Source organism: Peromyscus maniculatus, chromosome 17, assembly GCF_049852395.1.
Source record: "Peromyscus maniculatus bairdii isolate BWxNUB_F1_BW_parent chromosome 17, HU_Pman_BW_mat_3.1, whole genome shotgun sequence".
NCBI classification, from domain to species: domain Eukaryota; kingdom Metazoa; phylum Chordata; class Mammalia; order Rodentia; family Cricetidae; genus Peromyscus; species Peromyscus maniculatus.
The window spans coordinates 2,327,082-2,388,029 of NC_134868.1; the positions used below are offsets into that span (position 1 = coordinate 2,327,082).

The 60,948-nt window shown below is 59.8% G+C and overlaps 5 protein-coding genes across 14 annotated transcripts in view; 4 read left to right on the forward strand and 1 right to left on the reverse strand.

Moving 5' to 3' along the window:
- The window catches only part of LOC143269136 (uncharacterized), a 6,367-nt gene extending 1,654 nt beyond the window's left edge, over positions 1 to 4,713 (reverse strand). The window contains exon 1 of the mRNA XM_076553822.1: positions 3,976 to 4,713. Coding sequence (XP_076409937.1) covers positions 3,976 to 4,713 — 738 coding nt within the window. The remainder of the gene's footprint in view (positions 1 to 3,975) is intronic.
- Positions 4,714 to 5,003: 290 nt separating this feature from the next.
- Lsm4 (LSM4 homolog, U6 small nuclear RNA and mRNA degradation associated) lies at positions 5,004 to 10,117 on the forward strand. Of its 6 annotated transcripts, none has more exons than XM_006989150.4 (5): positions 5,004 to 5,153; positions 8,045 to 8,086; positions 9,171 to 9,269; positions 9,337 to 9,517; positions 9,653 to 10,117. In XM_006989150.4, the coding sequence occupies exons 1-5, from the start codon at positions 5,151 to 5,153 to the stop codon at positions 9,742 to 9,744; spliced, it is 417 nt and encodes a 138-aa protein (XP_006989212.1). In that variant the 5' UTR covers positions 5,004 to 5,150; the 3' UTR covers positions 9,745 to 10,117. The 6 variants fall into 6 exon arrangements, with proteins under 6 accessions (XP_006989212.1, XP_076409215.1, XP_076409214.1 ...); XM_076553100.1 differs by lacking the exon at positions 5,004 to 5,153 and adding an exon at positions 5,170 to 6,233; XM_076553099.1 differs by lacking the exon at positions 5,004 to 5,153 and adding an exon at positions 5,239 to 5,329.
- An 18,530-nt stretch (positions 10,118 to 28,647) lies between these two features.
- Jund (JunD proto-oncogene, AP-1 transcription factor subunit) lies at positions 28,648 to 29,939 on the forward strand. Its single transcript, XM_006989149.4, has one exon. It carries the CDS (start codon positions 28,777 to 28,779, stop codon positions 29,800 to 29,802), a length of 1,026 nt encoding a protein of 341 aa, XP_006989211.1. The 5' UTR covers positions 28,648 to 28,776; the 3' UTR covers positions 29,803 to 29,939.
- A 3,313-nt stretch (positions 29,940 to 33,252) lies between these two features.
- Iqcn (IQ motif containing N) lies at positions 33,253 to 48,346 on the forward strand. 5 transcript variants are annotated; one of them, XM_076553104.1, is made up of 5 exons: positions 33,358 to 33,522; positions 34,303 to 34,381; positions 37,531 to 37,654; positions 38,257 to 41,715; positions 47,302 to 48,346. In XM_076553104.1, exons 4-5 carry the CDS (start codon positions 38,278 to 38,280, stop codon positions 48,268 to 48,270), a joined length of 4,407 nt encoding a protein of 1,468 aa, XP_076409219.1. In that variant the 5' UTR covers positions 33,358 to 33,522; positions 34,303 to 34,381; positions 37,531 to 37,654; positions 38,257 to 38,277; the 3' UTR covers positions 48,271 to 48,346. The 5 variants fall into 5 exon arrangements, with proteins under 5 accessions (XP_006989254.2, XP_076409218.1, XP_076409219.1 ...); XM_006989192.3 differs by lacking the exon at positions 34,303 to 34,381 and having other exon boundaries at positions 33,253 to 33,365; XM_076553103.1 differs by lacking the exon at positions 34,303 to 34,381 and having other exon boundaries at positions 33,334 to 33,522.
- Positions 48,347 to 50,115: 1,769 nt separating this feature from the next.
- Cist1 (colon, intestine and stomach enriched 1) lies at positions 50,116 to 53,736 on the forward strand. The gene is made up of 4 exons (XM_076553106.1): positions 50,116 to 50,182; positions 51,597 to 52,043; positions 52,857 to 53,011; positions 53,122 to 53,736. The coding sequence occupies exons 1-4, from the start codon at positions 50,125 to 50,127 to the stop codon at positions 53,167 to 53,169; spliced, it is 708 nt and encodes a 235-aa protein (XP_076409221.1). The 5' UTR covers positions 50,116 to 50,124; the 3' UTR covers positions 53,170 to 53,736.
- The last annotated feature ends 7,212 nt before the right edge of the window (positions 53,737 to 60,948 follow it).

The following is a 60,948-nucleotide window of genomic DNA, read 5'->3' on the forward strand; positions in this document are numbered from 1 at the left end:
AAACTGCAGCATTCTAAGACTGAAATGGCGCTGTGGCTGCTGGCTCTGCCCACTTCAGCTTCCCAACATGGCGGTGGTATGTTTTCCACCAGCTCTGGGAGCCATCAACTCTCAGAAATAGTGGTTCTGTGCTTCTATCAAAGCAGTGTGTAGCCCAGAAACCTCTTTTTTGTTTTGTACTAGCAAAGGCTAAATCCGTGGAGGCCTCATTCCCGCCATACTGCAGGTCGAGCGCACACGCCAGGAATCCGCCATAGTAGATAGTAGCTGAAACATGCAGGCTGCCATTAACTTAAAATAGACAACTAAGAACTGTTTTTAGCTCTGTTTTAGAATCTTTTTACTCAGGTTTTAGGTGGAAACTCTTTGCCAACACGTTGGGCGCCATTTGTAGATGTAACCAACCGTCTTATTAAATAAGAAACACAGAATCAATGTAAAAGAGAAAGCCAAGAGGTCAGAGCTCAGAGCTAAAACCTTACCCTTCCTCCTGCGGTGGTCCTACCTCTCCGAAAGAGACCTACTTCCTGTGTCTGTCTTTAAATAGTCTTTCTGTTCTGCCTTCTCACTGGTTGTAAACCCAAACACATGACTGCCTTGTCACTGCCTGTAAGTACAGCCCTCCAGGTCTTAAAGGCGTATGTCTCCAATGCTGTCTGTATTCCTGAACACACAGAGACTTATCTAGCTCTGGCTACCAAGTGCTGGGATTATATGCATACGCCACTACCGCCCTGCTTTCCTATGGTTTGCTAATAGCTCTGACCCCTGGGTAACTTTATTTATTAACATACCATTAAAATCACATTTCAGTACAAATAAAATACCAGCATTAGCCCCCAACTAGCCTTGGCTAATTAGAAGTTACTAGCATGATTGCCACTCTCATAAGCCAATCATATCTAAGATGAGCTAACTTCCTTGGACACTCCCCTTCAGGGGGTCTTCACCATCTTGCCTTTGTATGGTTGGCTGGCCCCAGCATGCTGGAAGCTTTCTAGAGACATGAATGATGGTCTTTTGTGGGACTTCTCTGGGACCCTAACACAATCTACTTCAGAGATGATGGGCATCGAAGAAACTCCATATGGAGTTTACTTTGTTTGTGGCAAAAGTTAGCCACTGGACAAGAAACAGCCCTTGCCCCGACTGCTGACAGTATGCTGTCCAAACTGGACAAGCAGGACTACCAAACCTTGCCAAGACAAAGTAGGAAGGTCCTTTAGAAAATCCCGCTTCTCAGAAGTCTGTCAGATATGTTAGACCTGTGGGCTGAAGATGGATGCTCCAACATTGCAGAGGAACCCTGGGTGACTGTCCAGGCAGCCAGCTGTCTCTGTCATTTCTCACAGTTTTTTGGAAATCACCTGCTTGTACTTCCTGCTTACTCGGGTAATATTATTTCCTTCTCAGTTCTCTGACGGAGTTGAAGACTTGAAGTTATAGTTTTCCTTGTGACCAGATTCAGAAAAGAAATTCACTAACGAGGTGTAAGGTGTATGGGGTTGAGAGACACGAAAAGACAGTTTTTGCAATGCAAGTTAGACTAGAAAGTGAATTAGGTACACCACTCTGGACTCCCCGAGACAGGACAGATAACGGAGCATTTTCTCTGAATGTGTCAATTGTTAATGGAATAGACATTGTTGATGTAATTACTGCCTGTATATATTATATATACTTACTGTATATAGTTTTTCTTATTAGTTATAACCTTTTTTTATTTTACACAAAAAAGGGGCAATGTGGTGATATTTTGTTTGTGATCTTACAAGTAAAGCCTGCCTGGAGATCAGAGTGTGGAGCTGACTCTAGTTAACCATATTGGCCAGGCCGTGGGGGCTCAAGCCTTCCATCCCAGCACTAGGGAGGAGGAATCAGGGTGTGGTATGGCTGGGGGAGAGAGGAACATAATGCCAGCTGGCGGAGACAGGAGCTCGACCCCTTTTTCAGGCCGAGAGGAGTTCCCAGGGTGAGAGGTGGCTGTGACTTGCTCCTTTGTCTCTCTGATCTTTCAGCATTTACCCCGATACCTGGCTCCGGGTTTTTATTATTAGACCAGTTAGGATTTGTGCCACATCTTGGAAGAAGCGGCACTCACGTGCTCCAAACCGGTCCAGCCACAGCAGGCCGCACTTCAAAGCTCTCTGCACCGCCAGCTGTGGTAACTCTTGCCTGCATCTCGCCTTGTGAGCTGAGCGCAGAAGAGTGAGTGAGGAGCGTTAATTGAGGCTGTTGTTAGGTGTCTCCCTGGTCACCACGCAACCAGGCCAGGTCTGGCCAGTCAGAGGACTCCCTATGACGACTCTAAAAGCAAACTTGTGAAAAGCTTGTGTCAGGACAGGGTCTTAGAATCCCCAGTGAGGGGCTGGGGGCGTGGCTCAGGTGGAGCGACAGCTTAGATTCCCATGGTGAGGGGCTGGGGGCGTGGTCAGGGGTGGAGTGACAGCTTAGAATCCCCAGTGAGGGCTGGGGGCGTGGTCAGGGGTGGAGTGACAGCTTAGAATCCCCGTGGTGAGGGGCTGGGGGCGTGGCTCGGAGGTGGAGTGACAGCTTAGAACCCCGTGGTGAGGGGCTGGGGGCGTGGTCAGGGGTGGAGTGACAGCTTAGATTCCCGGGGTGAGGGGCTGGGGGCGTGGCTCGGAGGTGGAGTGACAGCTTAGAACCCCGTGGTGAGGGGCTGGGGCGTGGCTTATGTGTGCGGCCTCGCTTTCATCCCAGTTGTCCAGGTAAAAACAACAGGAAAGGGTTATCTAACAAAACTGAGGTGACGCAACTGCACCACATGGGGCGCCCAAGCAGAGCTTTCATGCTTGAGAGGGAGTTTTGGAAACCTGCAAAGACTGTTCAGAGAACCGTCTAGAAAGGCTGAGAGGGGCGGCCAGCCTGCGATTTCTTCCTCGCTCCCCAGTGCTCAGACTCTGTTCTTTGCGGCCACCAGGCAGCTCTGCCCAGGTCGCTCCACCTACGTGACCAAGTGAGATTCCCAGCAGCACCTCAAGGACCCTGCCCACCAGGAGGAGCGTGAGCTAGCCCAGGCCCCCATCACGGGGTACGTTTTCCCCGGGTGTCCCAGATCCTCATCCCCACAGGAGACATCACGAATCATTTGGTTCCCACCGCACAAGATTCTGGGCTGCTAGGGAATCGCTAACCTAAGAGAGGAGTCAGTGGGTCCCCTGCCACATTTCTCTTTTGCTTTTTGGAGACAGAGTCATGGAGACCAGGCTGTTCTTGAACTGCACGTGTAGCCGAGGATAGCCCGAGGATAGCCTGATCCTCCTGCCTCCTGCTGAGATGACAGTCGTGTACCACTGTGCTCAACTTTCCCAGTATTTACTGATTTGTATTTTAATTTTTGGTGGTGTGGGGCAGCTCAGGGCCTCCGCCCTTCCTTCTGAAACACAGTGCAGACTCCCAGCGTTCACAGGGCCCTGGGTAGTGGCGCCAAGGGAGTCTCCCGGGTCAGAGTTGGGGCACAGGGGAATGTCACCATCGACATGCGCCAGAGCTTTCTGGCCCTGGGACAGCTCAGGGTTGAGCTCCGATTCCATCCCCAGCAGCCGAAGAAAATAAAAATAAAGAACAGAAAGCCCGGGGAGATGGCTCGGTGGATAAAATGCTTCCCGGGCACGGGAACCTGAGTTCTCAGGAAGACACAGTGGTGGGCAGTGGTGACACACTGTTTCAATCCCAGCACTCAGAGGCAGAGGCAGGAGGATCTCTGTGAGTTCGAGGCCAGCCTGGTCTACAGAGTGAGTTCCAGGACAGCCAGGTCCACACAGAGAAACCATGTCTCGGAAAACAAAAAGAAAAAGAAAAAGCAGGGGCTGCTGTGGCCCACAGCGGTGTCCTGAGCGAGGGGGGAGACAGAACAGTTAGCAGAAAGCTGTCGTAGTCATTACGCCGATGGTCACCGCACAGGTCCACACTCTCAGTCCTAAGATGCTAACCCGGTCCCCCGAGGCTGCTCACCTGTGCGATGTGCTGAAGGCCAGGTCCAGGCTCTAACGGGTCGGGGGGAGATGCCCTAGCGGCTGTGCGGACCACGGCGGCATCTCCCGGGGTGCAGAGAGAGCACCGCGCGCCGCCTCTGCTAGGGCCGTGCGTGGGCATCGTGGGTGCGGACGGCGTCCTGAGGGCTGTGGCGGGGCTCCTGACGGGGCTGTCTACGTGTCCGAAAGGCACCGTCCACTGTGCTCGTTCCAGGCGGGCCCGCCAGCACTCAGAAGCGGAGGGCGCGCCGGGCTGCACGACCACCCCGGGGCCGCGCCGGGCTGCACGACCACCCCGGGCCGCACGACCACCCCGGGCCGCACGACCACCCCGGGGCCGCGCCGGGCTGCACGACCACCCCGGGGCCGCGCCGGGCTGCACGACCACCCCGGGGCCGAGTCCGGGCTGCACGACCACCCCGGGCCGCGCCGGGCTGCACGACCACCCCGGGGCCGAGTCCGGGCCGCACGACCACCCCGGGGCCGCGCCGGGCTGCACGACCACCCCGGGGCCGCGCCGGGCTGCACGACCACCCCGGGGCCGCGCCGGGCTGCACGACCACCCCGGGGCCGCGCCGGGCTGCACGACCACCCCGGGCTGCACGACCACCCCGGGCCGCGCCGGGCTGCACGACCACCCGGGGCCGCACGACCACCCGGGGCCGAGTCCGGCCGGGGCCGCCTGGGGCACAGCACGGCCCCGCCGCTTGCTTCCCATTCCTGCGGCTGTCAGCGTCCCGGGCTCGGCTCAGAGGCGAGGCAGAGCGCGAAGGCGGCCGCCGGGCGGGTTCCCAGCCCCGCGCGCGTCGCCCGCTTCGTCCACGGTGTGGCGCCGCACCCGACCCAGGAGCCCGCGTCTGCGCAGGCGCGATCTCCCAGCATGCACCTGAAGCGGGCGCGAGGCGCGCCGCGGCCTTTTGCGCCTCCCCGTCGACGCACTTTACGGCCGCCCCCTGAATCCCACGGTGGGAATACGGCGCGCTCGGCCGGCGCGCTCCGCAGGCACCGCCCTACTCCGCGCCGATTGGGTGGGCGCCCCTTGGGCTCCGCTCTGATTGGCCGGGCTCTCTGTCAGTCCCCTCCGAGCTAGTGGCGCGCGGCGGGCCGCCGACGGAGCGCGAGCGGCTGTGCGGCGGCGGAAGTCTCCGCGGGAAGATGGTGAGGGCCGCGGGGCGGGCGGCGCGTGCTCAGGGGCCCCGGGCTGCTGCGAGGTGGCGGGGACTGAGGCCGGGGGCCACCGGCGCCTCTCCAGGGTCCCAGCCGCCGCTCTCGCGGATCGGTCTCTGGGCGGACACGTTTTTGCGGCCGGAAGGGGGACGGTGACCGCTTCCGGGGTTTGCCTCCGTCATGGATGGGGACGCTGTGCTTCCGGGAAGTGGGCGGGGCCGGGCCTCCCGGGGCTCCCCGGGCCGAGTTTGTCTGTGATCGCGTCGGCCGAGGCCGCCCCGTCTCTGCTCGGCCCGGAGTGCTGCTGCCTCTCGGGACACAGCCTGCCCCGCTCCCCCGGCCCGGGCCTCCGCGGCCCCGGGGCAGCACGGTGCGAAGAGGCCGGGTCTCGCCGTTGTCCGCTCACGGCGTTGTCCCGGGTTGGCCGAGCCCGACGTAATCCGCCTCCGCAGTTCCCGGTGGCGGGGTGGGCGGCTGTGTTTGTTGGCTCTGTTTTCCAAAACTGGACATCGTGTAGCCCAGGCTAGCCTCACACTCGTAGCCCTCCATCCTCTGTGTCTGGCGTGTGGAGAGGACACGTGTCCACCTCCACACCCTCGTGTCCACCTCCACACCCGTCTCGGGGTGGGAGGCAGGGTCCGCCATAGCCCAGGCTGGCCCTGAACTACTGATGCTGCCTTCACTCCAGAGCGCTGGGCTGACAGGTGCAGCACCGTGCCCGGTTCATGGGGTGTAGGGTCCCCGGGGCCTCCGCACTGCTGGCATCCTGACCCCCAGGACTCGGTCTGTTCCTCCCACACGGCACCCGCCCAGCCCCTGAGCCCTGGCCTTGCCCAGGGCGTCCATCCAGAGCAGGACACCCCCCCCCCCTGCAATCACAGACACTCCCAGATCTCTGCGGTCAGTCTGGGACAGCAGTGCCCCAGCTGAGCGTTCCTGAACTCAGAGCCCTCGGCCTCGGGCCTCCACCCATCTCATCTACACGCCGAGTCTGGAGGATGGCCAAGGAGGAATTGCCTTTCCTGAAACAGACCTCTTCGGTGGGAGGTGCTGGGACTGTGACGCCCGCAGGTGCTCTGTGTGGAGGGAGCTACGTCACACCCCTCCCAAAGCCAGTGGCTCTCCCAGGCACCTCGTCCACCCTGGCCCACCTCGCTGGTGCCCATCCTGTAGCCCAGGCCTTCCCATCCATAGCGCTAACTCACCTCTTCTCCACAACCCCACTTCGTCCTTTCCTGTCTCGCCATGGGTTTGGCCCGACCCCCGACATGGTCACCGAGGGCCACCACAGCCTTAGCGCACTTTCCTTACCTGTGGGGTAGACAGGATGCACCTGTGCGGGGTGCCCCCTGGCAGTGTCCCCACCCCGGTGTGTTCAAGTGTTTCCTGCCCTCTCTGCCACAGCAGAGCCCACGCCCACACTGATCTCCTGTCTAGCCGGGGAGACTGGTGCTAATTACCCTGTAATTACAGAGCGGCCTCTGCTGTGGTGGGTGGAAACAGGGTGGCCATTAGGGTCTGGCCAGAGAGGGCCATGCTCAGCACACCGGGCAAGGAAAGTGAGGAAGGGCACCCTGGGCGGGGGCTGGGCCCTGGCGGGAGGGACAGAAGTTCAATAGGATGGGCTGGCAGCCAGCTCCCTGCCTGGGCTGGGCCCCAGCAGCTCCAGAAGGGCTGTGCATGGGTGTCTGTTGCTGTTTCGCCGTTGGCCCCTGAGCCCTGCCGCCCCTTGGATTCGGGGGGTTTGACTGTGGTGTCTGTTCCTTTATTGAGATGGGGTCTCATATATCCCGGGCTGGCTTCACACTGTCGCCAAGAATGACAGTGCCTCCACTTATCCTAGGCTGCCATGCTGCGGCTCTTATTTATTTATTTGAGGATCAGCCTGGACACCCTTGTCACTGACCACCAAGGCCATCTGCCCAGCACCCACTGGCACAGGCTCATCCTCCACCTCCTGTCCTTCCAGGAAGTCTCTGCAGGACGTGTGCTCTCGCTCACGTCTGACACAGGCCTCCCCAGTCTTCTGAGGAAGGGCCATGGGCTGCAGGGTCCCCAGTCCTCTCATGACCCGGAGTCACCACACTGGACCTGGTGGCTTCTGAGGAGTCTGGGTCCCTTGTTTTGTTTTGTGTTGTTTTGATGAGGCCTCACTATATAACGCTGGCTGGCCCGGAACCCGCAGAGAGCCACCTGCCTCTGCATGCTGTGATTCAACATGTGCGCCCCGCACCCAGCTGTGTTTTGGTTTTGTTGTAGTTTTGGAGGCAGGTCTCATGTAGCTCAGGCTGACCTCAAGCTGTAGGTGAAGACCCCAGCCTCAGCCACCTTGGTGCGGGGTGAGAAGTGTGCAGCATCACACCCGGTCTGTGTTGGTGTTTGTGGGTCTGTCACCATGTCCTGGACCAGCCCTCGGCCCTTCCGCCTGCGCCCTAGGCGGTGCCCCAAGCCACCCCGTCTAGAGGCACAGTAACTGGACGTGCTTTGTGTTTCCGGGGATCCTTCCCCACTGGATTTGGAGCCTTTGGCCTCATCCCCAAAACTGTGGAACCAGAAATCCCAGGCACTGTGTAGCCTTGGGGTTCAGAGGGCTGTGGCCCGCCTAGGCTGTATAACAAGACGCCACCTCAGGAGAGCAAGCAGATAAATAGCCTACAAGGTTGCTACCTCTAGACATGGAGGGCCACGCCCCAGCCTGTGCCTGTGGTTCTGGGTGGCAGGAGTTATGGAGGAAGGGCCAGAATGGTCCAGGCAAGTGTGGGTGGCTGTCACCTGCAGGAGGGGACAGTGTGAGGTCGCCCGTGCCTAGGTCACGTGTGCAGCGGGTACCTCGCCTGCCGTCACACCTACGTCGGGGACTCACGGTGACGTTTGCCTTCCAGCTCCCCTTGTCACTGCTGAAGACGGCGCAGAATCACCCCATGGTAAGGACGGCCGCTCCGGGCCACCTCTCCTCACGTGTCCACACCCCAGGCCTTTGCAGTTCAAGCTGAACGGGCTAGAGAGATGGCGCGGGTAAAGGTGCTTGCTGCCGAGTGTGAGGACCTGAGTTCCATCCTCAGGACCCACATGATGCTGGCAGGAGAGAGCTGACGCCCCTGAAGCTGTCCTCTGCCCTCCACACTCACCCCTCCCTGAACACCGACAAAACGGCAGATACAACAATCAGAGTGAAAGGTCCAAAATCTTTTTAATAAAATAGCTTCAGGCAGAAGCTGGGACTGAGCGCCAGACGTAACTCTGGTCCCATCCCCAGCGTCACCACACGGACTAGCAGAGTGACTCCCTTGTCCTCCCAGCTGCCTGGGAGGCTGCAGCAGGAGGATTGCTATGAGTTGAAGGCCAGCATGGGCAACTTGTAAGACTCAGTTTTTTGAAAAGGGGCAGGAGTGTGACTGAGTGGGCAAGAGGTGGCCCAGCATGCTCCAGGCCTGGGTTCCGTGCCCAGTACCACAGGGGGGTGCTGCCTCTGATGAGTTTCTGGACTTACACAGCCAGACCTCAACCTCTGTCTCATTCCAGAACATTCTTAGCACCTCAGAAGTAAACTTCATTTCCCTCAGCACTCGCCCCCAGCTCTTCCCCCAGCCTCTGTCCATCTGTCCACAGTGTCTGCCTTTCCATCTTGAGGGCATTTCTGAGTGAGGAACATGTGGTCTGTGTGTCTCACTCAGCAGTTTTGAGGTTCGTCCACTTTTCTTGGCTGTGTGATATTCCTCGTGTAGATGACCAGGCTGGGCTTGCCCATTGTCTCCTCACTATCCTCCTGCCTCAGCCTCCAGAGTCCTGGGATGACAGGTGTGTGCCACCACGCCCAGCCAGTGTGGAGTTCTGATTTGTCTGTTCGTGCGCTGTGTAGGGAACCCGGGGCTCTGCCTGCCCCTCGCAGCTCTTCCCGATGAGTGGCACCCCAGCCCCTAACGCTTCTGTTTAGTTGCCTGGAAGGTGAGAAGCCAGGTGTGTGGGCATGTGGGGCGGGGCCTGACTGCACAGCTGGGTCTCCTGCAGCTGGTGGAGCTGAAGAACGGCGAGACCTACAATGGGCACCTGGTGAGCTGCGACAACTGGATGAACATCAACCTCCGAGAGGTGATCTGCACGTCCAGGGTGAGTGGTCACCGGGGGGCGCCGCCGGACGGAGGGCTGTGCCCGTTGTGACACCTCCTCTCCACAGGACGGCGACAAGTTCTGGCGGATGCCCGAGTGCTACATCCGTGGCAGCACCATCAAGTACCTGCGTATCCCTGATGAGATCATCGACATGGTGCGGGAGGAGGCCGCCAAGGGGCGAGGGCGCGGGGGACCACAGCAGCAGAAGCAGCAGAAAGGCCGAGGCATGGGCGGTGCTGGCCGAGGTAGGGTCCCGATGGGGTCAGGAGGGACACCCGGGAACCCCCTCTGTCCCGTGTGCAGACTCCATGACGGTGTGGGCCCCTGTGGGCAGACGGGGGAAGCTGGTGTCTCAGCCACAACCTCTTCTCTCCCTGCAGGTGTGTTTGGTGGCCGCGGCCGGGGTGGCATCCCGGGTGCGGGCCGTGGTCAGCCCGAGAAGAAACCAGGACGGCAAGCGGGCAAACAGTGAATGGGCACAGCTCAAGCAGAGCCCAGGACGGTGGGCTAGCCTCTGGGCGCCTTTGTGTGAAGCCCCTGGCTCCCACTGGCTCAGCGTCTGGAAGGTTCCACGTCAGAGGCACCTCTGAAGCCCTGGATGTGCTTTGAAGGGCCGGCTTTTTCCAGGCTTGTTTTGAGTTTCGTGTTGGAGCCGCAGGCTCAGCACGTGAGGGGCTGGCCTGCCCCTGCCCAGTGGACCCCTGCCCCTCCCCAGTGGACCCCTGCCCCTCCCCAGGGGGCCCCTGCCCCTCCCCAGTGGACCCCTTATCTTGTTATGAAAATAAAGGCGAGCATCACAGAGCCAGCCTGGCCAGCTGGTCCCCAGATGCAGCAGTTCCACGGTGTCTCTGTCTCCTGGTCCCTGGCAGAGGTCAGAGTCAAGTGGACCCCGTACTGAGAGGGCAGTAGCAGGAACGGGAGTTCCGGGCCAGCCTGGGCTACATGACACTGGAAAAAGCCAGGTCTGTGATGCAGCGCTGTGGAGGTGGAGGCAGGGCCATGGGGGGTCAGGGAAGGTTGTTTCCCTGGGCAGGCGGCCAGGACACAGTGTGGGCTGAACTTTTCTCCTTGCACTTATTTTCCTGTGTGTGGCTGTTTGTGTGTATGTACCACATGATGGCTGGTGCCCACAAAGACCAGATGGTATTAGACCCCCAGGAAATGGAGTTACAGCCAGGAGGTGCCAGGGCTGGAACCCAGGGCTTCAAGAATACTTGGCGAGACAGCACTCAGAAGGCAGAGGCAGGTGGATCTGAGTTCGAGGCCAGCCTGGCCTACAGAGTGAGTTCCAGGACAGCCAGGGCTACACAGAAAAGCCCTGTCTCAAAAAGAGTTCAAGCCAGCTGGCTGAGAAGGTCTGTGTCCCCTCCCAGCTAGAACCTAGTGCCAGGCTGCAGGGTGGCCCTGGCATGGTGGTCTGGTCTTGATGCAGTCTACCACAGCCCCCCCCCCCCAGCTGGGTCCCATGTGACACCCTGCCTGGACAGCACTTGGAGGGGGCACATTGTGGCAGGCAGGTCACCATGTTGAGACCTGCCCCGGGGTAAGGGCTGTGGCTCGTATAGCCAATCTACCCTTTCTTCATGATGCCCACATTTCAGATCTATGAGCCTGGCCTGGTATGGCGGGGGCAGGAGGATTGCCGTGAGTTCTAACCATCCTTAGCTGCAGAGTAAGGCCATGCCTCAGACACTATAGATGAAGAAAATCTAGTGTTGGGGTTGTTTTGAGACAGGGTCTCACTGTGTAGACCAGGCTGGCCTAGAGCTCACTCAGAGATGCTCATGCCTCCTGAGTGCAGGAATTAAAGGTGTTCGCCACTCTGCAGGGCTAGATCTGTACCCTGGCCCTCTCCTCAAGGCCCCTCCAGGTCCCCTGTCTCAGTTTACTGCCCCTGAGGGTCAGGACATGCCACAGCCCTCCCTGTCCTTCCGTTTCCTGCCTCCTGGGCCCCTGTGTCCCTCCCCATTCCTGTCCCACAGGACACAAGACAGTCCCCTCAGCTGCCTTTGCATCCTGGATCATGCACCCTGGCTTGGGTGCATTGGCTTTGAGAAGCCTCTGGGCCGAGTGGGGTTTTCGCGTTCTTCCCAGTTAGTTCCAGGAACCCGGCCTCAGCCCCTCTGCAGAAAAAAGGAAACCAGAAGCCAGGCCCAGTTCCTGAAGTCTGGTTTCCAGATCTTTCTGTCTAAACCAGGCCTGCTGGGCTGGCGTCCACACCCATCACCTGACCTCCACTGCTCTCCTGTGGGCGGTCCCTCCCACAGGACTCTCCTGTGGGCAGGAGAGGGGCCAGCTTCATGTAGTGCCTGCCACCATGTTCATGTTCCCTTCGCCCCTCCTGACCCCTTGCAGGCAGACCTCAGGAACTACAGTTTGAGGGGCGCTGGGGTGCCTGGCCACGCACCTTGTGGACCCAAGGACATCCCACGGTGGCCCCAAGGCTAGCCGAGTGTGCGGGCCTGGCACCAGGCAACATGGTGGGGCCCTTGCCCTTCAACCCTGTCCTTCCCCAGGGGAAGCAGGGACGAGAGGCCAGCCAGTTGAGGCCACCAGGGAAGAGGTCAGGTGGCATTCAAGACTGGGAAATGGGGGCCAGTGAGATGGCTCAGCGGGTGGAGGTGCCTCCTGCCGGCCTGACTGCCTGAGTTTGATCCCCAGGACCTGCATGGTGGAAGAGAGAACTCTGACCCCCAGGTGCCATGCAGAGTCCTAGCACACTTAGGGTGCACAAAGCCCCGGGTTTGATCCTGAGCATTAGAAGTTGGGGGTGTATGAGACAAGACTGCAGGCCACCTGGAGAGTTAGTGTTCCAGACGGACGCAAAGGCCCTGTGGCCGGCAGACTTGAGCTGGGACGAGGGGGAGGAAGAGCAAGGGCGGCCTCCCTGGGGCCTGTTGGCATGTCTGAGGATGGGAGCCACAGAGAAGCGGGCAGCTCAAGCCTGCTGCTGGGGGACCAAGGGCTCCTCCTTGGCCACCCTTCCCCATCTGTTGTGGGGACCCAGGCTGGGGTCCCTCCTACCTGTGCTCCAGGCCTGCTCAGCGCTAGCTAATCCCACCTCCCCTCCTGGGTGACGGGTGACGGCATGTGTCCCCAGCGCATTGCCAAGGCTCCTGAGACCACCCCCAGGAGGGTGCCTGTGTTTACTGCCCAGCAATAGACAGCCGTCAGGCACATGCTTTTAATTCCAGCACCAGAGGCCGGTGGATTTCTGTGAGTGCCAGCCTAGCCTGGGCTACACAGGGAGACCCTGTCTCCAGAAAAACAACAGAACACAACAATAACGAACCCCAGAGTGGGTGGTGACCCAGCTTTCCTCTCCCCTCCCAGAACTTGACGTTGTGTGGCCCATGACCTCTGGGCTCAGCTTCAAGGGCCAAACAAGGAGCCGAGAGCTGGTGAGGCCCCGGGCGGTGAGGACCCCGGCGGTGAGGACCCGGGCGGTGAGGCACCGCCCCGGGCCGTGAGGCCCTGCTCTGCCAAAGCTTCCAATCCTCTGGGCTCCGCCTTGCGGGGGCTGCTGGGCTTCTCAGTGATACACTTGCAAAAAATAAAAAATCCTCCCCTGGGAAGGGGTGCGGCTCCCTCAGCCTGTGGGGAGGCCTGGGGTTCCCTCCCCAGCACGACAACAAAACAAGGCCCTTGGACTGGCAACCGTAGCCACAGAGGTGCAGGGTGAGGTGCCGGGACCACCTCAACCCACCTGTGCCTCAGTTTCCCTGCTGTGTAAGCACTGCACCTCCACTGCAGTAAGTGTTCAGTAAACATACACATGGCGTTCCCATCGCCCTAGGGCCAGCCTGGTATGCAGCAGGCGATCAATAAATGTGTGGTGCAGCTGAGCCATTAGCCTTGTAGACAGGAAGAGCACAGTAAATACGTGGCATGGCAGTCGTCCCTGTGGCCAGTTTGGTATACAGCAGGTAAATGTAGAGCGTGGCAGTCTCCCTAAGGCTAGCCTGGTATACAGCAAGTGCTCAGTAAATGCACAGCATGGTGATCACCCTAGGTCCAGCCTGGTATAACGCAAACACTAAGTAGTCAATAAATGTATGGAGTGGCATCTTTGGGAACACTCATGCTGTCCAGACCTTACTTTTTTTTTAAGCCCTGGCTGTCCTGGATCTCGCTCTGTAGACCAGGCTGGCCTCGAACTCACGGAGATCCGCCTGCCTCTGCCTCCCGAGTGTTAGGATTGAAGGTGTGCACCACCACACCATCCAGCCTATACCTTACTTTTTTCAAGCCCTGGAGTTGGTGAAGACCGACTTGTGTCCCGCTGGGGACCCAGGCAATTTTTCCATTGGGCTCACCTCACTGGGGGCAGCACCAAGGCCACCGCACCCACGTGGGATCCCACCCAGCACGCTCCCTCCCTTGGCCCGGCCTCCTCCTGGAAGCCTCCAGGCAGTGACTCATGCCCTCCCATCCCATCCCGCCTCTGCTGGAACCAGGCTCCAAAACAGTCACCCAGCCTGCTCTCGGGAGGGGCCATGGACATACTTCAGGGCTTCGTTCAGTGCCTAAAAATACCAGCGCCCTGCAGCCTCTCCATCACACTGCCCTCCCTGCTGCAGGGCCCTGTCACCCCTGGAGCAGCCCCCTGTGAGGGGGTCCTTTTCCGAAGCCTGTGACCTTGTTCATGGAGACCTCTCGGAGCCAGCTGAGGCAGGAGGCTCCGGAGTGAGTTCTCAGCCTCCTGGGGTCACTCTGCAGCCCCAAGTTCCCCCCACATGGGCCTGTCTGTCCTCATTAGCTAAGCCCTGGATCGTTCTGGAGGCCTAAGAAAGGTGCACAAGGTGGGGGGAGGGATGGGAAAACGCCCTCTGCTCCATGGTGGGATTCTGGCAGGCACAGACCCAGGCTCCCCTGGCAGCCACAGCAGCACGTGCAAAGGCCCGGGGCCAGCACACGCCAGCTGGGTGCTGGCCTCAGCCGTCACTCAGCAGGTGCCCCATGGGTCAAGGCAGAACTCTGCCCCACCTGCTTCTCCCTGAGGGAGGGTGAGTCACCCCAGACAGTCTAGTTCAGGGAGCCGGCCTCCCTGACCCCAGCTTCTCAGCAAGTGCAGGGTTTGCCTTGTCCTGCTGTGTTTACTGAGTGGATTGTATTCTTTGATATGCCTTATTTCTGTGTGCGCATGCGCATGTGGAAGTCACCGGGCAGGGTCTGGCTCATTCCTCAGGAGGCATCCGCTTTGGTTTTTCAAACGTTTATTTTTCTATCCTTTTATTTATTTATGGGGTTTGTGTGTGCAAGTGTGGCGTGTGTGTGTGGAGGTCAGAGGGCAGCTTGCGGGAGCCTGGTCTCTCCCTCTACCATGTGGGTGCCAGGGGACTGAACCCGGTTGTCTGGCTTCATGGCAATTTAACTGAGCCATCCCCACACACACCAGCTTGTTTTTCTTTTATGTAAGGTCTCCCCTAGCTCTACAGTTTGCCAAGTAGCCTGGCTGAAGTCCTGGGGTCTCCTCCTCCCAGTGCTGGGGTGACCCAGTGTGTTAGGGATCAAATCCAGGACCTCATGCATGCAGGTTAAGACAGGGTCTTTATGTAGCCCTGGCTGGCCTTAAACTCGCAGATTCACCCTGCCTCCACCTCCTGAGAGCTGGGATCGATGGGCGTCCACCGCCATGCCTTGCTCACCGGAGCTGGGATCGATCACCGTGCACCGCCATGCCCTGCTCCCTGGGATCGATCACCGTGCACCGCCATGCCCTGCTCACCTGAGCTGAGATCGATCACCGTGCACCGCCATGCCCTGCTCACCTGAGCTGGGATCGATCACCGGGCACCGCCATGCCCTGCTCACCTGAGATCGATCACCGTGCACCGCCATGCCCTGCTCACTGGGATCGATCACCAGGCACCGCCATGCCCTGCTCACTGGGATCGATCACCGTGCACCGCCATGCCCTGCTCACCTGAGCTGAGATCGATCACCGGGCACCGCCATGCCCTGCTCCCTGGGATCGATCACCGTGCACCGCCATGCCCTGCTCCCTGAGATCGATCACCGTGCACCGCCATGCCCTGCTCACTGGGATCGATGGGCGTCCACCACCATGCCCTGCTCACCGGAGCTGGGATCGATCACCGTGCACCGCCATGCCCTGCTCACCTCATGCACAGTCTCTTTTGGTTTGCTCTGTTGTTTGGAGACCGTGTAGCGCAGGGTGCTTGGCCTCAGCCTGCCAGATGCCAGCTCCTAGGACTTTTCGCTCTGAAGTTGGGAGAAGGTGAACAAAGAGGCCAGAATGGCACCCAAAGGCCAGCTGAAGAAGAAAGGTCCTTGGAGCAGCTGGAGAAGCAAAGGCCCTGGGGCAGGGACCAGTGACGTGGCTGAGAGTGGGTGGGTGCTGGAGAAGGGTGTGAGCCGTGGCCGCTGTGGCCGCCGTGGCCGCCGTGGCCGCCGTGGCTGCCGTGGCTGTGGGAACGGGGCGGGGGGCGGGGGCAGACAGGAACACGAGGAACGGGTGGTGTCTCAGCCAGCTCCAGGTATGGGTTGGAGTGACCATGAGCTCACCCAGCCCAGACCCTCGTCCTCACAGTGACTGCCTTGTGCCCAGACATTAGTGCCCAGGACATGCTCTGCAAATGTGGGATGAAGGGATGGACAGACAGAAGGACAGACGGGAGCATGGTGGGTGGTGGGTTGGTGGAAGGTCTTGTGGATGGTTGTATGTGTGTACACCCCGTGGGCCCTCGGTCAAGGGCATTAAAAACCACACACACGTCATCCTCCTGCGGTGACTGTGGTGTCTGTCTCCTGTCTCCCCACCCCCACAGCCACCAGCGACCCTGGTCCCCAGCAGAGGCTGCAGGGTGGGTGCTGGGCAGGATGCTCAGTGCCGGCCAGGCAGAGGCGGGCAGCCGGGTACCAGATGCTGCTACCTGCCTCTGCCTCTGAGTCATCATCACCATGGCAACCAGCTCTGCCGGATGCTCCTTGGGCTCAACATCGTCACTGCAGCCCGGCCAGCGTCATAGCTGCCTCCCTGGCAGGGGGCACGGATATTTTTAGCAGATTTCGGGCATCACTGGAGACAGGAAGTCTAACTTCTGAACTGCGTCCAGCTGAAGGCCCTCAGTCTCCTGGAGCAGGTGGCTTGTTTCAAGGGCTGGGTGACCATAGATCACAGGACAGCACAGGGGCATTGGTGGGGTTATGGCCAGAGTTGAGCCCAGGCCTTTCCTGGGGGACGCACACTCGTGGGGAAACTGAGGGAGGAAGAGAAGTTATGGAGTGGTAATGAATCAACCTCACACCCTGGCCGATGACATTCTGGGGACCCCCAAGGGTCACGCCTCCCTTCATTCCTCACATTCTGACCCCAGGACCTTTCCCTGAGCCTTCTGGAACCATCGATCCACCGATGAATGCTATGAACCGGAAGTTCCGTCCCTGCTGTGATTGGTGTCTCCAGCCAACTCTGTGGCTCTTGTTTGCTTATTTGTTAACTATTTCTACTCCCAGGATGTGAAGCCCCTGGCTGAGCCCCAGCCTGGCCAGCATCGTGCTGCCCTTGCTCCCTGGGAGCTTCGACCACTCAGCCAGGCCTGCCAAGGCCGGGAGAGGAGGCAGGTGTGGTGATATATTGTGTACCCCAATGAAGCTTGCCTGGGGATCAGAGGACAGATCACTATATTAGACACAGAGGTCAGGCAGTGGTGGCACACCCTTTAATCCTAGCATTCAGGAGGCAGAGATCCATCCGGACCGCTGTGAGTTCAGGACCACACTGGGAACAGAGCCAGGTGTGGTGGCACATGCCTTTAATCCCAGCACTAGGAAGGAAGGAAGACGGCAGGGCCCAGAAAGGTACATTAGTCATGAGTAAACAGGAAGTCTCTCTCGAGGCTGAGGATTTCATAGAGGTAAGAATGTGGCGGGCTTTTGTTGCTCTGGTTTTTCAGCTTTCACCCCAATATCTGGCTCTGGGTTTTTTATTAACACAACCACTTAGCAATTCATGTTCCAGCTCGGAGTGCCGGAGGTCCCTGGGCTCAGCCAGCGCGACAGGGACAGGACGAGCACATGGGTGAGAAGTAACTCCCTGGGCAGAGCTTTGCCGTGGCCTCCTCCAGGGTGTGACCAGCTCTGGAGATGACCTAGAAGAACGGAAGGCCACAACACGCCAAGCCTCTCAGGCAAGCGGGGTCCCCGCCCACCCTCACACACCCATACATGTCCATCTGTCTGTCTTTTAGAGACAGCATGGAGGAGGCAAGAGACAGCTTGGCAGCTAAGAGAACCAGCTGCTCTCTCAGGAACCCGGGGTTGATTCCCAGCACCCACATGGCTGTTCACAACCACCTGTAACTCCAGTTCCAGGGGATCCAGCGTCCTCTTCTGGCCTCCAAGGACACCAGGCACACAAGGTACACTGGCATGCATGCAGGCAAATCACTCATATGTATACATATATATATGTATATATGTATATATATATGTGTGTATATATATAAAATTTATTATATACACATTTATATATATGCATTTTATATATATATATATAAATTTTTAAAAGATCAGGGTCACAAATCACCAGACCGATGGTTTCAGGTTTTGAGCAAGGTAGACTTCACCTCTGCACACAAATGTTCAGTGTCCCGGAGCTAGTGAGCCGGCCCAGGCCATGGCTGCTGCCTTCCACCTCAGCCTTCTCACTGGCTGACAGTGGGCACAGAAGGACAAGGGTCCAGGAGATGGCGGCCACCGACAGCCAGGATTCCAGAGGAGCTTCCGACAGGCACACGCACGCCGCACCTGACGGAGACTGGAGTCCTCACACACCCGGTTTTATTCACATTCTTTGCTTGGCAGTTGCTGGAAGGCTCTGGACTGGGCCTCTAATGGAGAAACCGAGTCAGGGCTTCGGCTGTGACTAAGTGTGAGGGGGGGCTCCTCCTTGCCGTGTGGACCATTCTTCCATTGACCGAGGGCCGGCCGTTCACCTCTGAGCTTCTTCCTAAGTGAGGGCACTGAGATCCTGGGGCCCTGGAAACGGCGGTGTCCCTCCAGCATGACATGGGATCCACTGTTCCCAGCTAAAATCATGTAATGCCGATCTTCCGTCCGAGCTGTCTTCCTGGTGGCCATGACTGTCTCCACACCCCAGACTGCCTCTGGCTGTAAGAAATGCAGTAGTTCCTGTCTACAGTAGTGCTGATGTCACACTCAGCCTGGCCCCGACAGGGCCATGCTTAGGCTTCGAGCTGTGGTGTGTCTGGGGCTCCCCAAGATGCTCCTATAGCACCTACCTAAATGTGGGGGTCAGATGAGCCCCCTGCAGTAATGGCTCCTTCTTTCTGTGGGAGGGGCCTTGAGGCATGAAGGGGTGTCCGAATGCCACAGTGGAAGGGACACGAAGTGGACTAATGTCCGAGTGTCCTCCGGTCTACCAGCAGGGGCCTCCGGGTCCTGCCAGAAAGCTGCTCACGTGACCACCGGGTTAATGCGTGGCCAATTCCTTGCAGGATTTTTGGGGCGTACAGAAAAATAGGGGACACTAAAGTTGTCTGCCAGGAAACCCCATTTATTCCTGTCAGGTCAGGACTCACACCCAAAGGCCCCAAGTTCTGAGGTTCATTTTAGTGGTGTTGGAATTTAGGGCCACCCTGCAAGGTGTCCTGCTCTTTAGTGAAATTGCCAGTGTGGGTAAAACGCTCCATGTCCTGGCCTCAAGAGGTGGGTCTGTTACGTTTGACCATCCATGAGTTTGATTTTCTCAAGACAGGGTTTCTCCATGTAGACCAGGCTGGCCTTGAACTCATAGATATCCACCTGCCTCTGTGCCTGCCACCCCCCCACCCCCCCAGTGCTGGGATTAAAGGTGTGCGCCACTACTGCCCAGTTTATTGTGTCTTGCTAATCTGTGTCCCGTAGTCAGTTTGTCAGCCTGTGACACTGAGAGGACCAGGGCCGCGAATGCCCACAGGTGGGGTGGCCAGCCTTGGGTGACAAACCCAAATGACAAGCCTTGGCATGTATAGATAGACCCATAACCCCAACGTTTGGGTCAGGACCCCCACCGTGATGATGGCACCACACTCACGTATGTATGGGAAGCAGGGCTTGGGTGTGTGCCAGGCTGGGCGTGAACGACCTGCATTGGGCTGCAGGAACCGGTTTCTGACCAACCACCTGCTTTCCCTCCAAGCCAAGTTGGCAGTGTCCTTGGGGTGGTGGGGACAAAGGAACTGACGCTTTCTGGACAGATCTGGCTCCTTTTTCTTGATACCCCAGCTTTGGAATTCCTACGGTTGGCTGCAGCTCAGGGCAGCCTGAGGGGCTCTGCCTTCAGCTCACATCTCAGGGAAGTTCAGATCTCCACAGTGGCCGCTCCCTGAAGTTCTAGAAACATCATTCTTCTTGGAGGACGGTGAGGGTTGGGATTCCTGCTTCTGGCTTCCTTGGGTCAGGGTAGCTTGTTCGTAGGGGTCAAAAGTTGCCTGGTCATCCAGTGCTCCCATGGTCCTGACCCACGAGAGCCACAGTCGTCAGGGTCACAGGTATTTGGGAAGGGCTTCCTGGCCACCTAATGTGCATTGTGGACACAGTAAGAAAGGGACACAAGCCTAGTTACCCATGACTTGTCTCTGTAAAAGGAGACCCATGGGTCACATTACCACAGCATATTCTGCCCTGGCATAGGCCATGATGTCAACAAGCTGGTCCCCAACAGTCTGCCTGGTTGTGGGCTCCAGTGTTAGGCTGCTGTGGTCTGCTACCGTCTCCCACAGTGGCCAAACCAACTTCATATTCAGGAGCCTTGGAGCATCCTGAACCACCTCGCCTCTCTCCTGCTGTCCCAGGTCTGGTAATTCTCTGACCATCGGGGACCTCACGCATGCGGTGGCTTCCGTGGCAACGATCCCTGGGTCATGGTAATCTCGCCTCTGAACAAGGCAGTCAGTCCTCTGGTCAGGTCCTGGTCTGCCCAGCCCCGGCCACGGGAACCTCCCTGGGTGTGTCTTCTGTGTTGGACCTCCTGGGTTTGGTTAGCGTAGCATCAATGTAGCAGTCTCTTCTAGTTGCTGGTGCTGACTCCAGAGAAGTCTTTGGACTTGCAGATGTCTCCCTGGGCCTGGTTGACAAAGGCTGATTCCAAGTCACTTCTAAGCCGAAGGGGGTGTTAAAGTCGGGGTTCCCCACAGCTTCTCAGAAACCACTTGGGCCCTGATCCCTAGAGCACCTGAGGCCTTCCTCAAGTTCAAGGCCTCTCGTCAACCTTCCTCTTGGGGGCCAGGCATGGTGGTGCACTCAGGAGGCAGAGGCAGGCAGAGTCCAAGGCCAGCCTGGTCTACAGAGCGAGTTTGAGGACAGTCAGGGCTACACAGAGAAAATGCTGTCTTGAAAAACCAAAACCAAAGCCAGCCACCATTATAGGGTTCTGGCGAGGGTCCTCAGGGGAACTAGCTCTGGGTGTAAGCCTGGATATCCACTGTCCCTGCCTGGTAGTGCTCCAGCCATTTCAAAGCAGCCTGAGTAGTTCCTTCAGTGCCCGACTTTCAGGAGAGGCTACCGGCAGCCATCCACGGAGGCTAGTGGTCCGGGAGGGTGGGCTGCATCGTATCAGTCAGAGCCCAAGGTTCTGGGTGGATAAGGGTCTCATTTCCAGCTCAGGAGCTCTGAGTTGGTGGGCGACTGGTACATGAAGGTGCGTTGGGCCCCCGCACCTGGCTGTCATGATGTAGTACAGGGTGAGCTTCCCCAAGTGGCGTTTGCAAGGCACCTTGGCATGTATAGAGAGTTAGGACAGGCAGCTCAGGCCTCTGTCAGGGTCCAGGGCTCTCAGAGGCTCCATGAGGGGTGTGGTGGCCTCTGGCATGGCTCCAGCTGCAACAGGTGCAGAGGACGCAGTGGGCCATCTCCCGTTCCCCAGACAGCGGAGCCTGCTGGGTCTGCCTTTTGATGAGGGCGTCTCGGGGTCACCATGAATCTACAGTTCTCCTGCAGACAGGTCTGCCGCGATGGCCAACCTCAGATCCGTCAGAGCATCCTGGGTCCCCAGGACTCTAAAAACTCTAAACTAGCTCTTTATCTAGAGGCTCCTTGGGGGCCACCCCGCCCTGATGGAGTCAACAACATAGGTCCCTGAACACAGCTGTATGAAACTTGGCATTTTAAAATTTTATTTTATGGGTTTTACTTCTATACAGGTCTGTGTGCCTTGTGTGTGCAGTGCCTGCTGAGGCCAGAAGAGGGCGTTGGATCGCCTGGAACTGGAGTCACAGATGGTGTGAGCAGCCATGTGGGTGCTGGGCACCGAATCCACCTCCTCTGGAAGGGCAAGTGCCCTTTAACCGCGGAGATCTCTCCAGCTGTGTCTCCATGGTGCTGCTAACACTCCGTGGAGTGGGTTACATTGCTGGTCACACGTGGGGAGGGACAGGGAAGGAACCAGCCTGCACTTGCTCTCCAGCCACACTTCTGGTCCTGGTCATAGCATCTGCTGGGACCCCAATGTCAGACCTGCTCCCAAGAGGCCCCTCTAAGCTGTATGAGCCTCAGCACCCATCCTTGGTCAAGCTAGGGCCAACCCACCTTTTACTACATACACAGCACACACACACACACACACACACACACACACACACACACACACACACCGCCATGGATGCACAGCCTCTCAGGGGCAGGCTTACCAGTGCCCACCCGGCTCTCACCAGTCGCTCTTGCCTGGTTCCTGGGCCTCCCTGGGATCCCTGTCCCGCTCACCAGGAGAGGTTACCTCTCCCGACTTCCCCAGTGAGTGTGGAGGTGAGCTCACAGTCTGTTTCCCAGAGGTGAGCAGCCAGGAAACGCTGCAGGACAGAGACCAGAGAGGCCGGGAGGCAGCGTTTTTTCACACCCCAAAGCCAAGCCGGGGCGCCAAGGGATGCAGAGCTGTACCTGTCCTCCTTAGTTCCCCTTACATGACAGCCCCATTGCCTCCCCCGCATGGACGCACGGTGCTCTGTGCCCAGGGCGGTGACACTCACGCAGGACACTCGGATGCTGACGAGGCCACGCCACTTTCCCTCTGTCCCGGGGCTGTCACAGGGCACCCTTCGGTGCCGAGGGATGAGTGCTGCTGCTCTCTCTCCACCTGAGGACGGGCTCACCCTGTCCTGGACGAGACCCTCCTCCTCCACGCTCCTGCCCAGATCTCACCAAAGGCACTTTTGAAAACAGACCCAGACCCGTCTTGGTCTTTCTGGTACCTAGAAGCCTTCAGTCCTAAAGGGCATCTCTACAGAGCCCAAGCCCAGTTCTCAGGGGGATTTCTCTCTGGTTCCATGAGATCTTTGTTTAATATTCTACGAAGTCCAAACACAGAGTTCAATTTTATTTAAAGTCTTTTTTTTTTTTTTTTTTTTTTTTTTCTCGAGACAGGGTTTCTCTGTGTAGCCCTGGCTTTCCTGGAACTCACTCTGTAGACCAGGCTGGCCTCGAACTCAGAGATCCACCTGCCTCTGCCTCCCAGTGCTGGGATTAAAGGCGTGCGCCACCATCACTACCCGGCTAAGATTTTTATTACTTTAAATTATGTGCACGTGCACATGTGTACGTGTGTGTTTGTGTGTGTACATGTGTGTGTGTGTGTGCACATGTGTGTGTGTGTGCACATGTGTGTGCTGGGAACTGAACCCGGGTCCTCTCCAAGAGCAGCCTGTGCTTTTACAGTCGGAGGCGGCTATACGGCCGGCGTGTTTGGTATTTTCCAGCAATAGGAAGGACGGAAGGAAGGAAGGGCGCACATCGCCATGCTGGGATACAGGGATAGTACGGTGACGGCAGAAGGTGCCCGTGGCCCCCCGGTCCTCTCCAGCACCCCAGGCTCAGAGCAGCCCGGCCTCGCTTGCCCGGGGTGCACTGGGGCCCCCCTCGCTGTTGGCGTCTTTGGCGGGCGAGACAGACAGCGCTGCCTCGAGGGGCCTTGGGCGGCTTGTGGCAGGCGTGGACCGGGGAGCTGGACCCTAACACGGCTCAAGCTACTCAAGGTCCCCGATGCGGCCGCAAGATCTACACGGGATTGGCTGCCTTGGGGAAAGGCGGGAAAGGAGGACAAAGGACGGTGCGGGAGGAGGGAGGAGGGAGGAGGGGGGAGGGCGGAGGGAGGAGGGCCGAGGGCGGAGGGAGGAGGAGGGAGGAGGGCGGAGGGAGGAGGAGGGAGGAGGGAGGAGGGGCTGGGGGCCGGGGCAGGAGTTCGGGCGCGCGACCCTGGGGATCCGGGTCACGTCCCGGCTCACGTGGGTCGTGCTGACGGGCGGACCGGGGCCTCGCCCCCCCCACGCGTGTTTCCGCACAGCTCTCCCGCCGCCCTCCCCGTTTCTCCGCAGCGCCCCTCCCCCAGCGCTGGGTTTGATTAGCAGCGGGCTGGGGCGGAGGGGGACGGGAGGAGGCGCAGCGGAGGCAGGGGGCTGTCGCCTACTGTAGGCTCGTTCTCTTCCCCCTTTCCAGGCTGCACGGCGCACCCGTGCCAGTGCGCAGCAAGGGAAACTGAGGCACAGGCTACACGAGAGTTGCGTTCTGAACACACACCAAAAAAACCCCAAGCAAACCCTAAATCATTTCGTCCCCGCCGGGGACCCGGGACTGGGAGCAGGGGGAGGGGGCAGAATGGGGCCTGTGCCTCGGTTTCCCCAGGGCGCGGGGGCCGAGCCCCCTGCCGCTGCCACCCTCTGAAGTTACCCAGGCCAGGCCCGGCTCCCGGCGCGCGGCTGGCGCATTGGTCCCCCGGTTCCTGGGGTCCCCAGTCTGTGCGCATCCTCGGGGCTCCCGGGAAGGCAGTCGGAGGGACCCCGGTTCTCCTCTCCGGCCCGGCGGCTCGTGCGGCTGTTGTCCCCTCCCCGCCCTCCCCAGCCTGCGCCACTCACACCCCCGGAAGCCGGGCACCGGCCTGCAGCCCCGTGGGTGGGGACGGGCCCAGGGCCTCCCGGGGGAGGAACTTCTCTCCAGTGGGGGCCTCGGCCCCGACCTTGTACCCCGGAGGTGGGCTGGGGTCAGATGGAGGCAAACGCATCCTCAGACGGTCCGACCTCACCCGAGGCTGCAGCAACCGAGTGCCCTGCTGTGCGCTGGCCCCATGCACCTAGCGATGTGTGCGGCTTGGGGTCCCCCTGTCCGGACACCGCTCTCTGTGAGGTCACCCTGGCCCTGGTCCCCAGCTCCGGTGTCTGTCTCTAGGCCTTGCATCCCTCTGATCCAAAGGGTACTTGGAAGCAAACTCAGAAGAGATGGGGCTTAATGAGCGCCGGGCGGTGGCGGCGCACGCCTTTACTCCCAGATCTCTCTGAGTTCGAGGCCAGCCTGGTCTATAGAATGAGATCCAGGGCTACGCAGAGAAACCCTGTCTCAAAGAAAAAAAAACAAAACAAAACCAAAACCAAAAACTTGTCTTCTGTGAAAGAGCCTAGAGGGCTTAAGGCCCTGGGCCCACTCACCCCCTCCGACAGGCCTTGTGGGAGGTAGGATGGCCAAGAAACAAAAAAGACTCCTGGACAGGGGCAGCTCCCGGGCCAGGGAGGCGGCAGGTGCGTCTCAGTGCTGCGCGCGCGGGTGGCGGCGGGGAGGGCTAGCCCCGGCGTCGGCAAAGGGCTAGCCCCGGCGTCGGCAAAGGGCTAGCCCCGGCGTCGGCAAAGGGCTAGCCCCGGCGTCGGCACACATGCAGACCTGGGCCGGTGGGGAAGCCGAGGGCGCGCTGCGTTTCCTCTTTTTAAAGGGTTTACGCGGCTGGACGGAGCTGGCGGCGACCCAGAAACAGGACGTGGGTCCCGGCTGCGCAAACACCTGCGGTCGCAGTCCCCGGCGCCGGCGGAAGCAGCGGGAGGGGCCGGGAGGCCGCGGCCTTCCCCGTAACCCGACCCTCAGGAATGCGGCCGCCCCACGGGCCCAGCCACCTGGGGACCGTGCCCACAGTCTGCCCCCACCCGCCGGGGCAGTCCCCTGCCTCAGCCCCTCCCAGGGGCCGCCTTTGGGTCTTCCCGTTTCATGAAGCTGATGATCTTCACACTGAGCACAGGGACTGAGAGCCTGGGGATTCGAACCCAGGCTCCCGAGACGTCAGGCTCCGTGTGGGGGCCGCACGTCTGCAGCCGGGGCTGTGGCACCCTGGGCAGGTCATTTCCTTCCCCAGACACCGCCCAGGGAAGACAGAAAGCAAACAGCCCTGAGTGGGCACTGCCCCTGCGCAGCCCTTCCAGGGCAGGCACCAGGCGCCGGGCTCCGGTCCAACCCGCACCCCGACTTTCTGAGGCTTTGAAGGTTGAGTGGGAATATTTTAGGGAGCCTAAGCGCACCCAAGACTCGCCGTTTACATCTCTCCAAACAGCAAAATTAAACAGTGACTGATGGGGTGGCGAGGCGGCCCTGCCGGGAAAGGGGTTTTGCTGCCGAGCGGGGGCCTGAGACCCGCACACGGCAGAGAGCAGACCCTCAAGCTGTGGTCCTTCACCGGCCTCCGCATGCTCTCCCCACAGACACGCAATCCACGACACCGGGCAGTGGTGACGCACGTCTTTAATCCCAGCCTGCAGGAGCCAGGCGGGTCTGTGAGTTCGAGGCCAGCCTGGTCTACAGAGCGAGATCCAGGGCAGCCAGGGCGACACAGGGAAACCCGGTCTTGAAAAACAAGGAACTATGCAGCCGTAACTATTCCTCACAGTCTCCGTGTAACTACAGAACTGCTCCCGTGGCTGATAGCAAAGCAGGCTCACGGAAAGGTCCTCCACCAGCTCCAACCGGCGCCGCCTCCACAGGGCCAGCCCATCCCCCACGGCCAAGGCCAAGGCCCAAGGTCAGGGCGGAGCCTCTGGCGTCCCCAGCTCCGCACCGGCCCCGGGCAGGGGCGGGACTGGCGCCCCGGGCCGGCTGGCGGCGGGCCAGCAGCAGCAGCAGGCCCGGCCCGGGGGCCCAGCCTGGGATCTGCCGCGGAACGCCAGGCCCGGGGTGGAAAGGGTCTCGTGTGGCGCGGGGAGGCGCCGCCCCTCGTTCTGGACGATTCCTCCGCCACAACAGGGACTCCCAGCGGGGTGTGTGGCTCCCTGCGGCCGGGAAGGCTGGGTGTGCGGTGGCACCAGGTGGAGGCCTGAGGTGCCAAGGAGCTGGGTCGCCACCTGGTGCTCCCAGAGGTCACAGGTCAGGGGGCCCGAGTGTGCTGGGCCCGCCCCTCCCCCACCCCAGCCACCCCGGCGGGCACACCGTACTAATTAGGGGTAATTACCAGGCGGGATCTTTTCACCAGCTCCACTTGGGACGCACCCCAGGCCCTGGCAGGGCCAGGTCAGAACGTCGACCACCATGGCTGCCCAGAGGCTCGCTGGAGCGCTCAGGTTGGCTTTGTGGGGCACAGCTGTCTTCCCACTCAGAAAGTGGAGGCAGGGGATCAGCTCTGAAGTCTAGCCTGAGCTACAGGAAATTCTGGCTCAAAATAAACTCAGAAAACCCACAAGCTCAGCCCTGAACTTTCACGCCATGGTAAGGTGCCTAGGTTGTCACCCAGCACTTGATAAACTGAGGCAGATGATTGCCAGTTCGAGGCCAGCTTGGGTTACCACCTTTGCATGCCGGTCTTCCAGCATCGCCAGGCCGGTATCTGTAAATCCCAAACCAGCCAGGGCTGAAAGGGAGACCATCTCTCAAAACAGAAACCGTGTGGGGTGGTGGCGCACGCCTTTAATGCAGCACTCGGGAGGCAGAGGCAGGTGGATCTCTGTGAGTTCGAGGCCAGCCTGGGCTACAGAGTGAGATCCAGGACAGGCACCAAAAGCTGCACAGAGAAACTCTGTCTCGAAAGACAAACAAAAAACGCTCAAAACTCAAAAGAGCAAACCCGAGACCCAACTACCATGTGGGGATAAGGTGGCTAGGGCGGTCATTCCAGCAGCTGAGCGGAGGCAGGGGGTTGCCCTCAGTTCTTGGTGGGCTGGGGTATAGAGCAAATGCCTGTCCTAAAAGTCAAAATCAAGCTGGCAGTGGAGGTGTACACCTTTAATCCCAGCACTCGGGAGGCAGAGGCAGGCGGATCTCTGTGAGTTCGAGGCCAGCCTGGGCTACAGAGTGAGATCCAGGACAGCCTGGGCTACACAGAGAAACCCTGTCTTGAAAAAAACCAAAACAGTTAAAATCAAATGCATATTGGAAGCAAGGCCCAGTGGTAAACACCATCATCCAGGACCGGGAGGCTGAGGTTGGAGATTGTTCAGAAGTCAGTCTGGGCTACAGAGTGAGATCCCGTCTCAAAATACCCAAACCGGGCCGTGGGGGTGCGGGTGGGGGTGAGGGGTGGCCTGACAGTCTGAGCCCAGGAATCCCAGGGTGGAAGAGAACCAACCTGCTGGCCTCTGACCCCCACAGGTGCACATGCGAACACACACACACACACACACACACACACACGCGCGCGCGCACACACACACACACGCGCGCGCGCGCGCGCACACACACACACGCACGCGCGCACACACACATGCACACACACGCGCGCGCGCGCACACACACACACACACACACACATGCACACACACAGAGTCCAATGTAAAACGAACCAAACCACAAACTTCATGCCGAGGTGAAGTGGCTCAGGCCTGCTATTGAAACACTTGGGAAGGTGAGGCAGGGGAATTAAAGTGAGTTCACGGTGAGCAGAAGTTAAAGGATGAGACCCTGTCTCAGAACAACCCAAAACTTAAACCCAAAACAAAGATTCAACTTCTTTTTCACAGATATTAGAAAGCCCGCTGAAGCTGGCGGCTGCCTGGAGCAGCCCCTCTGGAAAGGCAGGTTCCACTCCCCTGAGGGACCGAAGGGCAGGAAGCGCCCCAGCAGCCCGGGGGCTCCACGGCCCCGCCGCCCTCCCTCGTCCCTCCCCGCCCGCCCGCACCTGCCAGCCCGGAGCCCGGCCCCTCCGCGGGGGCGTGCCCGCTGGTGGGCGTGGCCTCGCGGAGGGCGTGGCTCCCGTGAGGTCCGGCCCATCACGCCACGGGAGAAGTGCCAGACCTGAGACGAGGGGAGAGACCGACACACGGACGATGGGTCAGAGAGACAGAAAGGCAGAGGGAGGAGGGAGAGCGGGGAGAGAGGAGAGGAAGGCTTAGACCGGAGGCAGGGGAAAGGGACGGAGACCGAGCCCCGCACGCCACGCCGGGCGTGGTGACCCGGCCAGGCCGCGCTCAGCCCCACCCCCATGACGTCAACCCACAATGCCCCGCGCTGTTGTGCCATGTAGCGAGCGTCGCCCGTGGCAACAGCGGCCGCAGCAGCCACGGAGCGAGGGCGTCCCGGGCCCCGCCCCTTTATGCAAATCTACGACGTCACCTCGGGCCAATGGCGAACGGGGGCGGTGAGCTCATCGCGGGGGCCGAGGCTATAAGGGTGCGCGCGGGCGTCGCGGGCCAGAGCGGCCGGCAGCGGAGCCGGGCAGCACGGGCAGCGGACGGGGGGGCGCACGGGGCCCCCCGGGGAGGCCGCGGCCACTCCCCCCGCCCCGGGGCCGAGCGCGGCGGGGGAGGCGGGCATGGAAACGCCCTTCTACGGCGAGGAGGCGCTGAGCGGCCTGGCTGCGGGTGCGTCGAGCGTCGCCGGTACTGCTGGGGCCCCCGGCGGTGGTGGCTTCGCGCCCCCGGGCCGCGCGTTCCCCGGGGCGCCCCCGACGAGCAGCATGCTGAAGAAAGACGCGCTGACGCTCAGCCTGGCGGAGCAGGGAGCGGCAGGATTGAAGCCCGGGTCGGCCACTGCACCTTCCGCGCTGCGCCCCGACGGCGCCCCCGACGGGCTGCTGGCGTCGCCGGACCTTGGGCTGCTCAAGCTCGCGTCGCCGGAGCTGGAGAGGCTGATCATCCAATCCAACGGGCTGGTCACCACCACCCCGACCAGCACGCAGTTCCTCTACCCGAAGGTGGCGGCCAGCGAGGAGCAGGAGTTCGCCGAGGGCTTCGTCAAGGCGCTGGAGGACCTACACAAGCAGAGCCAGCTGGGCGCGGCCACCGCGGCCACATCGGGGGCCCCCGCGCCCCCCGCGCCCGGGGACCTGGCGGCCACTCCCGGAGCCACCGAGACCCCCGTCTACGCCAACCTGAGCAGCTTCGCGGGGGGCGCCGGGCCCCCTGGGGGCGCGGCCACCGTGGCCTTCGCCGCGGAGCCAGTGCCCTTCCCGCCGCCCCCAGGCGCGCTCGGGCCGCCGCCACCTCCGCATCCACCGCGCCTGGCCGCCCTCAAGGACGAGCCGCAGACCGTGCCGGACGTCCCGAGCTTCGGCGACAGCCCTCCGCTGTCGCCCATCGACATGGACACGCAGGAACGCATCAAGGCGGAGCGCAAGCGGCTGCGCAACCGCATCGCCGCCTCCAAGTGCCGCAAGCGCAAGCTGGAGCGGATCTCGCGCCTGGAGGAGAAAGTCAAGACCCTCAAAAGCCAGAACACCGAGCTGGCGTCCACCGCCAGCCTGCTGCGCGAGCAGGTGGCGCAGCTCAAACAGAAAGTCCTCAGCCACGTCAACAGTGGCTGCCAGCTGCTGCCCCAGCACCAGGTCCCCGCGTACTGAGCCTGAGCGCGGGGCGCATGCGCGGACTCGCTGCGGTGGGGGGGCGCCCCGGACTCCTTCGAGACTCGGTGCCCCCGGACTCGACAAGCTGGACCCCCCTTAACTCCGGGTGGGGACCCCGAGCGCACGACCCCCGCCCTCGCGCCACTTCTGTCTCCCCAGCCTCGCGCGTGTTGCACAAGCCCGCGCCCCGGCAGCCCCTTTGTGCCGCCGAGGAGGGGCTCCTAGAGGCGCGCAGCCTCCGCTCTGCCTTTCTTTCCTTTTTTGTTTTTTTGGTTTTTTTTTTTCCCTTTTGGAAGAGAGAACGGGAGTGTCCGATTCCGCCCTATTTATGTTTCTACTCGGGAACAAACGTTGGTTGCGTGTTGCGTGTGTGTTTCCTTGTGTTGGTTTTTTAAAGAAACGGGAAGAAGAAAAAAAAAACTCCTCCCCTTCCCCTCCCCCTCCGCGCTCCCTCCTCCTCCCCCTCCTCCCGACACTATCCCCCTCTTTTTGTTTGGTTTTGTTTTGCTGCGAGTCCACATTCCTGTTCCGTAATTCTTGGTTCGCCGGTTTTGTGTTTTCAGTAAAGTCTTCGTTACGCCAGCTTGGCTGTCCGCCTCCTTCTTCCCCCGCCGGGGCCGGCGGTGGGCGGGGCCTGGCCCGCTCCCATCCCCCAGCCCTTCCCTCCCCCATCTCCCCGGCGGGGCGTGGGCGCGGGCCCGGACTGCTCATCTGCGGGGCGAGCGCCACCTAGGTGCCGGCTGTCGGCTCCGGCCTCGGTGGCTCCGGGACGCTGGGCTGGCTCCTGGGCTAGCCTGTGCCGCTGGGCTGGCTCCTGGGCTAGCCTGTGCCGCGAAGCCCGTCCGTGCTTTCGGGGGGAGGGTGACCAAGGGGAAGAGGAGGAGGCGCTCACGCGCCTGTCTCACCCCTGGGGCCTCGGTTCCCGGTCGGAGCTTTGATTCGCCTTTGTTGATTTCGGGGTACCTCAGGCCAGGAGGGGAGGCGGCGGCCTGGAGTCCTGGGGGTGCATTTAAACATCCCCCCGACTCGCCCCCTCTCCGACGGCTCCTGCCCTCCCGTTGGAGGAAACTTCAGCCGTGTTGAGCGCTTGGCTTGGTCACTCCACGTCTTTATTTCGGTTTTTGAGACAGGGTCGTTCTGTACAGTCCTGGCCGCCCTGGAACTCGCTCTGTAGACCAAGCAGGCCTGAGACTGCCAGCGAGCCTCCTGCCTCTGCCTCTGCCTCCTGAAGGCTGGCTAAAGGCCTGCCCGCACTCCCAGCGAGTCTCCTGCCTCTGCCTCCTGAAGGCTGGGTAAAGGCCTGCCCGCACTCCCAGTGAGTCTTTACTGGCCGTGCGGGATGGAGCGCCTCAGACCCGGGGCACACGAGGCAAGGCCCCCCTTCAAGTCAGCCGCAGCCTCTGCCTGGTCACAGGCCAAGCAGGGAGGGCGGACCCTAGGGCCCCAACCGCCAAGCTGTGCACTTTCCTGTCAGCCCTGGCCATTGCTGGTGACACCCTGTGTCCTGGGGTCCCCTCAGGATGTCAGCATGGGGGCTAAGGTCACGGGTAAGTCCTAGTGGGGGGCATGTGTCCAAGATCACCCCTAAGCCAGTGGGCACTGCCCCCTTGGCTACAGAAGGGGCTTTCTCTCCTGCTGTTCTGCCTGCCCCAACCCACCTGCCCACCCTGAACAGCGCTGTTTTTAAGCCCAGCTTGGTGATGCTGGTCACCCCAGCATTTTCCAGGCTGAGGCAGGGGGTCATACAGCCTGGGCTACAGGGGGAGACCCTGTCTGGGAAAACAAAGGGCAGTAATGACAGGAACTTGAGCTAGTGCTGGAATGACAAGCTGGGTTCGTGTAGTGTGGGGTGGACCCGGCCTTTGTCCATGCGGGCGGGCATCCTCCTGAGCCGAAGCCGGAGTCCAGCTTGGGGACCATTTGTAGGACTCACAGACTCTTTCTTTGCGGGCCTCCATCGTGACGCTACGGAACGGGAGTGTCCTGGTCCTGGTTCTGCCTTCCCCATCCCTTTCAGAACGGACCAAGGTTAGTGTGCGGCCTGCCTGTCACAGAAACGAGGCTTGGAGCCCGCCTCACGCAGCGCAGTAGGAATCTGAACCCCCCCTTGGCCTTTGCAATGCTGGGCTGCTGGGCACCGCCAAGTCGACTCTGTTCCTGCTTCTGTAGTGCTGGATGGAGCTCAGGTCTTTATAAGGACTTGTCCTGTTGTGTGAGACAAGGTACCACCATGTAGCCCAGGCTGGCCTGGAACTCACAGCGATCCACCTGTCTCTGCCTCCCCAGTGCCGGGAATAAAGGCGTGTGCCGCCACCACGGCCGCTGAGGCGGTGTTGATGTTGGGAGTGTTTTTCTAGTCAGCTGATCTGAGCCAGCTGGGTACTGCAGCCTGCGATTAGGCACTCAGGATGGAGGCAGCAGGAGGTCATGAGTTCCAGGCCAGCCTGGGCTGCATGGGGAGCCCCTGTCTCAACACACCAAGGACTTTGCCAGAGTGTGTGCCAAGGGAGACATTTCTATTCTCAAGCACTGAGAGGCTGGGTCTGCAATTCAAGTCCATATAGAGATGTGAGCCTCAGTTTCCTGGTCTGTCACACAGGCTAAGGTTGCCATACCAAAGCTCCCAAGGAGACCGAATGGGCTCACCAGAGTGCTCAGAAGAGCTAAAGGTGGGGTGGGCACAGGGTCTCCTTTCGTCCAGGCTGGACAGCCCTGCAGTCCTCCGACAGCCCCTTGGCCGGGCTAAGTGGTTCTGGCTCGAGCGTGCTGTGCACAGGCCAAGGTGTGTGTCAGCCTTGGCCTGTGTAGCTGTGACTCACGCTGGGTGCTAGCCCAGACTGGGGAGGTGGCCAGAGACTCCACCTACCGCCTCCCAGAGACATGGCTCTCAGTCCATGCCTACTTTTGTTTGTGTTTTCGTTTGTTTCTACACAGGGTCTCCCTATGTAGCCCAGGCTGGCCGGGAACTGTTTGTAGAGTCCCAGCCTGAAACTCCCAGGAGGTGTGTTGACTGCCGTGGGCCATAGAGGCTTCCCATGTGTCTTTTCATGCCCCACAGGGATGCCTCTAGAATATTTTTTTTAAGATTTATTTATGTATTATGTATACAGTGTTCTGTCTGCATGTAAGTCTGCAGGCCAGAAGAGGGCACCAGATCTCATTACAGATGATTGTGAGCCACCATGTGGTTGCTGGGAATTGAACTCAGGACCTCTGGAAGAGCAGTCAGTGCTCTTCACCTCTGAGCCATCTCTCCAGCCCGCCTCTAGGCTATCTTGTGGGCCCGGCAGATACTTCAGGGGGTGACAGACCTCCGTCAGGATACAACAAGGGGAGAGGTTGGGGTCACCTGTGTGCCCTAAGTTTTGGTAGAGGTTGTAGCCATCGTGACAGCCCAGACCCTCCTCTCCTCTCCTGCCAGGGGCCCAGCTCTGCCTTCTAGAACCTCCCCTCCACTCTGCTGGGGATTGGTCGGAACTCAGCCACGAGTCATAAAGACATTTGGGTACCAGGGTCCCGAGGCTGGCCAGTGGGGCTGGTGGCTTCCGCTCTGGGGACAGGTGAGTGGGTTGGTGGGGTGCCACACATCTGTCACCCCGCTCTTGCCAAGAACATCTGTGTCCTCTGGGCTGTGGTAGCTCAGCCCCTCAGAGACAGTTAGGGTCCCCCAAGCCTTGGTGGTCCTTTGCCTCTTGGGCACCAACCCTGTGAGCCGAGGTAAGATGTGCTTCCCCGTGTGGCTAACGGAAACACCAGCCCTCAGATGTGCTCACAGCTGTCCCCAGCCTGCTGTGGTGCCCTCCATCCCTCCAGTCCTGTTTCTCAATTCCCTTCTTCTGTACCCTCACCAGGTCTTGGGTCAAATGGAGGTTTTTGTGGTTGTTTTTGTTTTTAAATAGGGTCTCGTGTAGCTCAGGCTAGCCTTGAGCTCACTAGGTGAGGATGAGCATGATTTTTTTTTATTCTCCTGCCTCCACCTCCTGTGTGCTAGGCTGGCAATCATGCATTACCACCAATACCCAGCTTTGTAGCCCAAGCCGTCCTGGAACTGACAACAATCCTCCTGCCTCAGATACCCACATACCTGATTTTATGGGGTGCTAGAGATGGAACATGTAACCTCTCACCCTCATCAGGGCTCTGCTACCTGAGCGCCAGGCCACATGCTCGCCCCTGCTCCCCAGTTCTCAGGGTCTGACCCCGCTTCCTGGGCATGAGCTTCCTGTGCAGTGTCATGCCCGTCACCGGCTGTGGTGACAATTACTGATTGTGAGCCCGCCCACAGCCCCTCCCCGCATGCTGGGGCGTCGCAGGCGGCCTCCCACAGAGGAGTGTTCTTTTGGATCAAGAGGGCAGTCTGGGTTGCAGAGTGCACAGAATGGAGGCGCAGCTGCTGACCCCATGCTGGCGCAGGGTTCACGCCAGGGGTGTCTTGAGGGCCTGGGGGGCACCGTGACCACTCCAGGACTGAGGACACCCCTGGAACCTGTCCCGAAGGTGAGGGCTGGTGGTCACCCTTGCTGAGTGGACTCAGTGAGCCGGGCTCTGCCGTGGACCCTGTAGTGACCGTGGACAGGTAACGCCAATGTTTGACTCAGTTTCTTTTCTTTTATTTTCATCAGACAGGGTGCCATTATGTCAGCCAGGCTGGCCTCGAACTCACAGAAAGCTGCCTGCCTCTGCCTCCCGAGTTCAGGGATCAAAGGCGTGCGCTATCACATGCCCCGCACTTACTGTTTCTCGAGACAGGGTCTCACTGGCCTGTGGCTCACTGAGTCATCAAGGCAGGGTGGCCAGAGAGCCCTTGGGACCCTGCCTGTGCCTCCCAGCACCCGCTTATAAACATAAGCCTCAGCACCCACAGCGGGGGGGGGGGCCTCAGTCCGCTGTTCCCAGCACCCACAGCAGGGGGGGCTCAGTCCGCTGTTCCCAGCACCCACAGCGGGGGGGGGGGCTCAGTCCGCTGTTCCCAGCACCCACAGCAGGTGGGGCTCAGTCCGCTGTTCCCAGCACCCACAGCGGGGGGGGGGGGCTCAGTCCGCTGTTCCCAGCACCCACAGCAGGGGGGGCTCAGTCCGCTGTTCCCAGCACCCACAGCGGGGGGGGGGGGCTCAGTCCGCTGTTCCCAGCACCCACAGCAGGTGGGGCTCAGTCTGCTGTTCCCAGCACCCACAGCAGGTGGAGGGCTCAGTCCGCTGTTCCCAGCACCCACAGCAGGTTGGGGGGGGCTCAGCCCGCTGTTCCCAGCACCCACAGCAGGTGGGGCTCACTGCCTGTGACTTCAGCTCAGGAGCTCCCTTCAGCCCTCCAAGGGCGCCTGTGTGCACACAGCATCATCTACCATCAGTGTTTCTATGCTGTGACGAAACTCCATGCCCAGAGCAAATGGGGAAGGAAAGGTCTATTTGGCTCACACTTCCACATCTCTGTCCATCATGGAAGTCAGGACAGGAGCTCACACAGGGCAGGACCTGGAGGATGAGCTGATGCAGAGGCCATGGAGGGTGCTGCTCACAGCTCCCAGGACCACCTGCCCGGGGGTCCTGCTCCACCACCAATCACTGATTAGGAAAATGCCCACAGGCTGACCTCATCGGACACTTTCTCAGTTGGCTCCTGTCTCTCTGATGACTCAAGCTTGTGTCAAGTTGACATAAGCTATCCAGATACACATATAAATAACACTAAAAATATTCTTTAATGAAATCAAATGATAAAACGGGCTGGAGACGACTCCGGATCTAAGCACTGACGGCTTTCCTAGAGAACCCACTTTGATTCCCAGCACCCACATAGGGGTTCACAGCCGTCTCTGACTCCCCCCCTGGGGATCCGACACTCTCTTCTGGCATCCACAGGCATTGCATACACATAATGCACAGACACACAGAGAAAGCGTTCATATACACGAAATTGTAAAAACTAAAACCAACAGGAGGCAGGTGGCATGTGGGGAAGGCTCTGGTTGACAGCAATTGCCTCTCAGTCACAGCCTGAGCAAGTGCGCGTGCCTCTAACTGAAGCACGCACACACGTCACACACGCACACTCACAGATACACATATAAAACAATATTTTAAAAAGATTATAGCCAAACGTGGTGGCGCACGCCTTTAATCCCAGCACTCAGGAGGCAGAGGCAGGCGGATCTCTGGGTTTACGGCCAGCCTGGTCTACAGAACGAGATCCAGGACAGGCTCCAAAGCTACACAGAGGAACCTATATCACAAAGGAAAGAGTTAAACCCCTCCAGCTGTGACTGTGGGTTAGTCTGCTTGTGTCTTCAGTCCTGCCGGGTTTTGCTGCCAGGTCTGGTGTGTCTATTGTCGATTTGTCTTCCGATTGTGTCTCTTCTGTGGACACAGCCGAGAACTCTCCACCCTTGGCCTGGTGTATTTGTCTCGACTTATTTACATTCAACTCATCCAAGTCTTTGTGTTTAAAGTGCATATTTAGAGGGCTGGAGAGATGGCCCAGTGGTTAAGAGCACTTACTATTCTTCCAGAGGACCCAGGTTCAATTCCCAGCATCCACATGGGGTCTCACAGCTGTCTGTAACTCCAAGATCAGACACCTTTACACAGACATACAGGCAGGCAAAGCGCCAGTGCACATAAAATAAACATAAATACATTTTAGCCATGTGGTGGAGTCCAGGACAGCTAAGGCTACACAGAGAAGCCCTGTCTCAAACACCAGTAAGTATATTTTTTAAAGGTTCATATTTGGTAGTAAAATTAAGTTAGGATCACTTGACTATCATTTATCCATGTAGACAGGGTCTTATTCTGTAGCCCAGCCCGGCCTTAAATGAGCACCGATTCACCTGCCTTTGCCTCCGGGTGTGGACTAAGAGTGTGCTCCCAGGACTAGTCTAGTTTGTTATTGTTGTTCTGTTTTCCCTTTTTTATGTGTATAGGTGCGTTACCTGCGTGTGTGTCTGTACCACATGTGTGTCTGGTGCCTGCTGAGGCCAGAAGAGGCGTCATATCTGCTGAGACTGGAGTTTGGGACGGTTGTGAATTGTCACGTGGGTGCTGGGAGCCGAACCCAGGTCCTCTGCAAGAGTCACAAGTGCTGCTAACCACTGAGCCGTCTCTCCGCCACTGACCTAATTTTTTTTTTTTGTTTGTTTGTTTGTTTTTCGAGACAGGGTTTCGCTGCGTAGCTTTGCGCCTTTCCTGGATCTCACTCTGTAGCCCAGGCTGGCCTCGAACTCACGGAGATCCTCCTGCCTCTGCCTCCCGAGTGCTGGGATTAAAGGCGTGCGCCACCACCGCCCGGCTAATTTTTTTTTAAGTGATGAGTATTAATTTGTGTATGGGGTGCGTGTGCCGGGAGTACATGCGGACGTAGAAGGTAACTTGCAGGAGCTGCTTACCTCCTCCCACTCGGGAGGCTCTGGGGTTGAACTTGGGTCCAGCCAGGCCAGTTCCTCCCACGCGGAGCCATCTTGCTGCTGTAGACTGCACTTCCGGCTGACTGGTGTGCTGAGTGTGTGCCCCGATGTGTGGCTCTGTTCTCACCCTTCTAAGACATGGACCCCACAACCCCACGTGTCCTTGGGACCCTCCTAACCCCTGTTACATAAATGTGCAGGTGTTAACTGCCCGGTGACACTGACCTCCTCCCCAGGCACCCCCATCCGGCCTCCTCCCCCCCCCCTCCTGCTCCATCCTCCTGTGGCCGAGTCCATACCCCTCCTCCCGCCGGTGTTTCTGACAGAACCAGCCCAGAGAGCTGCTGTGCACGTTTCTTGGAATGAAGAACTGAAGCGGCCTCCTCATACAGGCTGACTTCCAAGATTACGCCTTCTTCTGTTCCTTTTCCAACTCTATGACCTTCCGAGGTAAGGCGCTGGCCGGGCCTGCCTGGGGCCTCGGCCGCACAGTATAGTTGTCCCTCTGCACCTGCTGTCTGTCTGTCCTGCAGAACCACGGGGATCTGGATTGTAAGCTCTCGAGTCTCCCCTCACAGGGACCCCCGTGTGTCACCCCCGTGTGTCACGCCCGTGTGTCACACACCCACCCACTGCTCACCCATCCTTCCTTCCATCACATTTCCACTGTGCACCCAGCCCCGCCCACTCACCCACCTGTCTGTCTGTCCATCCCCCCGCCCACTCTCACCCACCTGTCTGTCTGTCCATCCCCCCCACTCTCACCCACCTGTCTGTCTGTCTGTCCATCCCCCCACCCACTCTCACCCACCTGTCTGTCTGTCCATCCCCCCGCCCACTCTCACCCACCCACCTGTCTGTCTGTCCATCCCCCCCACTCTCACCCACCTGTCTGTCTGTCTGTCCATCCCCCCACTCTCACCCACCTGTCTGTCTGTCCATCCCCCCGCCCACTCTCACCCACCTGTCCATCCCCCCGCCCACTCTCACCCACCCACCTGTCCGTCTGTCCACCTCCCCCCACCAAACCCCATCCTCTGCCCCATCCCCAGGCTCTGCCGCTCGGCTCAGGAATGGCAGCGATGCAGCCGGCACCCCCACTCCAGGCCCCACACCTCGCGTCACCGGGTGGGCCGTGCCTCTCCCAGCCCCAGCAAACCCCTGCTCATCCAGAGAAAGCCGCCCAGCCGCACCCTCAGCCCCAGAGTGAGTCCTGTCCACCCAAGGAGCCAGCTGCACCGCCCTCACAGCAGGTGCCGCGCCTTCGCGCCGTGGTGGAGAGCCAGGCCTTCAAGAACATCCTGGTGGACGAAATGGACATGATGGTCTCGAGGGCGGCCACCGTCATCCAAGCCAACTGGAAGGGTTACCGGCTGCGGCAGAAGCTTATCTCGCAGATGACGGCGGCCAAGGCCATCCAGGAGGCCTGGCGCCGCTTCAGCACGCGCCGGCTGATGCGCTCCAACAAGCTGACCTTAAAGAAAGCAAGGAGGGAAGAGGAGGGCGACATCCCCTACCACCCTCCGCAGCAGGTACGCTTTCACGCCCCAGAGGACCAGCCGCCAGTCATGGTGAGCAAGGAAACTCAGTTCCCATCCAACGACAGCCTGGTCCCTTCACACACCGCGGCAGCCCCGGGTCCCTGCAGCAGCAGAGTCCACAGGGGTGGCCTCCTGCCACAGCAGCCTGTGACCGGCAGACCCACGGGTCCCAAGTATCCACCCTGCATGTTGACCAAGACCGTCAGGAGCTCCTGTCTCATCAGACACTTGGAAGGGGACAGTGTGAAGAGCAGGCATGTGACTTCCAAGACCATCAGATTGGGGACCCCAGAGTCGGCAGCAGCGGGGAGATGTGTCCAGGCCGTTCATGGATCCATGAAGACCCAGACCCATGTCCACACTGAAGCAAGTGTCCCTAAGGCCCCACCACACACGTATCCAGTCAACAAGACCCCTACGGGTCCAGTGGCTTCCGCCCCTAAGCCCCCAGCCACAGTGGCCACAGCACCAAAGAGTGTGATGCAGACCTGCCCCACATCCCCAGCAACGGTCATGAAGATGCAGATGTGCCCCACATCCCCAGCAATGGCCATGAAGAACCAGCCAGTAACCTGCCCGACTTCCCAGGTGACCAGGCCCCTGGCTCACGTACGACCCAATCCTTCATTCTCTAGCACCGCACCACATATGCGGCCTGTGGTCCCCGCGGCCAGGGTACAGCCCCCAGGGTGTGCTGTGACCTCCACAATCAAGGCCTCACCACGCCCCAGGGTTCCCATCAGTAAGTACCCACTACAGACTGGCCCTGGTCCCATGATGGCAAAGATTTCACCCCAGATGCGTCCAGTGGCCAGAAGTCAGCCTCAGACATGCGCAGCATCTACTTCGTCCAAAACCTCCACTCAGGCGAGCTCCACAGTCAGGTCCTCCCCTCAGACTCGCCTGGCCGCGATGATAACCAAGACTCCAGCTCAGATACGTTCTGTGGCTGCTGTGCTCAGGACCCTGTGTCTGGTCCCCACAGTGGCAGCCTCAGGTCCCAGGGGTTCACCCCAAACTCCAGTGGTTGCTGGCATTCCCAACACCCCATCCCAGGTCCACCTGAACAGCCCAAACGCCAAGGTCGCCGTGAGCACCAAGCAGACCACCACGGTCGTCAAGGTGGCCTCTCAGTCATACTTGGGTGAGGAGAAGGGCAAGTGTGGACCCCACGGACATCTAGACAGTGTGGCTCCTAAACTTCCAGCCAAGTCTCCATTGGAAGCAGAAAAGTTGAAGCCTGGGCCCCCGAGGGCGCCCAAGAAGGAAGCAGCTCCCAAGACCATTATCACCAGGGCTCTGTCGTGGACAAAAGTGACAGAAGACAGGAGCAAGCCCCTGATTCAGATCCAGCAGAAGGCGGAGGTGGTGAAGGTCTGCTCCAAGGTGTACATGCCTGAAGAGATGACTGTGACCCTGTCCCAGGCCCAGCTGGCTGTGCCCCTGACCAAGGCCGCCTCTCAAGTGCAGCCACCCGCTAGCCATCCCCGAGTCCCGCCACCGTCACCTGTCTCTAAGGCTGTGTCACAGTCTCACCCGACATCTGGGCTGGCCACGGGCCTACCTGAGGGACGACGGCCACCTATCGGTCCCTCTGCCACCCTGTCCTCCTCGCCACTGGCCGCACACCTGATGGCACTCACAGCCCAGCTCCAGCCTGCTAGCGAACAGACCAGATCTGTGCCAAGAGCTCATCCGGCTGCGTCATGTTCAGCCACAGCCTCCCCGAAAGCACGCGCCCCGGGGATGACCTTTGTCCCTCCCGAAGGATACCCAAACACATGTCCACTCACCCCCGCTTCCCAGCACCACGTGGCCTCTCACCCGACCAAAAGCTCACCGCAGCTGCGTCTACCTGCTGAGCATTCAAAGACCACGAGCACCAAACCCACCAAGGCCACGTGCCAGGTCTGCCCACCCACTAAACTCAGCAAGGCCCCATCCCTGGCCCATCTCATCACATGCCTGGCCAAGGTCCCATCCCAGGCCCATCTGCCCATGGGGCTGGCGAAGACCCAGCCTCAGGCCCAGCTGGCCCCCGACACGGCCAAGTGCCTCCTGGCCGCCCACCCTGCCGCCGACCTCAGCAGCAAGACCCTGTCGCAGCCACTCCTTGGCACGACCAAGACACCTGTCCAGTTCTGGCAACATTTTGGGACACTTAACACCGGGTCCCGTGCCAAGCCAGACGACAGGAACGCGGCCCAGCCCCAGCTCCATAGCCATGCACAAAACAAGGCCACGCAGAACCCACGCTCAGTGGCCACAGATATCCAAGGCATGCTGGTGCCTCTGCTGACTCCCACTGGACACCCTGTATGCAATGCAGAATCCTGGGGTGACAGTGGACAGGCACAGAGCTCACCGCCACCCCCTGTGCCCAGCCAGGCAGTGCCCTGCCATGAAGACCTGGCAGCGTCCATTGCATCCCTGTGCGCAGACCTGGTGGCCATGCTGGGCTCCCCTGAGGACCTGCGGACACTCCTGGCCAAGACACTTTCTCAGGGGGAAGTAAGGACGGCACTGAGCCAGGCTCTGTCCCGGGAAGTACTAGGGCCCTCTGTGGTCAAGGCCCTGCCTCAAGGCATGCTGGGAATGGCACTGATGAAGGCGTTGTCTTGGGGTGAACTGGGCATCACCCTGTCCCGGGCCCTGTCCCGTGGTGAGCTGCGTCCGGAACTCAGCAAAGCCACGCAGGGCAAGCTGGCTGAGGTCCTGTGCAAGGCCCTGACAGAAGACGAGAGGACCACGCTCAGCCAGGCTCTGTGCCAGGGTGAGCTGGGCGCTGTTTTCACTCAGTCCTTGGCCCAGATGGCCCAGAGAACAGGTGCCTTCCTCCCCAAGGCCACCTCGAAAATGGTGGGGAGCCGGATGACCACGGCACCTGCCCCAGTGGAGGTGACTTGCAGCGGGAGCCTGTCGGTGGCGTGGGGACCGGCGCTGGGTCCCGTACGAGCACGGTGTAGCAAGGTCAGGCTACCATGGGAGGGCTTGCCCTGGGGACAGCCCCATGGGATCCTGTGGGGCAAAGGGGACGGGGCCACCTTGGAGGGGTCACCCTGCTCGCCAGAGTCCTCCGTGGGCTCCTTCTCTGGAGGGGTCGTTACCAGCGCTTACCAGTGTCCCCTGCTCATAGTACCCACACTGTCCTGGGAGAGGGGTTCGGGACTCTGTTCTGGGCTGTACCCGAAGCCACTGGATTTTGACCCCATGGCATGTGGTGAGGGTCCCCATGTCCCCAAGCGATCTTCCCAACAGCCTCCTCCTTGTCCGTGGCAGCCCCTAGTTGCCAACGGCGCGGGCCCAAGCAGTAACCAGCCATCGGTGACCGGCAGCACAGCCCCGAGTTCCCGCCAGCAACCCCTGGCCAGCAGGGTGCCCCACCCATGGGCGTCATACCGAGAGGGCAACCTGGAGGCCAGCAAGCCCTCGAGTGGCGTGGGCAGTGGGAGGTACCCGATGTCCCAGCAACCCACCGCCTGCCAGGGCGGCGTGTGCCAGTGTCCGAGCCCGGGGGCACACAAGGTGTCTCCCTGTGGCCATTGCTCTGCCATAGTCAAGGGTCGAAGTCCATCACCGAAGCAGAAGGTTAGGCGGGTCCTGTCGCTGGGTCACAGACTGTCCGACAAGGAAATAGTCACCGTAGTGAGGAATGTAGTAGATGACCACCACAGTGGCCAGGCATCATCGGTGTACCTACATCCCAAGGTGCAGAAGGGCTCCAGCACCTCCACCCCCAAACAGGAGAGGCATCCCCAAGTGTCCTTGACCCCCTCCCGTCCCCAGGGGCAGGCCGCGGGCCGCCACATGTCCCTTCTGGATGAGTTACTAGCTGCATTCCCGCAACACCCTAAGATCGTGTTAGCCAAGAGCTACCCCCGGGGCTCAGTTGTCCACAGCCAGGACGGGGGCTCTCACAGCTCTCTGCAGAGCGGCACCTCGGCCAGCGCCTCCACACCATCCAGCCTGACGCCTTCAGAACTTCTGGATGGTTGTTCCAGCCTGACGCCTTCAGAACTTCTGGATGGTTCCCGGGAAGGTGACGTGCGGGACTCCCAGCCAGTGTTGAGAAGGTCCAGGGAGGTGAGGCACAGGCCCCAGGGGCCACTGGAAAGAACAGGGTTAGCTGGTTCTCAGCACACGGCCCCCCAGTCTCAAAGGCCACCCCTGGATCTTGGGCCCCTCCTCATCCACAGCACCAGCATGGCCCTGGATGTCCACTGGGACTCAGAGAGTGGGTCTGACTACAGTACTGGAGACCCCACAGAGGGGCTGTCCCAGGACACCACTGCACCCTGGCATGGGAGGAGCCATCAGATCCATGCTCGAGACCTGCAGCTAAGGGGGGCCACTCAGCTGGGTCCTACCCCACCCCAGGACATACTGCCTGATGGGAAAGCCCCAGGCCCTGGCCAGGCACCTAAAGCCAGTGAGGTATCGCCATGCCTAAGTCAGCCATTAGAGGCCACAGGGCTGTGTCCAATCCCATCTCAGCCTGCAGGATCCAGTACTGTGTCCCCAAGCCTGACCCAGCCATCCATGGACACTGGGGTGGCCCCAAGCCTGGCCCATCCATCTGTGGCCACTAGGGTGTTCCCAAATTTAGCCCAGCCATCTCTGGATACTGGGGTATCCCCAAAACTGATGGAACCATTGATGTATTATGGGTTACCTACAACTTTTAGTCAGCCATTTCTGTACTACAGAGGGTCCCCAATCTATACCCAGCCACACATGGCCTCCGGGGTCCCCTCAAACTTAACCCAGACCTCTGGTGCTAATGTGGTGGCCTTCAGCAAGCAGCCGGTGAGCCCTGGGTTAGCCTCAAGCCAACCCCAGCTGTGTGCCATGACCCACGTGTCCCCAAGGGCCACTCAGCCACCTGTGATCAGCTGGCCACCAGCCGGCTCCTCTCCTATGCTCCAACACGGTACAGGGCGTCCAGACTCAGTTCAGACATCTGTAGCCACTGGGGTGTCCCCAAACTTTTTCCAGCCATTTGTGCCCTGCAGCCTGCCGTCAAATCTCACCCAGCCTTGTGTGGCCACGATTGTAACCTCAAACTTGGTGCAGCCGCCCATGTCCTTCAGCATTTCGCCAAGCCTAGCCCAGCCTGTTGTGGTCAGTGTCATGTCCCCAACTCTGGCCCATGCATCTGTGGCCAACAGGGCACCCCCAAGCCTCGGTCAGCCAACCCCAGCCAATGCTGTGGTCCCTGGAGTGTTCCAGGTGCCCCTGACCAACAGGGTGTCCCCCAGCCTGAGACCCCCACTTCTGGCTCCCAGGGTCTGCTCTGATCTTGCCCAGGCATCTGTGGCCAGCTTGGGCCCCCTCGGCCTGTTGCCACCCACGGTGGTGTGTGGTGTGGGTCGAGGGAGCAGCCGGCCAGCCGTTGACCCACAGCAGCAGCCACGCGCGGACAGCAGCACAGCTCAGAGCCGGCCCTCCATGCTCAACCTAGCTGGGTCCTGTCCATGTGCTATGACTAGGCCAGGCCAGCCGTCCCTAGGAGTCTGTGGCAGCCCAGGGGACAGACTCATGACAGGTACCAGGAGCCAGCCCAGCCCTCAGGATCCCACGGTCTACTCCGAGCTGACACAGGTCAACAAGGGGCCCCCAGGTCCCGTAGCTCAGTCCATGGCACCTGCAGAAGATGGTGGCCTGATCTTGGGGGCCAATGTCCCATGTCAGACGTGGTTCAGGGGCATAGCCCCAGGGGTGTGCCCGGGGCCCGTGGCTACTAGACTGTTTCTAAGTGTGTGCCAGGGGGACAGTCCACCCCCCATGGCTGCCTGGGCCTTGCCAGTGGATGCCCCCTGGACTCACGAACAGGCTGCTGTGACTACAGGTGTGGCCCAGGGCCCATGCCCAGCTGTGATGCCCAACATGGAGGTCCCGTCTGAGCTCTTCCCAAACCAGCTGGGTACCAGCTTCCCTCAGACCTGTGCCTCTCTTCCTGTCACGTTAGACCCCCAGCTCCTCTCTATGGCCACTATGGTCCCACCCAGCTGCCGATATGCGGGTATGGTCATTCCAGACACAGCATTGGGTGCTGTAGGTGGGGGTTTGGCCCAGGATTCTATGAACAGAGAAGTGCCCACGGCAGGGGTCCCCAAGCCTGGGGCTGAAATCGAGAATCTCAACCTTTTTCAAGGCTCTGTGATCAGGGGCGTAGGAAAGAGTGTCCCCCCAGAGTCCATGGTGGATGGCGTGGTCCAGAGTGTCCGCCCAGAGTCCATGGTGGATGGCGTGGTCCAGAGTGTCCCCCCAGAGTCCATGGTGGATGGCATGGTCAAGAGTGTCCACCCAGAGCCCATGGTGGATGGCGTGGTCCAGAGTGTCCCCCCAGAGTCCATGGTGGATGGCGTGGTCCAGAGTGTCCCCCCAGAGCCCATGGTGGATGGCAAGGCCCAGAGTGTCCCCCCAGAGTCCATAGTAGATGTCGTGGCCCAGAGTGTCCCCCCAGAGTCCATTGTAGATGTTGTGGCCCCGAGTGTCCCCCCAGAGTCCATTGTGGATGGCAAGGCCAAGAGTTTTCCCCCAGAGTTCATAGTGGATGGTGTGACCCAGAGTGTCCCCCCAGAGTCTATGGTGGATGGCAAGGCCCAGAGTTTCCCCCCAGAGTTCATAGTGGATGGTGTGGCCCAGAGTGTCCCCCCAGAGTTCATAGTGGATGGTGTGGCCCAGAGTTTCCCCCCAGAGTCCATGGTGGATGGTGTGTCCAAGAGTGTCCCCCCAGAGTCCATGGTAGGTGTCAAGGCCCAGAACCTACCTCCAGAATCAGTGGTTAGTGGTGAGGTTCAGAGCTCCCACCAAGATTCTGTGGCCAGTGACATGGCCCTCAGGCTCCCTCCATGTTCTGTGGCCGGCGGTGTGGCCCCCTGTCTCCCTCGAGAGATGGATGGTAGGAGGGAGAAGCTGGGTCCAGCTGTGGAATCCTTGCCGAGCTCCCATTCCCGGGGCCCACGCCTGGGTTTTGTGGCCAGCGGGACGGTTCCTGGCATGCCTCTGGGTGCTATGGCAAGTGGCGTGGCTCCAGGGTCCTTGCTGGTAGGAATCAGTCCACGTCCCTATCACGCAGCACAGTCTGGGGAGCACTCCCGGGTCTCCTTCCTGGCACCCCATGTCACCAGCCTGGCCAGTGCCCACTCACCAGCCCCAGCAGTCCAGAGAGTGTCCCAGGACCAGCAAGGTTTGCCCACAGTTTTGTCAGGAACCTCACAGTTTAGTTCAGACCCTGGGCTGACAAAGCTTGTCGGTGTTGATAACCCGACCTTGCTGAAGCCGAGACAAATCCACAGCACAGTGTCCTCCTCAACAAGGGAGCCTGGTATAGACCCTGTCAGATCTGAAGGTCTCGAAATCACCTCGTGGACGGGCCTCGGTGCCACGGGAGGTGAGTGCCATGAACGTGAGACCCTGGCAGCTGAGAATATTCTCAAAGACCAAGTGGCCTTGGTGGCAGAGGCAGCTTCCGGGCGAGGCAGAGGTGTCACCCTTGTCCCTGTACAGGCCCCAGTTCCGGGTGAGCACTCCACCGCCCACAGCACCAGCCCCGTTCAGCCCTTACCCCCAGAAAGCCCTGCTTCCGGGACCCCGAGCCTGCGGGAGGCCCCTGTGGCCGACCGTTCAAGCCAACCTCCAGTCTCTAATGCCATCATGGGCCCACCACAGCCGAGTCCCAACACTGAGGGGACAGCCAGGCTGCCTCCAGGGTCAGAGGTCAGCACAGGAAACCCCAGCATTCTCCAGAGCTCAGGGGGGACTGATTCAGCACCTCTAACTAAAAATAGGGCTCCCAGTTTCTCCCAGATGGGAGAACCTCAGAACCACACCAAGAGTAACCACCGAGAACCCCTCACTGCTAAAAATTCCTACCGCTCCATTCATGGCAGCCTTGTCTCGGAACTTCTAGAAGGTTCCATGGACAGACTGCTCCCCTTCAGTAGTCCACTGAAGAAGAAATCTCAGGGCTCATCGGACGGTCACATGTCCTCAGGTACACCCATGGTGGGCACCACTCCCATCATCCACTTGGGAGATGGGAGGGGTCAGAAAACAGCCTCAGGAGTTCAAGGGGTGTCTCTGGCCCGTCAGTCATCACCAGATGGCTCCCAGACACCCCTTCTTGGTGAGGCTGCCCACGACACCAGACACACTGGCCAGCCAAGAACAGTGCTGACCCTCACCACACACCCCGGCCAGAGGCCGCCTTGGGTCGCAGGGCCTGGAGTCAGCTATGATGGAGGTTTCCTGGTCCCCACCACAACCCATGACCAAAATGCTCAGTGTGTCACCAGCCCTGGCTATGACGGGAGCTCCCAGATCCCCACTGCACCTCCCAGCCACCAACATCCGCATGTCACAGCTCCCAAAACGAGTTTCGATGAGGGTCCCCAGAGGGTCCCCACTGTGCTTTATGGCCACAGGCTTCAATATATCACAGTGCCTAAACCAAGCCTTGATGGGAGTTCCCAGGTGCCCACCACACCCCACCATGTTACACACCCTGAAACTGGCCATAATGAGATATCCCCACCCCCCACTGTACCCCAGGGCCCTGTGGATGCCGGCCCGGCTGCCGGCCAGTCATGGAATTCCAAAGTACCCAACGTATCGGTCAGAGCCACAGCACATGCTGGGGCACCCCGAGGCACATGGCATCCCAGCAGGGGCCACAGGCCCTGGGAGCCCTCGGGGGCGGAGGCAGCGCTGGACCACAAGCCCTCGGCTGAGCTGCTGGTGTCAGTGCGTGCCATGGAGAAAGTTGTCGTCCAGGCCGTCATCACCATCCAGGCGTGTGCACGTGGTTATCTGGTGCGTCGCACTGTGAAGGTGTGGCATCAGTGGGCCACCATCATCCAAGCGACATGGCGTGGCTACCGTGTGCGCCGGAACCTGGCCAGGCTGCTCAGGGCCACCACCATCATCCAGGCTGCCTGGCGTGGCTACTGCACTCGCCGGGCCCGGGCCCACCAGGTGTTGCTCCCCACCATGTGGCCGGGGCACAGTGGCAGAGCCCAGGGGAGCTCTGACACCAGGACCAGCTCGGAGCACCGCTGCTTCCTGTCCTGTCAGCCCGATGTCTGCAGCCTCTGCCAGGCCCTGGGTCCCCGGGCAGAGAGTCCGCCCAGTGTCGTGATGCTCGTGGGGTCCCAGCCACGCACCTGCCACGTGTGTGGCCACACACTGTCTACTCGCGTGGTGCAAGGCTTTGGCCAGGGCGTCTCAGTCCAGTCCGGCTCTCGTTGGGCCGCACCGGTGCCCCGGCAGCATCCCCTGCTCGGCCAGCAGCACAGAGCAGCCACCCTCATCCAGGCAGCCTGGAAGGGCTACAGGACCCGCCGCCAGATCAGCCAGCAGCAGTCCGCAGCCAAGATGGTCCAGGCCACGTGGAGGGGACACTATACCCGCAGCTGCCTCACCACCGATGCGCTCTTGGGAACAGGAAGCCCGTGGGCCAACTCCAGGGACACTTCACGCCGTACCTCGAGGGCTCACTCTTTGCACTGGCCTGGTGTCTAGGCCCCTGGCTGTGGGCAGAGACACCATGGTGGCCGTGTGGCCCCATGGGTCTCATGAATAAAGAGCACTACAGCCCGCCTCTGGTCACGTCTTGAATTAAGAGACAAGGGGAAGTCTAGATCACGCCAGCGGTAATGAGTCCCAGTGGCTCCAGCCCATGTGGGATCTGTAGCCAGGGTTGGAGAGCCTTATTTTTCAGGGGCCACAGGTCACTAGCGTGAAATCTTGTGTGTCACATGGGTAGTGACGTGAAGTATCTGGGAAAGGTGCCTGCTGCTCAGCCTGTGTGTTTGTCATTGGGACCCACATGATAGGGAAACTGACGACCACAATTTGTCTTCTGACTTCCCCGAGCGCACACACACACACACACACACACACATGCACACACACACACATACACATACACACACACACACACATACACACACACACATACACACATAAACACACACACACAACACATACACACATAAACACACACACACACAACACGTACACACAACACACACACACACACATACACACATAAACACACACACACACACAACACATACACACATAAACACACACACACACATACATACATACACACAACACACACACACATACACACACACACATACACACATAAACACACACACACACACACACACACACACACACGCATACACACACACACACACACAACACATACACACATAAACATACACACACACACATACACACACACACATGCACACACACACACATACACATAGCATGCATTCATACACACACATAAACACACACACACACATACACACACAAAGCACACGTGCACACACACACACATACATACACACACACACATACACATAGCATGCATTCATACACACACACACACACACACACACACACACACACACACACACCTGCGTCTGGCTGGGTGTGGTGGCATCTGTCATCTCAGCATTGGGTGGCTGAGGCAGGAGACTCACCAGGAGTTTTCGGCCAGCCTGGGCTACATGGTGAGAACTTATCTCAAAACCAAAGATAAACCAAAGTGAGAGCCGGCCCGGCAGCCCATCCTCGGCTGGAGGGTGCGAGGGTTCCTCCTTCCGAAAACACTGGGAGATTCTAGCTGCACCCGCGGGTGGCGCGAGCCCTTGGGAGACGAAGGCATCGCCGGCCCCGCTTGGGGGAGCCTGGCAGCCAGAGATGGTATTCTGCTCCGGCTTGGGGCAGCCACACAGGGGTGTCCCCAGCGATCACACAGGGGTGTCCCCAGCGATCACACAGGGGTGTCCCCAGCGATCACACAGGGGTGTCCCCAGCGACCATACAGGGGTGTCCCCAGAGGCCACACAGGGTGTCCCCAGCGACCACACAGGGGTGTCCCCAGCGACCACACGGGGGTGTCCCAGCGACCATACACGGGTGTCCCCAGCGGCCACACAGGGTGTCCCCAGCGACCACACAGGGGTGTCCCCAGCGACCACACGGGGGTGTCCCAGCGACCATACACGGGTGTCCCCAGCGGCCACACAGGGTGTCCCCAGCGATCACACAGGGTGTCCCCAGCGACCATACAGGGGTGTCCCCAGCGATCACACAGGGGTGTCCCCAGCGATCACACGGGGTGTCCCCAGCGATCACACAGAGGTGTCCCCAGCGGCCACACAGGGGTGTCCCCAGTGACCACACAGGGTGTCCCCAGCGATCACACAGGGGTGTCCCCAGCGGCCACACGCGCGGGTGTCCCCAGGGCAGCGTGGGGACGGAACCGGCGCCCTGCGCTCCCCGCGCTCGCCGGCAGGGAGCGCGCGCGGACGGGCGGCTGCCGCGCACCCGCAGCCTGGGCGGTCCGCAGGAATGGCGGGTTCCCGACGGCTGGCGCTGGCGCTGGCCTCTGCCGTCCTGGTATTCTCAGGTAAGCTGGTGGAGGGGAGCGGCGTGGCTCCGCGGGACAGCGGGGCTGGGGACACCGAGCTCAGATCCCTTCCCTCCCAGACACCGACCCCTTAGGGCCACCTGAGCTGGGACAGAGGCCAGGGACCTCCCCGACACTTCAGGGGCCCCGAGCACAGCCCGCCCCATCCTGAAAGTGGAGAGGACACGCGCGCGCGCACACACTCCCCTGAGGGTGGGGAGGGCCAGGGGTAGAGAAGTTCGTGGCACCGGACTTAATTCCCTCTGTCTGTTCCTGAAGACAGTTCGGTTTCCTTCCAAAGTCCCACACTTATCCCTGGAAGCCCAGGCTGGCTCCAGCCTGTGAGCCACCGTATCAGGGCGACTGACAGGCTCGGCAGCTCCAGCCTTCCATCTTGGGAAAGCCCAGGGCCAGGCACACTGCTCTGCTGTCCTTTCTAAGTTTCCAGTAAACCACGAGGACCTACTCGGGGCCAGGTACTCAGCAGGGCTGCTGTCTGCCGCCACCTCCTCTTTCAAGGCTCGCTTCTTTCATCAGCTCACTTAGAACCTTAACTTACTGCCAAGTTCTGCTTTGGCTTGGGGTCCACTACGGTACCTGAGCCAACATCACTTCCCAGAAACTTCTCAGCGTGGACTCACGTCCCTAGATCCCTTTGCCGAGGGGCCTGGGAGACTGAGGGGTAGGAGGGGTGGGCTCAGCATACCCTCCCTGCACTCAGGGTCAGCACCTAGATGTTATTTCCTCATCTGCTGAGTGGGTGAGGCCAGGAGGAAGCAGAGCGCTCACCCGGCAGAGAGGACTAGGGAGTGGCAAAGCAGCCAGCAGTGACCTTGTGCCCCGCACACCTGGTCGGAGCCACCCGGACCTGGGAAGGAAGTCATGGCAGGAGGCAGACCAGGAACTATTTCCACAGCCTCTGAACTCTAGGGATGGATGTGAAACCAGGAGCCTGGAGGGACAGTGTGAGTCAGACACCTGACTCCTGGGATTGGCGAGGCTGGGGTGTGGCCAGCGTTCGGGGCAGAGTTCAAACCTTAGTCTAATCCAGGGCTCCCCAGTTCTCAGGGCTCTAGAAACCTCTGGACAGGGGTGGTGCCTGCTCCCGGGGGCAGAGCTGAGAATGCTTCAACTTTCTGAGACTCGGTTTCCCTCTTGTGTGAAGTGTGACGTAGTGGGTACCTGAGTCGTAACGGGTGGCCCAGAGCTGAGCGTCAGGCAGGGTTGGTTGCCTTAGGTGTCCAGAGCGCTTGCAAGCTCCGCTCAGAGCGCTGTTGTTTAGCCAAAGGTAAGAAAGCAATCCTTGGCATGCGGTGCCGGGCTGGGATCAAAGTGGGCAGCGCCCTCACCCTCGCGCCTGCTGCCCAAGCTTCATAGACGCAACCATCTCCTTTTCCTGGTGTCGCTTTTACAGTATTCAGGGAGAGCACAGCAGTAAAGAGTCAAGAGTCAACGCCTGCCACCTCATCCTCAAGTCCAGAGCCAACGTCTACCCCCTCCACCTCAAGTCCAGAGCCAACGTCTACCCCCTCCACCTCAAGTCCAGAGCCAACGTCTACCCCCTCCACCTCAAGTCCAGAGCCAACGTCTACCCCCTCATCCCCAAGTCCGGAGCCAACGTCTGCCGCCTCCACCCCAAGTCCGGAGCCAACGTCTGGCACCTCATCCCCAAGTCCGGAGCCAACGTCTGCCCCCTCCACCTCAAGTCCAGAGCCAACGTCTGCCCCCTCACCCCCCACTCCAGACTCCAGCTCCACAAGTGCAAACCCAGGCTCAGTCTCCCCGGACCCAGAAACAGCCTCTCTCCCCAGCTCTGGCTCTCCAGGTTCTGAGCTGAGCACTGCGTCGGATCCTGGCCAGGGTAAGTGTAAGCATTGGGGGCGGCCGGAACCTGGCTGCAGTTCTGGCACCAGTCAGCAGGGGGCGACACAGCCCTGGGAGTGTGAGCGGCAGCGGCCACCCACGAGCCACCTTACCCTCCTGCTTGTGCCCTCACTAGCTTGCTGGCGTGTGCTGGCTCCTGAGGACACAGCTATGTGCAAGAAAGACAGGTTGCGTTATCTAGTTGTAGCGGTGTGCAGGGCCCAGTGTCGCATTCCTGACACCAGGAGGAGGTGGCAGAGGATTACCTCACGTTTGAGACCGACCTGGGCCACATGGTGGGTCCCATCTTTAAAAGGAAAAAAATCCACATGAAGTTATATACTTGCTTATAAAAAAACAGCATGGGCCCTGGAGAGTGGCTCAGGGGTGGAGCCCCCGCCTAGAATCCCCAGTGAGGGGCTGGGGGCGTGGTCAGGGTGGAGCCCCGCCTAGAATCCCCCAATGAGGGGCTAGGGGCGTGGTCAGGGTGGAGCCCCGCCTAGAATCCCCAGTGAGGGGCTGGGGGCGTGGTCAGGGTGGAGCCCCGCCTAGAGTCCCCCAGTGAGGGGCTGGGGGCGTGGTCAGGGTGGAACCCCCACCTAGAATCCCCAGTGAGGGCTGGGGGCGTGGCTCAGGGGTGGAGCCCCGCCTAGAATCCCCAGTGAGGGGCTGGGGGCGTGGTCAGGGTGGAGCCCCGCCTAGAATCCCCAGTGAGGGCCTGGGGGCGTGGTCAGGGGTGGAGCCTAGGATCCCAGTGAGGGGCTGGGGCGCGGCTCTGGCCAGGGCTGACCCCTTTCTCTCCCCGATGCAGGCAGCCTGTGGATCCCCACATCACACAGGAACCCGGGCGTGGTGATTGCAGTGTGTCTGCTTGTCTCTGTCTTGCTCATTGGCTCTGTGTTCACTGCTGTCAGACGCTGTAATCGAGATGCGCCAGCTTTTCATAACCTGGATACCGTATCCATGGTGAGACGGGTGTCCTCAGGGCTGGGCAGCTGTCTTCTCATGAGGCATCCCCCTGCGGTGAAGCCCTATGGTGCTTCACGCTAACCCACGCGTGTTCCTCTTTCTTCTAGAGCAGTGTGAGCCAGAGGCTGCCGTTTGCAGACCGCCTGCAGTCCTGACTCGCAGAGGCCGAGAGATGCGTGTGTGTGTGTGGGGGGTAACACCTGGGAAAAACAGTGGCTGGAGAGGTCCCACCGTGCTGACCTGGGATAAGCCTGCGGCAGGAGGATGGCTGGAGCCCAGGAGTTTCAGGCCACTTTGGCCCCCACATCTAGTACTCAACTCAAAAAGTCAAGTCAACCCAGGGGGGATGGAGGATGCCTGTCATCCCAGAACTTGGGAGGTGAAGACAGGAGGGCCCGGTGTTCAAGTCCACCCTGGGCTACATAGGGGGTTTGAACCAGCCTGGGCTACACGAGACTGTCTTAAAAAAAGAAAATAATTGAGGGGCTGGAGAGATGGCTCCGCAGTTAAGAGCTGGCTGCTCTTCCAGAGCAGAGTTTGATTCTCAGCACCCACATGGCAGCTCACAGCCATGTGGGACTCCAGTTCCCGGGGATCCGACGCCCCCTTTCGGCCTCTACAGTCACGAGACTCGCAGGTGATAGACACACAGACGTACTTGCTGGCAAAACACATACAAAATTGAATAAGTATGAACTAAATAAATGAAGTCCTTGGTATTCATAGGTGCTTCCTGAGCTGTGATTCATGTGACCAGTAGTGACTAAGTACCTCTGCCAATCATGCTGGTGACCTGTGTCTGCTCTCGGGGTGACAGCGGAGATGGGTGTGCACTTCAGAGGGAGCCACGGGGCAGAAGGCAGGGTGCTCTCCTCACCCAAGGGCTTGTGTGACCCGGTGTCCTGGCAGGACAGAGGCCACTCTCTAAGGATGACCCTGACCCAATGGGAAGCAGCTGGGCAAAGCCACAAACCCAAATCACCGTAGGAGGCCCACACCGTGGGAGAGAGGCCCGTGGGAGAGAGGCCCACACCGTGCGAGCAGAGGCCCCGTGACAGGAGAGGCCCACACCGTGGGAGAGAGGCCCACACCGTGCGAGCAGAGGCCCGTGGGAGAGAGGCCCACACCGTGCGAGCAGAGGCCCCTTGGAAGGAGAGGCCCACACCGTGCGTACAAAGACCCTGTGGCAGAGAGGCGTGGACTTGTTGAACACTGAAGAACGCAAGGCCTAAATGGGTGTGAAGGGAAGGAGAAGGATCTTTCCAGCAAGCCTCAAAACCTTCTTGGGGCAGGAGGTGCCAATGCCTGCGCAAAGGTCGGGGGCGGACATGCTGCCTCAGATCCTCGGCCCATCCCCTCCTGCGGGGGCTTAGGCTTGTGGCCAGGGACCCTCCAGAGAGCCAGCTGTTCTGAGACACTGGTGTCTGCAGCAGAGGGTGACGGACACAGGACCTGCCCTTCACTGTGGTGGGGTCCCCCCGGCTGCTGTGAGGTCCTTTGTCAGCAGAGTGAAGAAAAAGACCCCACCAGGCAGGTCAGGCTTTGATGACCGCAGGTGGTGTGAGGACCTGTGGCCAGGCTGTGGGAGGGCAGGGTGAAATACTCACTTCCTTCAGAGCCACAGACAAGAGTGGCCACGTCCCCTTCCAGCCCCAGCCCCTGGGTTCCCCACTTCTGGCTGCAGCTCTAACCTGTGGGTAAAATTTGACCAGAGAAGATTCACCGCCTGGAGCAGGACAGCATAGTGGAATAGCTTTCCTAGAGCCTTGAGGTGCCTTGATTGGTGCCCCCAAAACACCAAGGTAATGTCGTCTCAATCTCAGGCTATTTCTGTCTGTGTCATGTAAACACATTAACAATGAAACCTGCTGCCTGGCCATGCACCACTACCCCCCCCCCACTCTGTCTCTACTTCCTGTGTTCACACACGGGGTCACACATGGGCACTCACACGCCTTCCGGCCCTTGCAGTCACCCTGCCCTCCCCCCTCCTCCAATCCTGAGGGTGCCGCCTGGCTCAGCCCGGGTCTGGTGCTGGGAACGGGACGGGGCTGTCTGCTGCTCCTGAGGCCGTCACAGAACACATACGACACGCAGGTCCCCACAAGAGCAGCTTGGGGTGAGTACCAGATCTGTGTCAGCGTGACAGGGTCCTGCATTTGGGGAACTGGGGTCTCAGGAGCCGCCCAAGCACCAGAGTTCTGCTGGGAGCTGAAGGGATCCCCCACCTCGGGCTGGCCAGATGTGTGGGCTGGCCAGATGTGTGCAGCAGTGTCTCCAGGCAGCTGCTCCCTGGCTGCTCTTGCTGATGTAGCTCTAGGCTCGCGGGAAGCTGGCTGCCAGGCACTCAGGGTCTCACTATCCCTTCTCATCTAGAGAAGGCTGCATCACGAGGCGGAGTGGTACAGCACTGTCCTTCCTGCCGAGTGAGGTGAGCAGCATTGATCTGGGCTCAGTGAGGACCCAGGGCCTGAGGTCCCTGTTCTGAAAGGCCCCGAGTTGCCCCCCATGAGCTCACAGGGGAAACTCGGGAACAGAGAGGCTACCCAGGATTCCGGGGAACCAGTGAGCCAAGCTCACCACCCGAATGCAAGATAGTTTTCATTCACTTAAAAAAAATTAAATTTCACGTGCATAGGGGTTCTGCCGGAATGTGTCTGTGTACCACATGGGTGCAGTGCCTACTGAGGCCAGGAGAGGGCACCAGATCCCCTGAAACTGGAATTACGGACGGTTGTGAGCCTCCACATTGGTGCTGGGAACAGATCCAGTCTGGCAGAAGAACAGCCAGTGCTCTTAACCACTGAGCCATCTCTCCAGAATCCCCTTCATTCGTTTTAGATTTATTGTTCATTTTTGTGTGTGCATACTTTCTTTCCCAGGTGAGACAGGGTCTCATGTAGCCCAGGCTAGTCTCAAACTTTCAGTGTAGCCAAAGATGACCTTGACCTCCTGACCCCTGTGCCTCTACCCCCTGAGTGCTGGGACCACAGGCTGAGGGCTCATCCTCCTTTGTGTGTGGTGCTGCAGATGGAGCCCAGGACTGCGTGCATGCTAGGCAGGCTCCATCCACGGGGCGGGGAGCCGCCTGGAGGCTGGGACAGGAAAGAGAAAGCCAGGGAGGCCAGGAGTCAGGGAGGGAGCCGCAGGGAGGGAAGAATGGTGGGGAAGTGTGTGGGACACACACCCAGGCTGCAGCCCGCGTCTGAGAGAGAGCTAGGGGAGGAGGGGAGGGTTTTCTGTGAACTCAGAAGGGCAGGCAGCCCCACTAGGCTCACAGGCTGGCCAGGCGCTGCCCGGACAGCCTTTGTCTGCAGTTAGTTAAATTATCTATTTATTTTTGAGACAGACTCTCCCTATGTAGCCCTGGCTGGCCTTGAACTTGCTGTGTAGACCAGGCTAACCTCAAATTCACCAACATCTGCCTGCCTCTGCTTCACTGGGGGAATAGAGTCTTGTGCTGCCATGCTCAGCCTCTTTAAAAAGTTACACTTATTGAGTTAGTGTGTGGCGGTGGTGGGGTGCCCTGGGTGCACTGTGGAGGTCAGAGGACAATTTGTGGGAGTCGGCTCTTTCCTTTCAATGTGTGGGCCCCAGGATGGAAGTCAGGACATCAGGCTCAGTGCCAGCACCTGCACCCAGTGAGCCACCCACAGACCTTCCCTGTTCTTTCATTTAACTTTTAAATCATATTTTGCTTGTGTACCTTGTGTGTGTTCACATGCACACCTGCATTAGTGCCCGTGGGTGTCCAGACCACGGCGCAGACAGCCGAGGAGTCGCTCCTGCTATCATGTGGGTGACGGGGATTGAACTCAGATCGTCAGGATTGGTGGCAAGTCCCTTTACCTGCTGAGCCATCTCACAGGCCCACACTGACACATTCTTAAAATTAAAATTAAAACAATTTGAGTTAGGGTCTCATTATGTAGACCAGGCTAGCCTCAAACTCATAGAGATCCACATGCCTCTGCCTCTGGAATGTTGGGATTTAAGGTGTTTGTGCCAGGCAGTGATGGCACAGGCTTTTAGTCCCAGCACTCTGGAGGCAGAGGCAGGAGGATCTCTGTGAGTTCAAGGCCAGCCTGGGCTACAGAGTGAGTTCCAGGATAGCCTGGGCTACATAGAGAAACCCTCTCTCGGAAAACAAAAACAAACAACATACCCACTTCCCCCCCCAAAAAAGGATGTGCAAATATGGCTTAAACTTTCTTCTCTTCAGACATGAACTCACTGTGTAGCCCAGGATGTCTGGGAACTCACGGTAATGCTCCTGTGTCAGTCTCTCCAGTGCTGCGATGACAGGTGTACACTGCTTTCTTGAGACTCTGCCCAAGAAAGAAAAAAAGGAAAGGAAGGAAGGAGGGAGGGAGAGAGAGAGGAAAGAAGGAAAGAAAGAAAAGGAAACTGTGAGTATCTGACATGGAGGAGGGGACCTGGCAACAGGAGGCGCCTCTGGGAGACTGCAGAGGGCTTCCTGGAGGAGGCAACGTGAGGAGGAGGCTGGGAGAGAGTGAGCCAGAGCGCTGGGGAGGCAGGAGCTGGCGACACAGGCTTTGGGAGCCATGGGCGGGTGTGGACTTCCTACCTGTGGGAAGGTTAGGGCCCAGGCAGCAGGTTCAGGGTGGATCTTAGGGTGGGGTCTCCATTCCTAGAGAGGGCAGCACACAGGGGGTCTGATGACAAGCTGTTCCCACCCTGTCTGTTCCCACCCAGGCTGTTCCCACCTGAGCCTGTTCCCCCCAGTCTGTTCCCACCCAGGCTGCTCCCCCCGAGTCTGTTTCCCCCAGTCTGTTCCCACCTGAGCCTGTTCCCACCCAGTCTGTTCCCACCCAGTCTGTTCCCACCAAGGCTGTTCCCACCCCGGACTGTTCCCACCTAGGCTGTTCCCACCCCATTCTGTTCCCACCCAGTCTGTTCCCACCCCAGTCTGTTCCCACCCAGGCTGTTCCCACCTGAGCCTGTTCCCACCCAGTCTGTTCCCACCCCAGTCTGTTCCCACCCAGTCTGTTCCCACCCCAGTCTGTTCCCACCCAGGCTGTTCCCACCCAGGCTGTTCCCACCCCAGTCTGTTCCCACCCAGGCTGTTCCCACCCCAGTCTGTTCCCACCCAGGCTGTTCCCACCTGAGCCTGTTCCCACCCAGGCTGTTCCCACCCCAGTCTGTTCCCACCCCAGTCTGTTCCCACCCAGTCTGTTCCCACCCCGAACTGTTCCCACCCAGGCTGTTCCCACCCCAGTCTGTTTCCACCCCAGGCTGTTCCCACCCGGGCTGTTCCCACCCAGGCTGTTCCCACCTGAGCCTGTTCCCACCTGAGCCTATTCCCACCCAGGCTGTTCCCACCTGAGCCTGTTCCCACCCAGTCTTTTCCCACCCAGTCTGTTCCCCCCAGGCTGTTCCCACCCCAGTCTGTTCCTACCCAGTCTGTTCCCACCCCAGTCTGTTTCCACCCCAGGCTGTTCCCACCCAGGCTGTTCCCACCCAGTCTGTTTCCACCCCAGGCTGTTCCCACCCAGTCTGTTCCCACCCCAGTCTGTTCCCACCCAGGCTGTTCCCACCCAGGCTGTTTCAACCCCAGGCTGTTCCCACCCAGTCTGTTCCCACCCAGGCTGTTCCCACCCAGTCTGTTCCCACCCAGTCTGTTCCCACCCAGGCTGTTCCCACCCAGTCTGTTCCCACCCAGTCTGTTCCCACCCAGTCTGTTCCCACCCGGGCTGTTCCCACCCAGGCTGTTCCCACCCGGGCTGTTCCCACCCAGTCTGTTCTCACCCCAGGCTCTTCCCACCCAGTCTGTTTCAACCCCAGGCTGTTCCCACCCAGTCTGTTCCCACCCAGGCTGTTCCCACCCAGTCTGTTCCCACCCAGTCTGTTCCCACCCAGTCTGTTCCCACCCAGGTTGCTCCCACCTGAGCCTGTTCCCACCTGAGCCTATTCCCACCCAGGCTGTTCCCACCTGAGCCTGTTCCCACCTCTTCTCACCCAGGCCGGAGCAGCCTCTGACTGTGGCCCTCAGCGGCTGGGCTGGACCTGGTCAGCACTCCTGGAACTCTCTGCCTGCTTCCCCTTTGGTCCTGACCCTGGCCCCTCGACCGCTGGGCAGGGCTGCAGATGGAACCTCGGCCTCAGCATATTTCCGGAAGCTCCACCACCCCGGGGTCCGCTCTGTGCCCTGACTCTCGTCTCTCCTAGAGGTTAGAGCTGATTGTTGGGGAAGGAGTTCTCCCTCTCCTAAGCCCCATCACGCTTGAGTCCACTCTTCCCCTCACCCACCGCCATCTCTGTCTGCAGGGAGAGCTCTGGTGAGGACGCTCCTGGCGCTGGGCTCCATTCCCAGGAAAACAGAAAGTCTAAGCCGCCCAAAGGCGGCCACACCCTCCACGGAGCGTCTTCGCGGGGGTTACGCACCTCGCCTGGACAGGGCACAAAAAATCCCCCAAAATATGTACAGAATAAAATACAGAACCCGAGCCCCGCCCCAGGCCCTCCCCTGAGCCCCGCCCCAGGCCCTCCCCTGAGCCCCAGGCCCTCCCCTGAGCCCCGCCCCAGGCCCTCCCCTGAGCCCCGCCCCAGGCCCTCCCCTGAGCCCCGCCCAGACTTTTCTCTGAGCCCCGCCCCATGCATTCCCTGGGCCCCAGGCCCCCCGAAGCCCCGCCCCAGGCCCTCCTCTGGGCCCCGCCCCCGGCTTTTCCCTGGCGCCCCCCTTCCCCCTCCCGCTCCCAGGCCCTCTGCTGGGAATTGGGGGGCTTTCTATAATGGTGACTATTGTCCTACAAGAGTCAGACCGGGGCATAAAGCAGCGAGAGGATCATTTGGCCGGTGTGATCCGGACGATCCAGAGCCTTGTCCTGTGCCCGGTCCCCATCGCTGTCTGTTCTCGCCCTTCCACCCCGTGGACCCGCTCTGGCCCTGTGGCTGTGTTCGCAGGCCTCAGTTTCCCCACTTACTCCTCTGCCTGATGCTGGAGACACACCTTGGCGAAGCTCAGGAAAGAGCGGCGCAGGGTGGAGCGGCCCTCTGGTCCCCACCGGCCGCACCCTTCCCGGAAGGTTCCGTTTCGTGGCCGGCTGCGGTCAGCACTGGACAGCTCCCTGCCATCCTGATTCCCAGAAGTGGGGTGTGCCCAGCTCGTGGCTCCCAGGGCCCTGTGTTCAAATCCCAGCACCAGTGAGTAGGAGTGAGGGACAGGTCCTAGCACCACGGAAGATTTTTTTTAAGTGTGGAGTTGAGGATATGGCTCAGCAAGTGCCGGCCTGAGCTCAGTCCCGGGGTCCACAGGCTGGGCGGATAGAACCAACTCTTGGTAGTTGTCCTGGGACCTCCGCTTGTGGGCTGTGGAATGTGTGTGCTCCCCACAAATAAGTCGATAACAATTAAATGGAGTAAAACCATAACACACACACAGACACACAGACACACACACAGACACACACAGTGAACACACAGACACACACACACACAGACACACACACACACACACACACGCACACACACAGACACACACAGACACACACACAGACACACACACACACACACACACACACACGCACACACACAGACACACAGACACCACACAGACACACACACAGACACACACACACACAGACACACACACAGACACACACACACACAGACACACACACAGACACACACACAGACACACACAGACACACACACACACACAGACACAGACACACACACACACAGTGAACACACAGACACACAGACACAGACACACACACACACACACACAGACACACACACAATGAACACACAGACACACAGACACACAGAGACACACACACAGTGAACACACAGACACACACGCACACACACACACACACACACACACACACACACACGGCTGGGCTGAGGCACAGTTCTCAGCGTTGGTCCTGGTGAGAAATCTGTGAAGCTCGGGGCCCCCAGCGATGTCC

Excerpts from the sequence above, each read along its gene's own strand:
- Lsm4 (XM_042263097.2), top strand. The coding sequence starts at position 5,347 with ATGGGGACGCTGTGCTTCCGGGAAGTGGGCGGGGCCGGGCCTCCCGGG. Across the intron at positions 8,087-9,170 it reads CGGCGCAGAATCACCCCATG|CTGGTGGAGCTGAAGAACGG; the intron begins GTAAGGACGGCC and ends GGTCTCCTGCAG. Across the intron at positions 9,270-9,336 it reads AGGTGATCTGCACGTCCAGG|GACGGCGACAAGTTCTGGCG; the intron begins GTGAGTGGTCAC and ends TCCTCTCCACAG.
- Iqcn (XM_006989192.3), top strand. The coding sequence starts at position 38,278 with ATGGCAGCGATGCAGCCGGCACCCCCACTCCAGGCCCCACACCTCGCG. Across the intron at positions 41,716-47,301 it reads TACGAGCACGGTGTAGCAAG|GGCCCTGTGGATGCCGGCCC; the intron begins GTCAGGCTACCA and ends ACTGTACCCCAG.
- Jund (XM_006989149.4), top strand. The coding sequence starts at position 28,777 with ATGGAAACGCCCTTCTACGGCGAGGAGGCGCTGAGCGGCCTGGCTGCG.
- Cist1 (XM_076553106.1), top strand. The coding sequence starts at position 50,125 with ATGGCGGGTTCCCGACGGCTGGCGCTGGCGCTGGCCTCTGCCGTCCTG. Across the intron at positions 50,183-51,596 it reads TGCCGTCCTGGTATTCTCAG|TATTCAGGGAGAGCACAGCA; the intron begins GTAAGCTGGTGG and ends TCGCTTTTACAG. Across the intron at positions 53,012-53,121 it reads ACCTGGATACCGTATCCATG|AGCAGTGTGAGCCAGAGGCT; the intron begins GTGAGACGGGTG and ends TCTTTCTTCTAG.